At 39.6% G+C, this 72,089-nt stretch overlaps 2 protein-coding genes across 2 annotated transcripts; both read left to right on the forward strand.

Annotated features, from left to right (window-relative positions):
• Positions 1 to 2,702: 2,702 nt before the first annotated feature.
• ptbp1b (polypyrimidine tract binding protein 1b) lies at positions 2,703 to 13,345 on the forward strand. The gene is made up of 16 exons (XM_058401441.1): positions 2,703 to 2,780; positions 3,300 to 3,350; positions 4,397 to 4,427; positions 7,020 to 7,080; positions 7,157 to 7,329; positions 7,671 to 7,817; positions 8,663 to 8,818; positions 8,921 to 9,031; positions 9,237 to 9,417; positions 9,534 to 9,614; positions 9,709 to 9,854; positions 11,057 to 11,090; positions 11,881 to 11,973; positions 12,158 to 12,374; positions 12,457 to 12,534; positions 12,629 to 13,345. The coding sequence occupies exons 1-16, from the start codon at positions 2,773 to 2,775 to the stop codon at positions 12,759 to 12,761; spliced, it is 1,701 nt and encodes a 566-aa protein (XP_058257424.1). The 5' UTR covers positions 2,703 to 2,772; the 3' UTR covers positions 12,762 to 13,345.
• Positions 13,346 to 19,601: 6,256 nt separating this feature from the next.
• Positions 19,602 to 26,119, forward strand: fam174c (family with sequence similarity 174 member C). Its single transcript, XM_058401400.1, has 4 exons — positions 19,602 to 20,035; positions 21,119 to 21,247; positions 22,280 to 22,315; positions 24,390 to 26,119. The coding sequence occupies exons 1-3, from the start codon at positions 19,776 to 19,778 to the stop codon at positions 22,281 to 22,283; spliced, it is 393 nt and encodes a 130-aa protein (XP_058257383.1). The 5' UTR covers positions 19,602 to 19,775; the 3' UTR covers positions 22,284 to 22,315; positions 24,390 to 26,119.
• The last annotated feature ends 45,970 nt before the right edge of the window (positions 26,120 to 72,089 follow it).

Raw genomic sequence — 72,089 nt, forward strand, 5'->3', positions numbered from 1 at the left:
CATGCTAGTCCATCACAGAGCATCATTCATATATTCACACACTTGCTCAGACCTTTGAGCAATGGCAATTCACCTACCGTCATCTTTTTGGGAGGTGAGATGAAAACAGAGAACCTGGAGGAAACCCACAGAGACACAGGAGAGCATGTGAAACTCCACACAGACAGTAACCTGAACTCTGGACTGAGGTGGCTGAGGTGACCACACTACCCTCTGTGCCACCGGTGTATATCACTGTAACTAAATACAGCATAATCAGTATCATTTTAGCTGTTGCTAAAAAATGACCTATAAACAATAGTACTGAATGCCAACTTTAATTTAGAAACGTATTGTAAATACTACTACTACTAATATTAATAATAATAATAATAATAATAATAATAATAAAATATAAAACTTTACTCAGTGCTTCACACTATGTACAGGACACTAAAACACATTTTAGTTTATCTTTAGTATCTGGATGGATGGGATTAGGGGAATCCTGACCACAAAGAGGACCTCTACATAAACTCATTTATATCTTAAGGGAAATTCAGGTTAGACATTACAGACCGTTACATAAACTCAGGACTGAACCCTGGGGCCCTGAGGCTGAGAGGCATTAATGTTACCTATAACAATAATTAAACAAATTAGAAAATTAAGATTTAGGTACAACATGGATAGAAAAAAAAGGTGTTTAATATGAAGTAAGCAAAATTTGTAAACACAGTGATAAAATAGCATAACTAAATATTGTTGCAACAAATATTATACACAATAGCAAACTAATAGCAAATAGGAAAATAAAGTAATATTCCTAAAATAAATAAATATTTATTTTATTTTTACAGCTGTTTTTTTTTTTTTTAATTTTATTTAGACATGGGTATTTGCATTCCCATCTGTGTTACCAAACCTTCACTTAGACACAATAAGTATCAGTTTTTCTTGCTGCACCATAATCCATTATTTATCTTCAGTCAGGTGCGTAACCGGTACCTGTCTAGAAACCCAGTGGAATTATTTATAATGATACCTGACCCCAAGCCCTTATTTGAGAAGTCAGTAGGAGAAGAAGAAGAGTTTAGTGTCTTTACAGACGTTTCAAACTTGTGTTAGTGGGCTAAAATTAAATAATAACTTAAATGTATTTATTCCTTTTTTTAGAACTATTACCATTTATTAGTCAAACTGGATCCTCAAGGACTGTGACAGAAATAAATTAATACATAAATAAATAAAAGTACTTGTATAGAGAAACATTTGAAAACACAGAATTATATAAAGCAATAGATATGCTCACAAAATTCAGTTCTTTGACATGTACAGAGTGTCCCAAAAGTCTCCATACATAGAGGAAATTAACAGTTTTTTAAACTTTATTTACAAAACATGATCCACTACATGATTGCCGTTGCTTTGTAAACACACACATAGTCATCTCTCCGAATTGCGGTTCCCAGTTGTGCTCACCATGTTTCCTGTTCAAGTCTCTCTTAACCTTATGACCGCTTCTGACCCAACCATGACTAATGATCTATACCTGTTTTTCTTTTGTCACAGTTATTCTCAAACACTATCGAAAACCTTCTTGCTAAAAAGGGTTCATTTTTCCCTGTGTATAGAGACTTTGGGGATATCTAACAATTAGCCCAGCATACTGAACTTTGCACGGCATGTCACTGCATGTCTCTCTAAAAGATAAGTAGGAAACTGTCTACACCGGGTGTACGGATGATTGTGTCTCAGCGCAGAGGTTTCCAGGGACATCAGTATGATTTTGGATTCTCTTTGATGTCATGGATGGCTAGAACCTAATGGACATTCCAAGATAACACAACACCAGCAAATAACAGACTGATCAGGAAACCATCTGTTGTCCCGCTACGCATCTATCCTCCTGAAACCTAGCCTGCTCTTCTAATTTATTCAGTGTGCTTGTGTCGGTGTTCTTACTTTTGGCCAGTTTTCGATTAAAGATCCCTTTGAAAAGTGGATCTTGGAGAGGGTATTTACAGGTTCTTTGGTAACTGCCCTGCTGGAAAATCCAGCTTAGTCTGACTAGATATCAGCTACCAAACCACAAGCCGAGTCGGTCAGGCTGGAGCGCCGTCCATTTTTACTTGACTCACTAGTGGCTTATTTTCGTAAAAATACGTATAAAGACTTGTGTGTAATGTAGTAGTAGTAGTAAGCCAGAAATGATTGTCTTCTACCAGGACTTATGCGTGCTGGTTTGGTAGCTAATCAGATCTGAACTTTAATTTCATCAGGGTAGCTATCAAGTGAGGTTTTACTTGGAAGCCTTTTGAAACAGAAACCAGAATATTTCTTTCTTAGTAAGGTTTTGTGTAAAAGCATTAAGGTTTCCTCTGGAAGTCAAAACTGACCACAGTAACAGACATAGATAGATAGATAGATAGATAGATAGATAGATAGATAGATAGATAGATAGATAGATAGATAGATAGATACTTTATTTATCCCAATGGGAAATTTACATTAAAATACAATAAAACGTAGATATAAGTCCTTGTGCTATACAACGAGAGCTACATGAAACCCTTCTTGCTTCAGACGAAACCTGTAGCCGCCCTTTGCTTTCATGTCCAGTCTTATCCAATCAGAAACCAGTTCGTGTCTCAGCCGCCCACTGCTCTCGCGCGCCCCAATCAGCGCGAGCTGCCGAGTGCCCTCAGAGCGCGCCGCCATTTTGTTCGGGGTATAAGAAAACTCCGCCAAGCCACAAAGTTCCTGGTTAGACCTCAAGTTCCTCTTTGTGCAATGGACGGGTAAGTTTATTGTTGTTACCTTGTATTCTGAAGCAAACAAAAAAACAAAACAAAAACAAAAAATAGAATCGTCTAATTCTTTTCGCCGGTAATTAGCGACTAGTTAGAGTTCGTGTAGGTTTAGTTTAGTAACTTGCCCTAGCTAAGCGTTTGCGCTCGCGGGTTGCGATGGAAACCAACCGAATCCTCCACGCATCACTGTCTGTTTTAGATGATCGCGGTTTGTTGGCGTTCAGCTGACAATTTTATTTATTTACTTATATTTATACAAAGTTATTCCAAACGCTTGTATATTCTTTGTAGCTAAGAACTTTTTCGTGCCTAACTTGCCGATTAGCCTCACTAATGATTGTTAGCCACAGCTCGAGCTCGTGCTTTCCGGGTACCTGTTGCATTATATTCGGTCTTCGAGGCAAAATCCGAGGCAGACATTTTGTACCGCGTTAAACAGCAACATTAGTTTGATGTATTTGTTATCATTGTTTTCTTTCTGACGTTGACTTGTTTCTCTCTATGCAGCCGCCTAGAGACTGACTTGTATCCTATGGGATCGAGTTACACAGAATTAGAGTAAGTCTACATTGTTTTTTTTCCCCCCCGAGGTTTTTAGGAAGACTATATCACGGTGCATTCGATCATACCATTTTTTTATTTTCCTGTAACTTTTTTTTAAAGTATAAAAACCAAGCAAACAAACCCAAACGCACTTATTTTTTTGCAAGCAAGGTATCTGTACAGTTACCCAAGTATAACTGTATAACTACAAGCTATTGTTTTCTAACTTTTCCTCAAGTAGACCACGAGGGGTTTTGTTGCTTAAGGATGGGGGGTTTTTTAATCGTTTTTCCCTGATCTAGATTTTAAAGATTGACATACACATTATATTTTAGACGATTTTTTTCAAAATATATATATATATATATATATATAATATTGGTCTTATTTCCTCACGAGGCGATTTTCACCTCACAGAAGCCGAGCTCTCTATCCGGCCACGTTTTGCAACAAAAGGAGAATAAGGAAAAATCCAGGAGCTGCCCCTGTTTTTGGTTTAGTTTAACAAGCTTTATGTAATCCTTTTGCTTTAAAGATTGTGCTGTAAAAGCAGCTCTGGGCTCGTGGTGTTTCCTGTAAGGAGGAACAGGATGTTTGGGGGGGCGGGGGGTGGACAAGGGCGTCTCAGCCTGGCCCTGAAATGCCGCTCATATTTTCTTAGCTTGCTGTGGGAAGGGACAGCACAGGATGCAGTTTAGACTGTCCAGTCTGCAGTGGGGACTTAATGCATGCCCCCCCCCCCCCCCCGCTTTCCCCTTAAAATATCTTTTTTGTTTTAAGTGAAAGCTGATGAAATGAGTCCCACAGTATTTATTTATTTTTTCCCCCCACCCAGTTTTGATTGTTTTACTTCACTTCCTTCCATTATGATAATACATGCCATATTCATAGCGTTGGTGTGCCAAAATAATGACATTCCTGCTGGCCATGTTACTGTACAATAATAAAATGTTTAATTCTGACACCTTGTCACTTTTTAATCCTTTTCCTTATTCTGTTTAAAATGATTGTTCCTGAGCATTTCCTTGTCTCTTGTCTGATGTTCCCTTTGTTCTTTGCAGCGTTGTCCATGATATTGCAGTTGGAACAAAGGTAGGTATTTTTTTGTTGTTCTTGGTTTTCAGTTTTTCTGCACAAGACTGTATATGCCGATATTTTCCCTCTCAGTAAGCTTCCTTGGTTGTGTGTTTGTATCTGAAGGGTGTATTTTTCTTGGTGCAGAGTGAAACGTCAAGTGGTTTGCCAAGTTTAAGTCTAGGGGTGTCTCTTTTTTCTTCTTCTTTTTTTTTCTCAGTTGTATTGTTTTGCTTAAAGGTTTCGGGTTAAACATGGACCGAAAGTTTGCTGTTTCATCTTGTTTGTTGCTCGGATGGTTCTCTGTGCTGAAAGCATACTCCTCAGTGCCACAGATCAGCCGTCATTGGTTAATATGTTCTGTGCATTCCTCTCTGGCCTTTCACCGAAGATAATCATGTGTGGTATGTAGCTAGCTGGGAGGACCTGCAATATTCAGAACAAAGGAGTGATTCATACTCACCACTGACCTGATTGACTTGTATGTTTCTAAGCAGTCGTGTGGCCTTGAAACATCATTTTCTTTTTTCTGAAAGAGTGTAATGAAGGATTTCTCAACAGCATGTGTTAAAAGTTTGAAAGGTTTTGATTCATTTACAAGTCATCGAATTATAGGAGCACACTTGTGGAAGAGATGCATTCCTTACCCCCCCCCCCCCCCCCCCTTTACCTGGTTCTTTGTTGTCTGTGTACATGAGGATTCCTGGTTTTTGTGCAGTATTGTATTCGGCAAACAGACTGTCCTGATTACTGATTTTTGTTAAAGCAGATGTTTTTAAGTCCACATATTTTAATTAACATAAGATGTTCCCTCTTCCATAGATGTAAAGTGTAGAAATAATTTCTGTATTTAAAAAGAGGTGGGTTTTTTTATTTTTTTTTTATTCTTATTATTTTCCTCCCAGTCACCATTTAATCGGTGTTGTATGAATAGCTGTTAGAATTTCCTTCCATTTTATTTTTACCTGTCCTCTCGGTTGTACCTTTGGACTGGTTTGCATTATGCTTCCTGATTGATTGTCTTAACTGTGCGAGTAGACTTTAAAATGCATTCCTCAAAAATAGGCTTTGGGTGTTGACACGATGCCATGAAAGGAGCCTATTCATTACATGCAAATATGTTTGCCTCTCCCCTATGGACACACATGTTGCTCTTGGGTTTGTTCAGCTCTGCTGATTAGAGGGAAGGTGGTTGGGGGAAGTGCTAATGGGTCAGGTCACTGCTTACTTGATAGACTCGTGCCTCTTTTGCTTAATTTAATTTGAAAGCAGGTGTTGAGCATGGTGTATACTAGGTTAAAAAAAGACAGAAAGAAGGCCTTATAACCTCTATGCCTGGCTTGGTAAATCTTTGATGGGCTCCAACAGTAGACGAAACATTACACCTGGACCCCTGAAGACAATCGGCTCTGTGTATTCAAGCTTAAGAGCGCGGGTTGGGTTTCAGTCACCTGCAGCCATAGACACAAGGTCTCCATGGTGAGCGAATGACAATCAGGGAGCTCATGGTAACAGCCGCATTCTCTCTGTGAATCATTGCAGCCTCCTACCCTCCTCCCTTTTTCCACACCTTTATAATCTCTTGAACCTGGTTTTGTGTCACTTGCCAGGCTCAGCCATATCATGGTTTTGAAATGTACAATTTTTTTTTGTCCCTGCTTCTTGTTAACAGTCAAATTTAATTAAGGTTTTATGTGCTTATGACTTTGCATTGTCTTTACTTGTAAGAGCATGCCTTATAGAAGCAGGCTCAGCAGTCGGGCTGCCTTTTTGTTTTGTTTTTTTAAGGTTGTAAAGAAAGTGTTGGGAGTGGCTTTATTGCTAAAACCAACATGGAGTGGTTAAGCAGTGACGTTCAGCAAACGTTTAGCCTACCCTCCCTTTTTTTTGGCCTCATAGTCCTTAGCTGTGCCCTCATTCTACAGTTCTCCATATGGTTCTAATTATTGATTGCTGTAGCAGTGGAATTTTAAATGTGTGGTGGAGGATGCATGCATGGCCTGCTTGGCTCCATTAGGCTGCTGAAATTGGGTGACATGGAATGGCTGACTATGTCCATGGAGAATTCTGGGATGGCTTTATTTATTTTTTTATTTTTTTAAATTCCAACCAACCTCAGAATCAAACTACCAGTACATTCTCTCTCGTTCACTCTTGTGAGTATCTTGTAATTGTGAGTCCTCCCACTCATTCCTCTTGCCTGATGACCCAGAAACTCTTGTGTCCCTCGCACCCCCACCTGCTATTAAAACTTGCTGGTGGGGTTGGAGAATGGCTGCTGGTTAATATGACCCTGCCTTTTGCACAGGATGACTGCTGGTTCTCACAATGCTTACTTCCGGGGTTTTCCCCCCTTCTGTAAACTCACAATGTGGGTACAACATATCTCAAAGCTGTCCTTATTAGGTCAGCTAGCTGAGTCTTGTAGAATTGTGACTACTCAGACACTTCCTGAACATTTCAGCATGTTCCTTCTTGTTTCCACTGTGTAGGGGCTTGTGTGTTTAACTTGATGCTCTGTGTGGAATGTCTGTGCTTATGTAGCCTGCCTAGTTGCTATGTTGCTGTTGATTGACAAATGTGTGCCCCTTTTTTTTTTCCCCCCTCCAGAGAGGATCTGACGAACTTTTCTCCTGTGTTTCCAACGGGCCATATATCATGAGTTCAGCAGGTATGTTTTGGAGAAACATGATCTCATTGTGTATGCATCTGAGAAAATTGTCCTAATGATATGCTCTCCATTCCAGCTAATGGCAACGACAGCAAGAAGTTCAAAGGTGACATCAGAAGTCCTGGTATACCATCCCGTGTCATACATGTACGCAAGCTCCCCAGTGATATCAATGAAGCTGAGGTCATTTCTCTCGGCCTCCCCTTTGGCAAAGTCACCAACCTGCTCATGCTGAAAGGAAAGAACCAGGTATTCATGTTGTGCTTCTTGTAGCCTTTACAATGAGGGAGAATACTGAAGGGGGGAGGACCTGAAAGACCTGTTCATATTTAAATTTCTGTGTTTATGTTCACTTGTTTGGGGTCTCAAGTGGGACCATTAATCTATGTGAAGCTTTGTTGTATCTGAGCTAGTTCTCATGCCCCTAATCAAAAAGCCACATATGGTTTTGAATAGCTTTTCCAGAAACGTCTTATTTAGTATGTAACTATTTAAAACGTTTTAATGTAAATGAAAAAATGGTTATAATAGTGTTAATGTACAATGGAACTGTATGCTAAAGTATTTTGATCCCCCCCTCCCCCCCTTAGGCTTTTCTTGAGATGAATACAGAGGAGGCAGCCCAGACTATGGTCAGCTATTACTCTTCAGTCACACCAGTCATCAGGAATCATCCCATCTTTATGCAGTACTCCAACCACAAGGAGCTGAAAACGGACAACTCACCAAACCAAGTGGTATGTGCTCAGCAAAAACTCCTGGCTTTCTTTTCCAGTCTTTTTTTTTCTCCATTTGCCACACTCTGTGCTACTTCTGCCTCTGAATTTAGGGTTATTTTGTGCTAGCAATCTGTATACTTAACAAAAAGTGAATAATAAATACAGTCCAAGTAAATATTCTAAGATTTGTATTTGTAAGAGTTGTTTTGTAGGGCAACTGTAGTGCTTACTGTTTCTCCAGCTGTAGTGGAATCTTCATATGGACTGATGAGCTTGTTTACGAGCTCGCACGAAGCTGCTTTTTTTTTTTTTTTTTTTTTTTTTTTTAAAGCTTATCCTTCTTTTCTAAACACATTCTTAGCAGGGACATCATGCTGATTACATTTAATGCATTCCACAGCCAAGGCTTATCTACCTACTCCTTCCATCGGTGGTTACTCGGTTCTGGTTGTGTAATCTGTTTAAATAAGCACTTGAGTCTTGTACTCTCAAGGGGGCTTCATTTCTTAACATACACATCCATTGCTTTTAATAATGTTAAAAATCAAGTTGCACAATAATGGGTAACATTTTAATCGCAATTATTTTAAGAGGAAAGGAACTTTTTAGCAGTTAATAGTATCGTTTCATGCTTTTTATGGCAAAAGATTACTTGAATACAGGACCTCATTGTTTATTGTTGTCTCCAAGTTGCATTATGGTCCAAGAGATGTGATTTTGTTCCTGATGCAAATCAAATTGACGTGGAGTAGGCATTCATGTCCATGCCATCTTTTCTTTTAAAATGAAAGAAAGCTGGATAATTCAGGTAGATCTCTCCTATTGATCAAACACTTTCGTCTCTGTCCTATTTTTAACATCAGAGAGCGCAGGCAGCACTGCAGGCCGTAAATGCAGTCCAGACAGGCGGCATGTCATTAGGTGGTGTGGAAGCAGGCGGTGCGAGTGGCCCCAGCCCCGTCCTCAGAGTGGTGGTGGAGAACCTCTTCTACCCAGTCACTCTGGATGTTCTGCACCAGGTAGATCCTCGTTTGTTTATTTAGTCAGTATCGTTTTGCTTTGCTTTGCTTAAAAAGCATTGTCTTTGGTTTAGATGTTTAATGTTTTGCTGTCTTCCACAGATCTTTTCCAAGTTTGGCACTGTGTTGAAAGTGATTACTTTTACCAAGAATAACCAGTTCCAAGCACTTCTGCAGTTTTCTGATGGTCTTACTGCTCAGCATGCAAAACTGGTGAGTGGCTCCATCTAGAGGGCACTTTGTGTTAAGATCTAGTATTTACTTGCTTATTGCAGCTCAGTATCTGTGTGTTTCAGGCTAAAATTGACGATACAATTCAAGATCACTAATTTGTGATTAATTTTATGCCTTTTTGTTTGTGGGGTTTTTTTTTTTTTGGTTTAAGTGCACTTAATTTATGTAACTTGTCACTACACAGGCTCTGGATGGACAGAACATCTATAATGCATGCTGCACTCTGCGCATCAGTTTCTCCAAACTCACCAGTTTGAATGTTAAGTACAACAACGATAAGAGTCGGGACTACACACGGCCTGACCTGCCTTCGGGAGATGGCCAGCCTGCTCTTGAACACCATGCAATGACCACAGCTGCATTTGGTAGGCCACAACTGAGCATCATTTCATCACCTTTTATCTTCTATTAGTCTCGGTACATGCGTCATGCAATGCTTTCTTTTTTATGCCTCAAGTAAATATTTAGTTTATGTCCACAGCTACTCCTGGGATCATTTCCGCTGGTCCGTTTGCTGGTGCCCATGCCTTCCCCCCAGCTTTTACCATTCAGCAGGCTGCAGGTTTGTTGATGTCACAAGCCTCACTACTACATTTATTTGCTTTACTGACCGTAAACAGTGTACAATGTGCATAATTTTCTTTTTGCTCTCCCAGGCTTGACCATGCCAGGTGTTCCTGGAGCCCTGGCTTCTTTGGCCATTCCTAGTGCAGCGGCAGCAGCTGCTGCAGCAGGCAGACTGGGCTTCCCTACTCTTCCTGCCGGCCACTGTGTCATGCTGGTCAGCAACCTGAATCCTGAGGTTAGTGACCTCCAGCTACGTTTTGTAGCAAATAGTCCTCTTGGTGTCGTATAAATATTTCATACAAATTTGTATAAAATATTTTGGTGCTGGTTCTTTCAAGAAGAGTTTCTTGTTATTTGGAGTTGATTTAAAAATGGTAATGTTTTAAAAAATTAGCATACTTCCCGTAGGTTGAAACTGAATATCGGGTTTAAAAAAACAAAATTTAGTCCTGTAAAGCAGTTTATATAGTTTTGTTATTGTATTTGACTTGCGTTCTATATACTGTCCAGAATGGCCCTTTTTTAAATTTCAGGTAACTAAAGCTTTGCTTTTGTTTCCTCCCAGTTTTCAGCTTTTCTTTTTCTTTTTTCAAGTTTGTAATTTTCTAACATAACGTTACTCTAAGCTTGATATATCTTTTATTTATTTTTTTTAAGCTGTTGCCTTTTTACCAGAATATTCTTACATTTTGCACAAGTTCATCAAGAATTGAGAGATTCTTTTACGAGACTTGGCAGCTTGTATAACGTATTCTAAAATTAGCAAAATTGGCCTGTTTACGTTTCAGAGAGGCTTTAAAACCTTTCGGCTAAGTCTCTTGTGCCTGAGTAGAATTAAAGATTTCATTATTTAATGAAAAGTTGATACAATGAACTTGTAAATGGTTTGATTATTCTTTTAAGAAGGCTCTAGCAAATAAGCTTATCTTTCATTGTCTTGAGCAATTTATAAACTTAATTTTTTCAATGAAAACAGCACTTTCTTCTGTTGGATTAGTTTCTATAAAAGTTAACTTGACCACTATTGTATTTCCATATGTATACTGACTTTGTTTTTTACCTCCTTTTCTCTCCCTCCCCATTCCCCATTCTTTTTTTCTTTTTTTTTTTTTTTTTCTTTTGCAACCATGTCCGCCTGCCACATGGCTGCCCACATGTGTTCCACTCATTTTTATTTTTACATCCTCACACACACACACACACACACATACAAACATACTCATGTTGAACACTATTCACTCCTTACACTTTCATGTCCACCTCTCCCCTCCTCTTTCTACTCCCAATCCATTAACCATCTTCATGATCCAACCACCGTTTTTTCGTCATTTCCCGTGGAACTGCCTCCTCGCTGTGGATATGTTGAACCTCCATTCTGCCTCCGATCTTTACCTCTCCCTTCTTCCCTCCGCTGCCTTCCTCTGCTGTCCTCTAAAGAGAGTTACGCCCCAATGCCTCTTTATTCTTTTCGGTATGTTATCCTTAGCATCTTTTGTTATCACTTGTTTGTTCTGTTCTTTCAATTTCTTCCCTCACAAGGCAATTTGAGTGCTTGTGTGTTTTCTGCTGTTGTGTGTGTGTGTGCTGAGATGAGATGCAAACCAAAAAGTTGCAGCACTCGCCAGAGATTTAGATTTGTGACTATTATGGCGCACTTGAAAATGCTGTATCTTTTTGTGCTTTAATAGACTGTTTATCATTTTATGATGCATGCTTTTGAAATTGTTTTGCATGTCTTTTGAGGGAAGCTTTTATACTTTGGTTAATAGTCAAGACTCCTGTCATTTATCCATTTGTTAAGACCGCTTATTTTATTTTTTTTTATTTTTTTTTATTTTTTATTTTTCCCCTCCACCAAACCTTCTGACCTAAAGCTAGCCTTCTTACAGCGGAGTTTCACTTTTTCTCAATTCATGCATTAAGGACATCAGTGCAAAAGTCCATTCCTCTTTTGCAGTCTGTAAAATTGCCCACTTTCCCCCAATCTGTCCTTTTGGCTGTAATTTATTTATTTATTTTTACCTTGCCAAGTAGGTCATAGGTCATGTCCAATTGCAATAGATAACATTGGCTAAAATATCTATTGACGCGTTCTATATTATTTCAGTGGCACTTGGTGTCTATAAGGAGACTGCACTCTGATGGAGTGTCTTGATTGTAACCCTAAACGTATTAAAGGAATTGTTTGGTTTTTAATTTTTGTAATAGTTGTACTGTAAACTTTATATTTTGCTTTTAACCATGTTCTTTCTTTTCACCAGGTGTATATGGTGATGTGATAAGAGTGAAAATTATGTTCAACAAAAAGGAGAATGCCCTTATCCAAATGTCAGATGGCACTCAGGCTCAGCTAGGTGAACCTACTATTTGTTTATCTTCATTTATTAAAATGTTTGATGCTGGTTGTTTTGTCCTCAACGATTTTCAATTCAGAAAACTTTGTCCTCGAGGGCCATCTGATGTATCTACATGCAGGTATAATAAGTTCCTTGGCAAGTGTTTAATGACCATATCGTGTGTGAATTTCTCTACCCTTAGCTATGAGCCATTTGAACGGACAGAAGCTGTATGGACGGGCGCTGCGCATCACTTTATCCAAACACACGACTGTTCAGCTGCCCCGCGAGGGACACGAAGATCAGGGCCTCACTAAGGATTACAGTAACTCTCCTCTCCACCGTTTTAAGAAGCCTGGCTCTAAAAACTACTCCAACATCTTCCCACCCTCCTCAACTCTGCACCTCTCCAACATCCCGTGAGCCAACATTTCTGTTTTTCCGTTGTTTGTTCCTTGTTAAACCGAGCTGAAAATTAATTATGTCCTTTGTCTTTAACAGCCCTTCAGTTGTTGAAGATGATCTCAAGATGCTTTTTGCAAGCTCTGGTTCTGTGGTCAAGAACTTCAAGTTCTTTCAGTAAGTTCCTTATAGTACATTGGCCTTTACTGTTTACATTTTAATTTAGGTACTATTTTTTTTTTTTTTAAATCAACCTACCATCTGCTTTCAGGAAGGACCGCAAGATGGCTCTGATTCAAATGGGCTCTGTGGAAGAAGCAATCGAGTCCCTTATCGAGTTCCACAATCATGATCTTGGTGAAAACCACCATCTTCGAGTGTCCTTCTCCAAGTCAACTATTTGAACAGGATAAAAGTGACTGCAGCTGGGATGAGTCATTTAAGGACATACCGTAAAGTTGAGATGACTTCTCTGAAGCCTCAACCACAACTTTCATCATTCCACTATTGTATTTATAAGTAATATCTAGTGGTTCATATGTAACATTTTAATTATTTTTTAATGATTGTCTATCTGTAATCACCTCCTTGAGCCTTTTATAAGTTTCAGACGACTTCATTTTTGCATTGGTTGGACCCTTGCCTTGAAAGTGCTGCTCTGGTTTTTTTTCTTTTTTTTCTTTCAGAAGTACTTCTTGTGCCTTACATTATCTTGCAGTTAAGCGCTTTCTGATACCACATAAACCGTGTCGTCTGATATGACACCAATGTTTGTAAAGAATTTAGTTTGCAATCCACGTGTGCATGTATCCTTGTGTAGCTGAATTTAGAGGTTAGTTATGTTTCATACAGCCGCAGGGCTTTTTTTTTTTTTTTTTTGATAAATCGTTGCCTTAAGGCCAGTTCCTTTTGCTTTCTACATTCCCAGTAGCTTTGAGTCTTATCACATACTGTAACGATAGACATAGACTGTTTACATTTTTTTATTTTTTTTTTTTTTTATTTTTTTTTTTTTTTTTATTTAATGCAATAATTTGTGTACAAATCACATAAGTATGTTTGTGTTTTGATGCTGTTGGCCATTGCATGTTGGCCTTTGGTCAGTGGCTCTCTCGCTTCTTTGCCTATACGATTTGTTCTGTACTTTTTCATAGACCTTAAGTATTGCCTTAATGTATCGCAAGGCATTGTTTTGTAACTGTTCTCTTGTAATGCCTGATATATTTGGCGTATTCCTGAACCTTTTTGTATGTACACTACAGCTCGAAACCAAAGCCTTTTTTCAGCTTTCAGTCATGAGACTAATGTATTTTCCCCCACTTAGAATCGGCCAGGTATATATATATATATATATATATATATATATATATATATATATATATATATATATATATATATATATATATATATATATATGAGAGAAGTATAGAAGTGTTCATGTGGCTTGTGTTTAAAAAAAAAAAAAAAAAAAAAAAAAAGTATATAGGGAATCATTTTCCTTTTATGGTATGTTTGTTACCGACCAGTAACTATTTTTATTTTATTTTTTTTCCCTTCCTGTTCCTAAGATTTGTTTTTCTTGCAGTCCTGCAAGCTGAGTGTATCTTAGTCACATGCCTTTCAGTTGGTTATGGTCTTTCATTTATTTAAAATAGATTTTAATCATGTTGGCCACACATACAGTAGAGTGCTTTTTTTTTTTTATATATATATATATATATATATATATATATATATATATATATATATATATATATATATATATATATATATATATATATATATATATATATATATATATATATGAGAAATGGAAAAAGATTCTTTGTACTTTTCTAAGCATATTAGAACGTTGACTGTGTGGACCCACTGTCAGTACTTTCCAGAAAAGACTTTTTTTTTTTTTTTTTGTTAAACTTTAAGCATTCCACAGCACAGATTTTTGTTTTCAATGTTTTTCTTTTTTTTTTTTTTAAAATAAGTGAAGGTAACATGTGACCTTTTGCCATGTTTTGGAAGACCATATAATCCAGTCTCTTGATAATGGCAGGTCGTATGCATCTGCACAGCATTTTGCCTTTAATGTGGATAGGTGAGGTGTAAATACTATTTTTATACCACAATGTTAAAAAGCAATAGGGTTTTTATATCTGAAATTGAATGTATATTTTGACTACAGCAATGCACCATAAGCATGCAAAAAAAAAAAAAAAGAATTTGGATTTATAGAAAAAAAAAATAAGTAGGATTATACAATCTTTCAGTCTTATACCATGTTTCTTTAACAGTCCTTCAAATGGAGGTTGTACTTTCTATTTATCTTCATTAAACATTTGTTTACTGTAATGCTGTCTGGGAGTCATTTCATTGTTGTGACTATAGCAGTAGCTCTATTTCAGTTGGGTTAAGCGATCAGACAAAACAAAAACTTTTTAGACAAGGCAAGACTTTTAGATGAGGTCATCAGCTGGCCATCCTTCTGAAATAATTAGAAATGATCATTTGTGCTCCCTGACTACTACAGGGGTGGTGTGATACCTGTCTGGCATGAGCCATGCAACAGGTGTGTAAACAACAGTATATCACAATAATAGATGCCTAATTACATAACACAGTAGTTTTCATGGAGACACCTGATTTCCCACCTTGGTTTCCACAATCTTTTTTTTTTTTTCAGGGCTGGCTTGTATTCGGTTGTGGCTACTCTTAATAACTCTCTCACACGTGTGTCGGTAAGAACAGAGCCGTGCTTTGATTTCACTTGTTTCAGTGTCGGGGGGGAAAAAAGTGAGTCACAGATTCAAGTTGACCCAAACATCGACCATGCAGCTTGTTTGACATTGGGATATCTCTCAACTGGCACAATCTTCCAAAACTCCAGGGTTCCTTCCCTCAGAACACTTCTAAGTCTGTCATCCTCAGAAAGTCCAATCATTTCAAGCTGAGATGCTGCTTCATCTTCCACTAAAGGGACTTTTAAACAGTCTGATTCAGCAGTGAATGGGTTGGGGTGGTCTTTTTTGCCGTATCTGTCCTCAAAACTTTGCTCAAGATTTTCAAGCAGTGTAGCATACCATGCAGGTTTCCCTTTTACAACCTCTGCTGCTTGTCCACTTGCCTTCAACAAGGATGGAAAATGTGTGAAGTCTCTCTTTTGTAGATGTGTCTTGAAAAGCTTGAGTTTTGTTGAAAACACTCCTGCACCAGGTCAGGCAGCATCTTTAACTTCCCTTGCAGATCCACATTCAGTCAATTCAGATAATGCAGCATGTCGACCAAATAAGCCGAATCTGAAATCCACTGGGGATCATGTAGCTCAATGTAGTCCTTTTGTTTCTCTGCGAGGAACAGCTTCGCCGGGTTCAAAAGCTCAAAGAAATGGAAAAGCACATTACCTCTTGAAAGCCATCTCACAGTGCAGTGAAGAAGCAGATCAGATGGAAGATCTTCATCAAGTTCATCAAGAAGATTTTTGAACTGTCTCTGATTGAGAGCATGTATGTGTATAAATTTGACAATTTCCAGCACAGGTTTCATGAAGTTTAGCTTTTTAGACACCAAGTGCTCTTGATGGATAATACAGTGAAATGTCCAAAGTTCTGGAAAATGACCGTCACCTTTACACAGCCTTACAAGACCTTTCCCAGATCCCAACATGGCTGGAGCTCTGTCCGTGGCTATTGCTGTTAATTTTGATAACTACAGGTTTACTTTCTCAACAACAGTCATCAGTGTCTCTTTCAGCTTGATGCCACAAGTTCTGTCTTTCCTTTGTCCCGCTCTTCCTTAATTGTACAGTCTTCTGACACAAACAGTACAAATATTGCCAATTGTGGCTTGTCTTGAAGATCGCAATACTCATCCAATGCAATGCTGAAACACCGGCACTTCTGAAGATCTGATAATAAATGTGTTTCTACTGAATTCTCAGTGTCTGATATTCTCTGTTCAACAGTGTGCCATGACAGTTGAGGGGACAAAGAATAGCAGCAGCAGCATCACTGAGGCACTTCTTAACAAATTCCCCTCCAAGGTATGGCTTTTTTGCCTGAACAATGTTACCATGCTAGCTGATATGACGCTAATGTGACCTTCTCTGAATGCTTTTTAAATTTTTGGAACAGCTGAGTTTGCTTTTCTGACTGATGTTTCAGTGTGTCTACCTTGTGCTTGCGAAGTTCACTGACTCCCGGGCTACGGTTTAGATAATGGTTAGTTACAACATCAGACGACGATAGATAAGGAGTTGGACAAAATTTACTCGTCACGATAACTTTTTTTTTTTTTTTTTACAAATGTAAATATTAGATTAAATGCTCTATCTTTGACCTGTGTCAGATATTTGAATTAAATTCAATTATAAATTGTTTAACAAAGAAGTCTGGATTTAGATTTAGTTACGCTAATGAAAAAGCCAGAGACAACAAAGACAAGAAAAAAACTGACAGGATGATAAGAGGGGGTTATGACCTCCTACTGGCTCACACCTACAGGGTAGTGGATTTGATTGCTGGCTTTGCAAAGTGTGGAGCTTGTTCTCCCCATGCCTCAGGGGTTTCCTCTGAGTACTCAGATTTCCTTCCGAAGTACAAAGACTTGCACTGTAGGCTGATTGGTATTGGTATCTCTGAGGTGTCTGTAGTGTGTGTGAATTGGTGTGTGATTGTATCCTGCCTTGACTATACTGGGAAAGACTCCAGGTTCCCTGTGACCCAGTGTGATAAGTGGATGGATGGGTGGATGTGTGGATTAGTGGGTGGGTGGGTGAATGGATGGGTATTGGGAGGGTGGATAGGTTTGGATGGATGGATGGTTGGGTGGTTGGGTGCGTGCTTGGATGGATGGATGGATGGATGGGTGATTGGATGGATGAGTGGATGGATGACATGAGGAAGAAACCTTGAGAAGAACCAGACTCCAAAGAGAACCCATTATCCTCTGCGTGAAGAGGGATTTCTGGGCCTTGGATGTAAACTGTCAAATCCATGTCACACCTTCCACAGCAGCATATAGTGAATCAAGTGTAGAATCTCCAAGTGAACAGCTTGACAGCGGTCGTATTTACATGACTTTTATTTATACTCTGAATGAATATACAGTTTGGTTTAGAAGGAAATTAGCCCCAGGTCTGCTTCCTTATACAATTGTGTATTTTTTTTATGATCATTGGTGGTGCTGTTGCGCTTGGTTCCAGAAAAATTCAAAAGAATTTTTGGAAGATAAAAAAAAGACAGGTAGTCTATTTATACCAGGCTTTATTTATTTATTTAAGATAAATAATCTCTGATATGTGTGACATGCTCTCTGGCGTGATGTGTGGAGAGGTTGTTTGGCTGTACCTTTACACATTTTAATCAGTAATACAACTTTGTATAGACATACTAAATTGGGGGAAAGCCACCAGCTGTAATTTTGGTTAGGCAGGGTAGGTGTTATTTTCATGTCATTTCTTTGGCATTGTGTTTCTTTGTACTGAACCATTTATTACCTTTTACCTTATTGGGTGGAAAGAAAAATTAATGGCTTAATTTAACACTGCTGCTGTTGTCTGTGTCCTTCCATTCAAACCATCAGGTACAACCCCTAGACACATCAGGGAGAATGTAACAGTCACAGATAACACCAAAATGTTTTACTCCTTGTGTACCACTACTGATAATGGTAGGCATCTGTTTGGACATTTAGTAGCATACTGAATAGATTTGGGACATTGTCAAGATAGATCACATTCGCATCAATCACACACATTTCCCCACCTCACTTTTGACAATTTTATTGTCACAAGTTAAAGGTTTCATACTGGTGCTTCACGTTACCACTTTTGTGCCACCAGTGCCATGGACTCTGAACAGATGAGACCGCTCTTTTGAATTTGACAGACAGAATAAACATTTGCACCTCTGCTTATTCATTTTTAAACTTTAAACAGACATTTCTTGAAATGAGCCATGCTGTCATGTCACTAAAGATCTGTGAACACTCTGGTGGATATAAAAAAAAGAAAAGAAAAAGAAAAACCTATAACAGCAATAACAACATCCTGGTTGCATAAACATGTGCATGTGCATAACTACTAACTTGTAAAAACACATTTTGCTTGTCATGCAGCCCTCAGTGTTTATAAGAAAGTCCTCTGGTATAAACACAATTTGATTTGGCGATTTTATCTCACGCACGCTTGCAAAAAAATGCTCCGGATATATAAGATTTTTGAAGAGATCTCCTTTGCGCAGCTTCCTTCCAGGCATTCCATTCAAGGTATTTGATCAGATTTAGCTCTAAGGCCATTCCAAAACATTCTCCTAAAGACATCTCTTTGTTGACTGGGATTTGTGCTTTGTGCTGGAGGGTGAAAGTATTCTTCATTTTCAGCTATCTAACAGAGGCCTACATGTTTGTGTCAAATCTGTGATTCCCTCTGTCTTGACTAGAGCTCTAGTCTCAGCTGAAAAAAAGCGGTCTCATAACATAATGCTGCTGCCACCATGCACTATATTGCCAAAAGTTTTGGGACTCCCCTCCAAATCACTGAATTCAGGTGTTGTGTTTCAGGAGTTGGGCTTGGCCTCTTAGTTCCAGTGAAAAGAACTCTTAATGCTTCAGCATACCAAGACATTTTTGGATAATTTCATGCTCCCAACTTCGTAGGAACAGTTTGGAGATGACCCCTTCCTGTTGCAACATGACTGCACGGTCCATAAAGACATGGGTGAGCGAGTTTGGTGACCTCAACCGGACAGAACATCTTTGAAATGAATTAGAGCAGAGACTGCGAGCCAGACCTTCTCATCCAGCATCAGTGCCAAAATGTCTCGGTATACTGAAGCATTAAGAGCTCCTTTCACTGGAACTAAGGGGCCAAGCCCGACCCCGGAAAAAACAACACCTGAGTTCTTTGGAGACGTGTCCCAAAAACGTTTGGCAATATAGTGTACATAATCTGAACCGGTTTGTGATTTTTTTAAAATATATTTTTGATTTATTTATTTATCTCTTTATTTATTGACCGATTGATTGGTTGAAAAAGCCATGCCAAGAGAAAATATATCCGAATATGACAGGAGAATTAAAGAGATACATTATAGAAAAAAATAATACATATTTAAATAGTAGCATAGTTCTTATTGTTTTCATGTTTTTACTTTTATATAACATTTTCCATGAGAGTTTATTGTAAAATGTTTTATTAAACCCTTTAAACAATTGCCCATCCGGACAGAATTGACTGGTGCACCAGATGTGGTGCCGTCATCATTTAGAAACAGGAAGTAGGCTGACAGCGTTGGAGACAGATCGCTAACCGGATTTTGAGTTATTGTTGTTGTTAAACCGACTCCGTTAAAAAAAAAAACGACGAGACAGCCGATTATCCTTGTAGAGATACACGTACGTACATTTTGGTGAAAAAGGGAGTCGCAATGAAAGTCATAGTTTTCTCCTTGGCGTATTGTTTACTGACCATTTGGTCGGTCAGATGTGTGGGTCTTAGCAAAGAGACGGAGGAACATGGGAACGGCACAGTGACTGTTACTACTCACAAACCCGCGAGCACTAAAAACACCACGAGCCGCACTTTAAACAATCTGAACCTGGACGGCTCTATGATCCAAAGGGCTTTGTACGTGCTTATCGGCATCACCATTATAGGAGTGCTTTATTTCCTTGTTCGGGCAGTCCGGTAAGTCTTCTCAAATTACGCTTTTTACGTAAGATGGTCGACAATAACGCTACCGTCATTAATAGCGTATATCTACAGTACGTCTAAAAACCGAGCGTAACTTGTGGACTGAATAACACCGTACGCTCTTATTGTAGCGTAACATTTAGACGTGCTGGATATTAGCAACCACGTAAAAACCGTACCAAATCTCTAACACGATATCTACTACTAGCTGCTGAAGGACAACATAATAAGAATAACAAACAATAGCAATTATCATTCAAAGCTACTCGGTTGCTGCGTGATACAGATACGTGCACTATCTATTCTAGAGTTGTTTTATTTACTAACCGGAAGTAGATTCCGCCTCCTATCAGTGACCTCCTAACGCGACACCTTCGGCAGAAACTCTGATTTTTTTAAAATGTTGAAACAATGAATCACACAAGGAAGGTTACTTTTGAAGACATTTATAAGATGTCTTTACTCTTCTTCTTCTTCTTCTTCTTCTTCCTTTCAGGGGTCTCCACAGCGAATCATCTCTCTCCACCTATCCCTATCTTCTGCATCCTCAACACTTACACCCACTAGCTTCATATCCTCATTTATTACATCCATATACCTCCTCTTTGGCCTTCCTCTTTGCCTCCTGCCTGGCAGCTCCATGTCCAACATTCTCCTACCAATATACTCACTCTCCCTCCTCTGAACATGTCCAAACCATCTAATCTGGCCTCTCTAACTTTGTCCCCCAAACGTCCAACATGAGCTGTCCCTCTGATGTACTCGTTATTCCTAAGATGTCTTTTTTTTCCATGTAATATTGTTTATTTCCCTATCAAATGAATTCGTTAAACTGTTTATAGATGTTTCTCCACTAAAATCAAAATTCTTTATATCTTTCTTTCTTTTTTTCTTTCTTTCTTTCTTTCTTTCTTTCTTTCTTTCTTTCTTTCTTTCTTTCTTTCTTTCTTTCTTTCTTAAATGTAGCTATTTATTTGTGTATTTGTTTACTATGTTTCTGGCAATGTGTGTGTGTGAGAGAGATTTGTTGGCAAAAAGCAAAAACACTCTTGTAACTTCTAATTCATATGGTTTTAGTCTGAAGAAATCTTCTACACCAAGAAAAAAATATGGACTTCTGGCAAACTATGACGACACGGTGGAGATGGCACAGCTGGAAAGTGATGAAGATGACAACACTGTGTATGAAGCCAAATCACTGAGAAGGTGTGTGTGTGTGTGTGTGTTATGACTAAATACAAGAATTCAATTCAATGTATTTATATAGCGCTTTTAACAATGGACATTGTCTCAAAGCAGCTTTACAGAAGTATAGAAACAGAGAAAAAAAAACCCATAAAGTTTAAAGTTAATATTTTATCCCTAATGAGCAAGCCTGAGGTAATGGTGGTAAGGAAAAACTCCCTATGGTGATATGAGGAAGAAACTGTGAGAGGAACCAGGCTCAGAAGGGAACCTCATCCTCATTTAGGTGATACTGGACAAAATAATGTAACTGTTGATAATGTCCTTTTTGCAGCAGTAACCAAGAGCTGTTGAGGAACTAAAAGGTCGAAGTAGTTTCTGAGTTCTCTATTGACTTAGCACTAGTTTCCTTCTTGCTGAAAGATGACTGATGCAACAACAATACAAGATGTGTTCAACATTTATTTAACAGTTTTAAAAAAGGCAACACACACATATAAAACTTTTGGTGAATCTATGTAGATCTGATGAACAAGTCTGCTAGCTTTTATAGTATGGTTCTGATGGAGATGAATCCCTGAGCAGGTATGAGGACAGGTCTGTGGAGCAGTCTGCAGGAACCTTCTAAATTTAACCTGCCAATTGATGGCTCAGCTCTTCTACATTGATTGTTATTAAAGTTGTTGTTCTTTCGACTGCTCTCTTTTCGTGGTCGCCACAGCGGATCATTTGATCCGCATATTTTGATTTGGCACAAGTTTTACCCCAGATGCCCTTCCTGATGCAACCCTCACATTTTATCCGGGCTTGTTACAAGCCCTGAGATTTAACCCCTCAGTGGATAGAATAGTTTTCTGCCCAAGATTTGAACCCAAGCCACAGCAATGAGAGCATGGGATCCTGCTGCTGGACCACCAGGAGGCTCGATAGTTACATTAATGGAAAGTCCCTATAAGGCTAGTAAAACAAACCGGTGTGTAAGAAAACCTGCCGCTCTGTTGTCTCATGCCTTAGTTCATTTGCTTAACTGTCATTCATTTGTGTGTTTTTCAGATGAGTCCCGAGAGCCAAGAGGACAAGATGATGAAGGTAATGATCACCTGTTTTTGACCATCAATTTTCCACGTTACTGACAGATGATGTGTTTTTGGAATTTATCATTGTGCAGCTGGAGTAAATGGGACGGCAAGGCTGACGTTCAAAGATAAAACATCAGCTATATGCTTCCATTTTTGGACTCCATCAGATTGTTTGCTGTTCTCAAGGGAACCGAGCGAAACAGCACAAACCCTGATCTTTAAATATACCCACATTTACACAGAGTGGTGTGTCTCTTGCCCACGCTGTACATTTACGCAGCCTCTCAGTGACTGTCTGTCAGGTGATTACACAGAGCGATGTTTTGCAGCGCATATCACAGACATGTCCGTGTCAGCAGCGATTGAGATGTATTCAGTCCCTCCTGTATTCAGAGAGACACATGTTCAGTCAAAGCTCTCATTCATTCATGTGAGTTGAACATGAGTACAGCTGTCAAAGCAAGTAATTACATGTCTTCACTAGTAGGAGTTAAAAAGAAGAATGTAATTCAGAGGTATTTTGTGTGTGTGTGTGTGTGTGTGTGTGTGTGATTTGGCCAACATTATTCTTATTACACCATCATTGAGATCTTGAGATGTACTGCATTACACAACCAGAGATGTATGGATTGTTTATTTTATGGAGGGATTGATGGATGGCTGGATTAATTGATGGGTGGATGGATGGGTGAATGGGTGGGTGGATGGATTATTTGATGGATGAATGGATAGATGGATGGATTAATTGATGGATGGATGGAGGAATTATTTGATGGATGGATGGATTAATTGGTGGATGTATTATTGGATGGATGGATTAATTGGTGGATGGATTGATGGATGGATGGGTGGATTAATTGACAGATGGATGGATGGATTATTTGACTGACGGATGGATGGATGGATTAATTGACAGATGGATGGATGGATTATTTGACTGACGGATGGATGGATGGATTAATTGACGGATGGATGGATGGATTAATTGACGGCTGGATGAATTAATTGATGGATGGATGGATAAATTGACGGATGGATGGATGGATTAATTGACAGATGGATGGATAAATTGACGGATGGATGGATGGATGGATGGATTAATTGACGGATGGATGGATTAATTGACTGACGGATGGATGGATGGATTACTTGACGGATGGATTATTGGATGGATGGATGGATTAATTGGTGGATGGATTGATAGATTGATGGATGGATGGATGGATTAATTGACAGATGAATGGATGGATTAATTGACTGACGGATGGATGGATGGATTAATTGACGGATGGATGGATGGATTAATTGACGGCTGGATGAATTAATTGATGGATGGATGGATAAATTGACGGATGGATGGATTAATTGACAGATGGATGGATAAATTGACGGATGGATGGATGGATGGATGGATTAATTGACGGATGGATGGATTAATTGACTGACGGATGGATGGATGGATTACTTGACGGATGGATTATTGGATGGATGGATGGATTAATTGGTGGATGGATTGATAGATTGATGGATGGATGGATGGATTAATTGACAGATGAATGGATGGATTAATTGACGGATGGATTATTGGATGGATGGATGGATTAATTGGTGGATGGATTGATAGATTGATGGATGGATGGATGGATTAATTGATGGATGGATTATTGGATGGATGGATTAATTGGTGGATGGATTGATTAATTTGATGGATGGATGGATTAATTGACGGATGGATTATTGGATGGATGGATGGATTAATTGGTGGATGGATTGATAGATTGATGGATGGATGGATGGATTAATTGATGGATGAATGAATTAATTGATGGATGGATGGATAAATTGACGGATGGATGAATGGATGGATGGATGGATTAATTGACGGATGGATGGATTAACTGACGGGCGGACGGATGGATGGATTAATTGACGGATGGATTGATGGATGGATGGATGGATGGATGGATTAATTGACGGATGGATTGATGGATTGATGGATGGACGGATGGATGGATGGATGGATTAATTTTAGCACTCTCTTCTTAGCAGCCATAACTAATCTTGTCTATTTTTTTTTCCCTCAGCAATAAAGTGGAACGGACCAAAAAATGACCAAAAAGAGCATCTCGGAGTTAATTGGTTGAAAGATGGACCTCGGGCTGTGGTGTGTTTGGATCTTTGGTCCTGTTTTATATGAAAACTGCTTACCACAAGCTTCCGCTGCTGTGAAACTGTGCAATGAGTTCAGTACCAGATCATTTCCCGGAGGTGCCATGATCTATTTGTGTGTGTGTGTGTGTTTTTTTTCCCCCACCTTCATCTTTACTTTCAATGATTTTTGCTTTCATTTTCCTTTTTTTTCTGTTTTACCGTCAGTTCAACACCAGCGTGTTACAGCATTCTGGAGCGTATAGCATAATATAACAGAGCTGCACATTATTAATACGATATTACGTCCGTACTGCTTTTCATTATAATCTCAGTAGTGCAGTAGTGAGTATGGGGATAAACGAACACCACACTGTGCAGCTCTGTGACACGGCCGCTTCTGGTTTCGAGCATCAGGACGTCTCGAACACACTAATACATCTTGATTACTTATTGCATTTAATACACTTTTCAGTATACAGAACAGAAAATGAAACACAAAGTTTAGAAGTTAGATATGCTGCAGAACATGTTTGGTGAAAATGACAAAACTTTTCTGCATTCCGGGCAAAAAGGGGTTGAGGTGGTTGTTGTTCCTGCTTTCACTACTGAAAAATATTGATTAAATATTAAAAAAATAGGAAAAGGCGTGTTGCTTCTTCAGTCTTATCAGTTGTTTATCTTTCTATATATATAGATATAATTATTGCAAAATTTAAAATCACAATACTGTGCTTTCCTTTGTCCCTGAGTGTAGTATAAATAAAATAACTGTTTGTTTTTGTTTATTTACGTTTTTAATATATGCTTAAAGTAATCTTGCACGCCTCATTACATTTTTTTATTGATTTTTCTTCACCGGCAGAACGAATGAAAGTGTGGTGATCAATTAAAAACATGAGGGTGTATTATTATTATTATTATTATTTTCTTGTTTTTTAAAGCTGAATATTTGCTTTTCCATGCACTACGACTGGCTTCGACTTCTGTTTTATGTCCTGTTCATTTCCTTCACTCTGCATCCAAAACGTTTTTTCTTCCTTCCTTCCTTCCTTCCTTCCTTCCTTCCTTCCTTCCTTCCTTCCTTCCTTCCTTCCTTCCTTCCTTCCTTCCTTCCTTCCTCCCTCCCTCCCTCCCTCCCTCCCCTCTCTTTCTTCCTTCCTTCTTTCCTTCCTCCTTTCTTCTGAACGTTCTTTCTTGCGAATCTTCCTTTCTTTCGAGTCTTTGACCATGACACGTTTCCATTTTTCCTTTTCCTCTGTTCGGTGAAAGTAGCCGTATCTCTCAGTCTCGAGCTGAAATAAGAGTGGAGCTCGATATCGATTCGACTCTTCAGTGTTTTTTCCGTGTGCTTGGTGGCATGAGGGGGAAAAAATGAGAGGTCAATATTTGGTGTTTAAAGAAATTTGTGCCTTTAAGTGTTTTCTATTCAGACGAACTGTAATTCAAAGCGATCTGTGCGATCTCGACGTGGTTCCTGCATTCCTGTATTTTGAGAGCTTTAAATTTCTGTGTAAAAAGAAGTAAAAAAAAAAAAAAAAAAAAAAAGATTTCATATGTAATATATTTCTAAAGCAACCTTTAAAAAGTGCTATAAATGAGTGGAATGTTGATTACCTGACATGTTTTTTGTCAATATTTTGTTATTAAAGCTTATATAAATCGAGATTAGGAGGTTATATCTGACCATTCACATTGATTTGTGTGCACTTTTCACACACACACACACGGTTCTCTTCAGTAATCATGATCAAATAAAACTTGCTACTTATTTGTATGGCGTTATTGCTACACTCTCTCTCTCTCTCTCTCTCTCTCTCTCTCTCTCTCTCTCTCTCTGACACACACACTGCTCTGTTCCTTTGATTGGCTGAATGTTTACTTGCATTTGGAGTGCAGTCATTTGTAGAGTATAATTCATTTAAATGGATCCCATGCTGTGATGCTTTAGGGGGCTGTGCCTCTGTGGCTCTTGTTGAAACTGTTGATGATTAACAGCGTTTTCTGGATGAATTCTCTCTCTTATTTTTTAAATAAAGAACGTGTACCTAAATGTGTGTTGGTGTGTTCTTTGAAGGTCGCTGCTTTGTGAACAGAAATGCAAGAAAACGGACCAAATATTTGTACATCCTGTCCAGGATTCTGACATTGCAGTGAACAGCTGTCGTGTGAATGTGATAGTCGTTCTGGATAAGGGAGTCTGTCAAATACCAGAAATGTGAAAATATAGAAATATATTTTACTAGGACTTTTATGATGTAACTATTTAAATAGAGAAATATAGTCCAAGTCCAAGTGCTCCATGAGTTTAAGATTCAGTTACTATTTGTGGTGTTTATTCTTTTGGGTTTCCTCTGGGTTCTCTGGTTTCTTCAATTTTTATCCATTTTTTTCAGTTTTATCAAATTTAATTCCAGCGCTTTTAACGAGGGACATTATAACAATGGCAGCTTTACTGAAGTATATAAAAAAAATACAGGATTTAAATTTATTCCTAATGAACAAGCCAGAGGTTTGAAACTCCCTGAGATGATATGAGGAAGAAACCAGACTCAAACAGAACCCCATCCTCATCTGGGTGACACCAGAGAGTGGGATTATAAACCATTTCCCTTCTATAACTGTGTACTAGATGGTCAAGTACTACATGGTGCAATGAGGAAATTCATTCTAGATCTAACGTCAGGTCTTCTTGAAGCCGTCTTCATGCTTTAATACACTTCTATACACTTCTAGAGGATTGGTCAAAAATTCCGATAAACACACTCCTAAACCTTGTGGAAAGCCTTCCCAGAAGAGTTGAAGCTGTTGTAGCTGCAAAGGGCGGGCCAACTCTATATTACATTCAAGTGCATGTAAAGGCAGATGTCCCAGTTTTAGCCTGGCTCGCAGTCTCCACTCTAATTCATCCCAAAGGTCTTCTATCGGGTTGAGGCCAGGTCTCCATACAGATCAGTCAAGTTCCTCCACACCAAACTCTCTCATCCATGTCTTTATATGTCATGTTATATCATGTCATGTTGGAACAGGAAGGGGTCATCCCCAAACTGTTCCCACAAAGTTGGGAGCATGAAATTGTCCAAAATGTCTTGGTATACTGAAGCATTAAGAGTTCCTTTCACTGGAACTAAGGAGACAAAACAACCCCTGAAAAACAACACCTGAATTCACTGATTTGGAGGGGTGTCCCAAAGCTTTTGGCAATATAGTGTAACTATCTATCTACTTATCTATCTATAGAGCAGAACAACAAAGCAAGGAAAATGACATGTCTAAGTAGATTGATATCATTTAGTCTAAATCTAGTGCTGACAACAGACAAGCGTCGTACCACAAGAACAAAACAATAATAATAACCAAAAAAAGGCAGGTTAATTTATCATGGATTGAAAAAACAAACACAATTCCTTATGAAATATATAGCAGTTTGGTTTCACTTTTAGAAATCTGCTCTTTCCAAGAATAATAATGACACTAATTGCCATATGGAAAAGTCATATGTTCTATCTTTCATAAAGATGCCAAAGATCACATTTTCTCTTGTAAAATCACACAGATTTTTACATTTAGGAGCGAACCAGTAACACAGATCTTCTCTAAATGCACAGGTAAATTTAACTTCGTAAAATAATCGACCTATTGCTTCAATCTGCTCATCTCACAGTGTGCAGCTGTTACAGTTTAGACCAAAAACAGCATCTTAACAGTTTTTTTGGATGGTTATATTCCACTGTGGCTTTGGGTGAGATTGGAAATCTAAAATATTTCTAAATTTCGTATCTTGATCACTGCTGAAACATCGAAAAAGTTTTGTTTGAGGAAGCAGGATAGAACTCTTTGTCAAGAGTCCTAATTATGGTGTAGTGAATTTCTGACATGTGTTCATTCACTGAACCTAAGAAAGATGAGGAGTTACATTACTATAAGTTGTAGGACATTTGCATGATAGATTGTGGGATTGCTCTGATGGGATTCAATCATATAAAAAAAAGCCATCATAAGACATAATGGCTTCAGTGTTCCTTCCTTATTTACTACTTATTCTACTGTGTATACTGTACCATAATGTATCATATGGCATTACCATACTGCTTTTATCCAAAGCATCTATTTAGATTGCAATTTAGACTGTATGGACTAATTACTGACTATATACACCGATCAGGCATAACATTATGACAGGTGAAGTGAATAAGACTGATTATCTCCTCATCATGGCACCTGTTAGTGGGTGGGATATATTAGGCAGCAAGTGAACATTTTGTCCTCAAAGTTGATGTGTTAGAAGCAGGAAAAATGGAGGATTTGAACGACTTTGAAAAGGGTTCTGGTAGAAAGGTGTTAGAATACACAGTGCATCGCAGTTTGTTGTGTATGGTGCTGCATAGCCACCAACCAGTCAGCGTGCCCATGCTGACCCCTGTGCACGGCAACAATGGGCACGTGAGCATTAGAACTGGACCACAGAGCAATGGAAGAAGTTTTCTTCACGTTTTCTTTTACATCATGTGGATGCCTGGGTGCGTGTATGTCACTTGCCAAGGGAACACATGGCACCAGGATGCACTATAGGAAGAAGGCAAGCTGGAGGAGGCAGTGTCATGCTTCAGGGCAATGTTCTGCTGGGAAACCTTGGGTCCTGCCATCCATGTGGATGTTACTTTGACACGTACCACCTACCTAAGCATTGTACCATGTACACCCTTTCATGGAAACAGTATTCCCTGATGGCTGTGACCTCGTTCAGCAGGATAATGCGTCGTGCCACAAAGCAAAAATGGTTCAGGAATGGTTTGATGAGCACAACAACGAGTTTGAGGTGTTTACCTGGCCTCCAAATTCCCCAGATCTCAATCCAATCGAGCATCTGTGGGATGTTCTGGACAAACAAGTCCGATCCATGCATCCAATTAAAGGATCTGCTGCTAACATCTTGGTGCCAGATACCAAAGTACACCTTCAGGGATCTAGTGGAGTTTATGCCATCAGGGGTCAGGGCTGTTTTGGCAGCAAAAGGAAGACCAACACAATATTAGGAAGATGGTCATAATGTTATGGCTGATCAGTGTACAGTAGTATTTCAATTTCTACATTCCGTATTTTACTGCAATGTCTGGAGCTGCACTCAAGATTTTCACTCACTTCTGTGATTTGATTTGATGTTTCTGTAAAATAAAGACTTGTTCCTATATATAACACATATCTACAGCTCCGTGATGGGATGTTGTGGAGACTAAAATTATGTTTGCAAATCATTTTCCAATAAAGTAAGGCCTGTTGATGGAATTTAGAGGATTTAACAGGTTTTTTTTAAGGTCATAATCATGTGGAAAGGGGAAGTTGATATCTCCTTGTTCTATAAAGGTTTGGTATATGAAATGAAAATATGGCTTTATTTCTGAGAAAGCCAATTAATTTCCATGAATGCAGTCAATGTAAACTCTTCTTCTTCTTCTTCTTCTTCTTCTTCTTCTTCTTCTTCTTCTTCTTCTTCTTTCTTCTCTCTTCCACCACCAGGTGATGCTCTGTGCCTGTCTAATCCACCAGCCGAGCTTTGATTCATTTACAGTGGTTTTAGTATGTGATCTATAAAGACATCTGTCTCAAGCTTTAAACTTTCTACTGTTAGGTAATGATCTAATATATTTGATCTATATTTGTGAATTACTATAATATTTTCTTTAAATAAAAAAAGAAGAAAAAGGAAAGAAAAAGCTGTAAGCTGTAAGTATATTCCACTAAATATTTCGTTCTTTTATTTTAAAAATTAAAACAACAGAAAATGTACTTTATGTACAGCACAAGTACTTATATTATGCTGATTTGCTTACATTCATAGCAAGTGGGCTTCTCTCCTGTATTCATCATCCTGCTGGATATTCTTGTTCTCTCATTATATTTCCAGTGATCACGGCTAATTCCAGTGTAAAAAACAATGGATACAAGCAAACCCATCCGGTCTCTCTTGAGATTTCTGTTTAGTAAGAGACTTAACGATAAGCGTCGAGGGTCTAAGCATCAGGGGACACGACTGACGACGTCCTCTTGTGTTTCTGGGAGAAAAAAAATAGGCATCACATGGACCTGTGTTCCAAAATACAATGAGAGAGCTAAATAAAATCTTGCTTCCTTTTTTTTTTTAAATGCAGAGAGAGAGAGAGAGAGAGAGAGAGAACTGGGAATGAGACAAACTGCTTCATTCATTCACTCATACTCAGTGAAGAGGTGTGCTCCTGCTGTGCATTTCCTGCTTTTCATAACAGCTGGAGTGTTGTTGATGACTCATATTCTTACATTCTCGGGCTCCATTCAGCAGCTTCATCCTGAAAAGATGTGAAAAGCAGCTGCTCCTTGCAACCTTATGCTTTTTTTATGTAGCGTAGAGAAAAGTAACCCTTTGGAACCCTTTCGCAGGCCGCTATGAAATCCCGAGGCTGGCCTGAGATCCTCTGGCCTGCGTTTGGGGAAATCAGGAATCTGAAAAAGCATTATAGGATTGAGAGGCAAAATTAGGGCTAAAGTAAGGGCTGAATTATTGGTGTGAGAGAGATTTATATCATCACTGCATCATGCAGGTGTAATCCAAAGTTAGCTCAGATCACTGCTCTATATCGCTATGTGGTGCTCACTGGAAAGAGTATCAGGTTTGATAGCATGTCTAAGGTATAATATAACCTGGTTTAGCTTTGGTTTGGTGGCAGAAATGCTGAGTTTAGAGAAACGGGAAATGAATCGAGGACACATTAACGATGGATTTCTCACAAAATGCTTTATTCTTCTTTCACCATAGCAACTACACCAACTTTTACAATATTTTATTAATGAAGACTTTTTTATGAGTTCAGCATTTAATTTCATTAAGTAATGCTTAATGGCTCATATTATAGTAAAGACTAAGGGCTTAAGAATTTGAATATTATTATTATTATTTTTTTTTTATGTATATATGTATATTATTGTATTTTATTGTTTCTTATTTATTTGTTTATTTATTTTTTATGTTTCTTTTTTTCTTTGTTTCTTTTCTTTTCTTTTCTTTTCTTTTCTTTTCTTTTTTTATTTATTTTTACCTAGTCTATAGGTTTAAATGTTACCCCGTAATGGTGGCAGTAATGTACAGTGTTTTACTATCCTGATCGTTTATTTTATGTAGTAGAATAGAATTGTTTGTCCAGCAGAGGGCTCACACTCCTAAATTTTCCCTCTCTATCCACAGTCAGGAGAACTCTACATACAGAACCCCAACTGTGTCCTCACTAATCTTACAGCAGACTTGCAGTGATCAAATATTTCATTTCATTCAATAACACTGTGATATAGAACATATGCTTTATTAGTTTGTAGTTATGTGTAATGTTTTATCCATTATAGCAGCTATAAACAGCCGTTTCCACAACACCATTCCAACTGATCTTTATAACTAAAAAAATGTAATTAGTAATAAGAGTAATCATACATTTTTGGGAAAATAAATATACGCTTGTCATGTTTCTGAGAAACTAAAACACACAAGTCCACTTTTCCTGTTTTAGAAAACTTACTGCTTTAACCTCCGACTGCTGCAAAGTGCTGACACTGGAGACTCCTCCCACAAATACTGCATCATTGTGGCCTGTGAGAAAACACCATAACAACACAACCCCATAACAACACAACCCCATAACAACACAACCCCATAACAACACAACACTATAACAACACAACCCCATAACAACACAACACTATAACAACACAACCCCATAACAACACAACCCCATAACAACACAACACTATAACAACACAACCCCATAACAACACAACACTATAACAACACAACCCCATAACAACACAACCCCATAACAACACAACACTATAACAACACAACCCCATAACAACACAACCCCATAACAACACAACACTATAACAACACAACCCCATAACAACACAACACTATAACAACACAACCCCATAACAACACAACCCCATAACAACACAACACTATAACAACACAACCCCATAACAACACAACCCCATAACAACACAACACTATAACAACACAACCCCATAACAACACAACCCCATAACAACACAACCCCATAACAACACAACACTATAACAACACAACCCCATAACAACACAACACTATAACAACACAACCCCATAACAACACAACCCCATAACAACACAACACTATAACAACACAACCCCATAACAACACAACCCCATAACAACACAACCCCATAACAACACAACACTATAACAACACAACCCCATAACAACACAACAATATAACAACACAACCCCATAACAACACAACCCCATAACAACACAACCCCATAACAACACAACACTATAACAACACAACCCCATAACAACACAACACTATAACAACACAACCCCATAACAACACAACACTATAACAACACAACCCCATAACAACACAACACTATAACAACACAACACCATAACAACACAACACTATAACAACACAACACTATAACAACACAACCCCATAACAACACAACACTATAACAACACAACACCATAACAACACAACACCATAACAACACAACCCCATAACAACACAACCCCATAACAACACACACCATAACAACACAACACTATAACAACACAACCCCATAACAACACAACCCCATAACAACACAACACTATAACAACACAACACCATAACAACACAACCCCATAACAACACAACACTATAACAACACAACCCCATAACAACACAACACTATAACAACACAACACCATAACAACACAACCCCATAACAACACAACACAACACCATAACAACACAACCCCATAACAACACAACACAACACCATAACAACACAACCCCATAACAACACAACCCAATAACAACACAACACAACACTATAACAACACAACACCATAACAACACAACCCCATAACAACACAACCCCATAACAAAACAACACTATAACAACACAACCCCACTATAACAACCACAACCCCATAACAACACAACCCCATAACAACACAACACTATAACAACACAACCCCATAACCAACACAACCCCATAACAACACAACCCCATAACAACACAACCCCATAACAACACAACCCCATAACAACACAACCCCATAACAACACAACCCCTATAACAACACAACCCCATAACAACACAACACTATAACAACACAACACCATAACAACACAACCCCATAACAACACAACACTATAACAACACAACCCCATAACAACACAACACTATGACAACACAACCCCATAACAACACAACACTATAACAACACAACCCCATAACAACACAACCCCATAACAACACAACACTATAACAACACAACACCATAACAACACAACAGTATAACAACACAACAATATAACAACACAACACTATAACAACACAACCCCATAACAACACAACACTATAACAACACAACCCCATAACAACACAACCCCATAACAACACAACACTATAACAACACAACCCCATAACAACACAACCCCATAACAACACAACACTATAACAACACAACCCCATAACAACACAACCCCATAACAACACAACCCCATAACAACACAACACTATAACAACACAACCCCATAACAACACAACCCCATAACAACACAACACTATAACACACAACACTATAACAACACAACCCCATAACAACACAACCCCATAACAACACAACACTATAACAACACAACCCCATAACAACACAACCCCATAACAACACAACCCCATAACAACACAACCCCAACACCACAACACAACACTATGACAACACAACCCATAACAACACAACACTATAACAACACAACCCCCATAACAACACCCAACCCCATAACAACACAACCCCATAACAACACAACACTATAACAACACAACACCATAACAACACAACCCCATAACAACACAACACTATAACAACACAACACCATAACCAACACAACCCTATAACAACACACAACACACCATAACAACACAACACTATAACAACACAACACTATAACAACACAACACTATAACAACACAACCCCATAACAACACAACCCCATAACAACACAACACTATAACAACACAACCCCATAACAACACAACCCCATAACAACACAACACTATAACAACACAACACTATAACAACACAACCCCATAACAACACAACACTATAACAACACAACCCCATAACAACACAACACTATAACAACACAACACTATAACAACACAACCCCATAACAACACAACCCCATAACAACACAACACTATAACAACACAACACTATAACAACACAACCCCATAACAACACAACACTATAACAACTCAACCCCATAACAACACAACACTATAACAACACAACACCCCATAACAACACAACACTATAACAACACAACACCATAACACAACAACACTATAACAACACAACACTATAACAACACAACCCCATAACAACACAACCCCATAACAACACAACACTATAACAACACAACACCATAACAACACAACCCCATAACAACACAACACTATAACAACACAACCCCATAACAACACAACACTATAACAACACAACACTATAACAACACAACCCCATAACAACACAACACCATAACAACACAACCCCATAACAACACAACACTATAACAACACAACCCCATAACAACACAACCCCATAACAACACAACACTATAACAACACAACCCCATAACAACACAACCCCATAACAACACAACCCCATAACAACACAACACTATAACAACACAACCCCATAACAACACAACCCCATAACAACACAACACCATAACAACACAACCCCATAACAACACAACCCCATAACAACACAACACTATAACAACACAACCCCATAACAACACAACCCCATAACAACACAACCCCATAACAACACAACCCCATAACAACACAACACTATGACAACACAACCCCATAACAACACAACACTATAACAACACAACCCCATAACAACACAACACTATAACAACACAACACCATAACAACACAACCCCATAACAACACAACACTATAACAACACAACACTATAACAACACAACCCCATAACAACACAACACTATAACAACACAACACTATGACAACACAACCCCATAACAACACAACACTATAACAACACAACCCCATAACAACACAACACTATAACAACACAACACTATAACAACACAACCCCATAACAACACAACACTATAACAACACAACCCCATAACAACACAACCCCATAACAACACAACACTATAACAACACAACACCATAACAACACAACCCCATAACAACACAACCCCATAACAAAACAACACTATAACAACACAACACCATAACAACACAACACTATAACAACACAACACCATAACAACACAACCCCATAACAACACAACACTATAACAACACAACCCCATAACAACACAACCCCATAACAACACAACACTATAACAACACAACACTATAACAACACAACCCCATAACAACACAACACTATAACAACACAACCCCATAACAACACAACACTATAACAACACAACCCCATAACAACACAACACTATAACAACACAACCCCATAACAACACAACACTATAACAACACAACACTATAACAACACAACACTATAACAACACAACACCATAACAACACAACACTATAACAACACAACCCCATAACAACACAACACTATAACAACACAACACCATAACAACACAACACCATAACAACACAACACTATAACAACACAACACAACACCATAACAACACAACCCCATAACAACACAACACTTTAACAACACAACCCCATAACAACACAACCCCATAACAACACCACCCCATAACAACACAACACTATAACAACACACCCCCATAACAACACAACCCCATAACAACACAACACTATAACAACACAACCCCATAACAACAACACAACCCCATAACAACACAACACCATAACAACACAACCCCATAACAACACAACCCCATAACAACACAACCCCATAACAACACAACACTATAACAACACAACACCATAACAACACAACCCCATAACAACACAACACTATAACAACACAACCCCATAACAACACAACACTATAACAACACAACCCCATAACAACACAACACTATAACAACACAACCCCATAACAACACAACCCCATAACAACACAACACTATAACAACACAACACCATAACAACACAACCCCATAACAACACAACACTATAACAACACAACCCCATAACAACACAACACCATAACAACACAACCCCATAACAACACAACACTATAACAACACAACCCCATAACAACACAACACTATATAACAACACACAACCCCATAACAACACAAACCCCATAACAACACAACACTATAACAACACAACCCCATAACAACACAACAATATAACAACACAACCCCATAACAACACAACCCCATAACAACACAACACCATAACAACACAACACTATAACAACACAACCCCATAAACAACACAACACTATAACAACACAACCCCATAACAACACAACACTATAACAACACAACCCTATAACAACACAACCTCCATAACAACACAACACTATAACAACACAACACCATAACAACACAAACCCCATAACAACACAACACCATAACAACACAACCCCATAACAACACAACCCCATAACAACACAACACCATAACAACACAACCCCATAACAACACAACCCCATAACAACACAACACTATAACAACACAACACCATAACAACACAACCTCACTATAACAACACAACACCATAAATACAACACAACCCCATAACAACACAACACTATAACAACACAACCCCATAACAACACAACCCCATAACAACACAACACTTTAACAACACAACCCCATAACAACACAACCCCAAAACAACACAACCCCATAACAACACAACCCCATAACAACACAACACTATAACAACACAACAACAACAACACAAATCCTATAACAACACAACACTATAACAACACAACCCCATAACAACACAACACTATAACAACACAACCCCATAACAACACAACACTATAACAACACAACACTATAACAACACAACCCCATAACAACACAACCCCATAACAACACAACACTATAACAACACAACACTATAACAACACAACACTATAACAACACAACCCCATAACAACACAACACTATAACAACACAACACTATAACAACACAACCCCATAACAACACAACCCCATAACAACACAACACTATAACAACACAACCCCATAACAACACAACCCCATAACAACACAACCCCATAACAACACAACACTATAACAACACAACCCCATAACAACACAACCCCATAACAACACAACACTATAACAACACAACCCCATAACAACACAACCCCATAACAACACAACACCATAACAACACAACCCCATAACAACACAACACCATAACAACACAACCCCATAACAACACAACACTATAACAACACAACCCCATAACAACACAACCCCATAACAACACAACACTATAACAACACAACACCATAACAACACAACCCCATAACAACACAACACTATAACAACACAACACCATAACAACACAACCCCATAACAACACAACACTATAACAACACAACACCATAACAACACAACCCCAAAACAACACAACACTATAACAACACAACACCATAACAACACAACCCCATAACAACACAACACTATAACAACACAACCCCATAACAACACAACCCCATAACAACACAACACTATAACAACACAACCCCATAACAACACAACCCCATAACAACACAACCCCATAACAACACAACACTATAACAACACAACCCCATAACAACACAACCCCATAACAACACAACACCATAACAACACAACCCCATAACAACACAACCCCATAACAACACAACACTATAACAACACAACCCCATAACAACACAACCCCATAACAACACAACCCCATAACAACACAACCCCATAACAACACAACACTATGACAACACAACCCCATAACAACACAACACTATAACAACACAACCCCATAACAACACAACCCCATAACAACACAACACTATAACAACACAACACCATAACAACACAACCCCATAACAACACAACACTATAACAACACAACACTATAACAACACAACCCCATAACAACACAACCCCATAACAACACAACACTATAACAACACAACCCCATAACAACACAACACTATAACAACACAACCCCATAACAACACAACACTATAACAACACAACCCCATAACAACACAACACTATAACAACACAACCCCATAACAACACAACACTATAACAACACAACACTATAACAACACAACCCCATAACAACACAACCCCATAACAACACAACCCCATAACAACACAACACTATAACAACACAACACTATAACAACACAACCCCATAACAACACAACCCCATAACAACACAACACTATAACAACACAACACTATAACAACACAACCCCATAACAACACAACCCCATAACAACACAACACTATAACAACACAAGCCCATAACAACACAACCCCATAACAACACAACACCATAACAACACAACACTATAACAACACAACCCCATAACAACACAACCCCATAACAACACAACACTATAACAACACAACCCCATAACAACACAACCCCGTAACAACACAACACCATAACAACACAACCCCATAACAACACAACCCCATAACAACACAACACTATAACAACACAACCCCATAACAACACAACCCCATAACAACACAACACTATAACAACACAACCCCATAACAACACAACCCCATAACAACACAACACTATAACAACACAACACTATAACAACACAACCCCATAACAACACAACACTATAACAACACAACCCCATAACAACACAACCCCATAACAACACAACCCCATAACAACACAACACTATAACAACACAACCCCATAACAACACAACCCCATAACAACACAACCCCATAACAACACAACCCCATAACAACACAACACTATGACAACACAACCCCATAACAACACAACACTATAACAACACAACCCCATAACAACACAACACTATAACAACACAACACCATAACAACACAACCCCATAACAACACAACACTATAACAACACAACACTATAACAACACAACCCCATAACAACACAACACTATAACAACACAACACTATAACAACACAACCCCATAACAACACAACACCATAACAACACAACCCCATAACAACACAACCCCATAACAACACAACCCCATAACAACACAACACTATAACAACACAACCCCATAACAACACAACCCCATAACAACACAACACTATAACAACACAACACCATAACAACACAACCCCATAACAACACAACCCCATAACAACACAACACTATAACAACACAACACCATAACAACACAACACTATAACAACACAACACCATAACAACACAACCCCATAACAACACAACACTATAACAACACAACCCCATAACAACACAACCCCATAACAACACAACACTATAACAACACAACCCCATAACAACACAACACTATAACAACACAACCCCATAACAACACAACACTATAACAACACAACCCCATAACAACACAACACTATAACAACACAACCCCATAACAACACAACACTATAACAACACAACACTATAACAACACAACCCCATAACAACACAACCCCATAACAACACAACACTATAACAACACAACACTATAACAACACAACACTATAACAACACAACCCCATAACAACACAACACTATAACAACACAACACTATAACAACACAACCCCATAACAACACAACCCCATAACAACACAACACTATAACAACACAACCCCATAACAACACAACCCCATAACAACACAACCCCATAACAACACAACACTATAACAACACAACCCCATAACAACACAACCCCATAACAACACAACACTATAACAACACAACCCCATAACAACACAACCCCATAACAACACAACACCATAACAACACAACCCCATAACAACACAACACCATAACAACACAACCCCATAACAACACAACACTATAACAACACAACCCCATAACAACACAACCCCATAACAACACAACCCCATAACAACACAACACTATAACAACACAACCCCATAACAACACAACACTATAACAACACAACCCCATAACAACACAACCCCATAACAACACAACACTATAACAACACAACCCCATAACAACACAACCCCATAACAACACAACCCCATAACAACACAACACTATAACAACACAACCCCATAACAACACAACAATATAACAACACAACCCCATAACAACACAACCCCATAACAACACAACCCCATAACAACACAACACTATAACAACACAACCCCATAACAACACAACACTATAACAACACAACCCCATAACAACACAACACTATAACAACACAACCCCATAACAACACAACACTATAACAACACAACACCATAACAACACAACCCCATAACAACACAACACCATAACAACACAACCCCATAACAACACAACCCCATAACAACACAACACCATAACAACACAACCCCATAACAACACAACCCCATAACAACACAACACTATAACAACACAACACCATAACAACACAACACTATAACAACACAACACCATAACAACACAACCCCATAACAACACAACACTATAACAACACAACCCCATAACAACACAACCCCATAACAACACAACACTATAACAACACAACCCCATAACAACACAACACTATAACAACACAACCCCATAACAACACAACACTATAACAACACAACCCCATAACAACACAACACTATAACAACACAACCCCATAACAACACAACACTATAACAACACAACACTATAACAACACAACCCCATAACAACACAACCCCATAACAACACAACACTATAACAACACAACACTATAACAACACAACACTATAACAACACAACCCCATAACAACACAACACTATAACAACACAACACTATAACAACACAACCCCATAACAACACAACCCCATAACAACACAACACTATAACAACACAACCCCATAACAACACAACCCCATAACAACACAACCCCATAACAACACAACACTATAACAACACAACCCCATAACAACACAACCCCATAACAACACAACACTATAACAACACAACCCCATAACAACACAACCCCATAACAACACAACACCATAACAACACAACCCCATAACAACACAACACCATAACAACACAACCCCATAACAACACAACACTATAACAACACAACCCCATAACAACACAACCCCATAACAACACAACACTATAACAACACAACACCATAACAACACAACCCCATAACAACACAACACTATAACAACACAACACCATAACAACACAACCCCATAACAACACAACACTATAACAACACAACACCATAACAACACAACCCCAAAACAACACAACACTATAACAACACAACACCATAACAACACAACCCCATAACAACACAACACTATAACAACACAACCCCATAACAACACAACCCCATAACAACACAACACTATAACAACACAACCCCATAACAACACAACCCCACAACAACACAACCCGATAACAACACAACACTATAACAACACACCCCCGAAACAACCCACCCGCATAACAACTCAACACCATAACAACACAACCCCATAACAACACAACCCCATAACAACACAACACTATAACAACACAACCCCATAACAACACAACCCCATAACAACACAACCCCATAACAACACAACCCCATAACAACACAACACTATGACAACACAACCCCATAACAACACAACACTATAACAACACAACCCCATAACAACACAACCCCATAACAACACAACACTATAACAACACAACACCATAACAACACAACCCCATAACAACACAACACTATAACAACACAACACTATAACAACACAACCCCATAACAACACAACCCCATAACAACACAACACTATAACAACACAACCCCATAACAACACAACACTATAACAACACAACCCCATAACAACACAACACTATAACAACACAACCCCATAACAACACAACACTATAACAACACAACCCCATAACAACACAACACTATAACAACACAACACTATAACAACACAACCCCATAACAACACAACCCCATAACAACACAACACTATAACAACACAACACTATAACAACACAACACTATAACAACACAACCCCATAACAACACAACCCCATAACAACACAACACTATAACAACACAACACTATAACAACACAACCCCATAACAACACAACCCCATAACAACACAACACTATAACAACACAACCCCATAACAACACAACCCCATAACAACACAACCCCATAACAACACAACACTATAACAACACAACCCCATAACAACACAACCCCATAACAACACAACACTATAACAACACAACCCCATAACAACACAACCCCGTAACAACACAACACCATAACAACACAACCCCATAACAACACAACCCCATAACAACACAACACTATAACAACACAACCCCATAACAACACAACCCCATAACAACACAACACTATAACAACACAACACCATAACAACACAACCCCATAACAACACAACACTATAACAACACAACACCATAACAACACAACCCCATAACAACACAACACTATAACAACACAACCCCATAACAACACAACCCCATAACAACACAACCCCATAACAACACAACACTATAACAACACAACACCATAACAACACAACACCATAACAACACAACCCCAAAACAACACAACACCATAACAACACAACCCCATAACAACACAACACTATAACAACACAACCCCAAAACAACACAACACCATAACAACACAACACCATAACAACACAACCCCAAAACAACACAACACCATAACAACACAACCCCATAACAACACAACACTATAACAACACAACCCCATAACAACACAACCCCATAACAACACAACACTATAACAACACAACCCCATAACAACACAACCCCATAACAACACAACCCCATAACAACACAACACTATAACAACACAACCCCATAACAACACAACCCCATAACAACACAACACCATAACAACACAACCCCATAACAACACAACCCCATAACAACACAACACTATAACAACACAACCCCATAACAACACAACCCCATAACAACACAACCCCATAACAACACAACCCCATAACAACACAACACTATGACAACACAACCCCATAACAACACAACACTATAACAACACAACCCCATAACAACACAACACTATAACAACACAACACCATAACAACACAACCCCATAACAACACAACACTATAACAACACAACACTATAACAACACAACCCCATAACAACACAACACTATAACAACACAACACTATAACAACACAACCCCATAACAACACAACACCATAACAACACAACCCCATAACAACACAACCCCATAACAACACAACCCCATAACAACACAACACTATAACAACACAACCCCATAACAACACAACCCCATAACAACACAACACTATAACAACACAACACCATAACAACACAACCCCATAACAACACAACCCCATAACAACACAACACAACCCCATAACAACACAACCCAATAACAACACAACACAACACTATAACAACACAACCCCATAACAACACAACCCCATAACAACACAACACTATAACAACACAACCCCATAACAAAACAACACTATAACAACACAACACCATAACAACACAACACTATAACAACACAACACCATAACAACACAACACTATAACAACACAACACCATAACAACACAACACTATAACAACACAACCCCATAACAAAACAACACTATAACAACACAACCCCATAACAAAACAACACTATAACAACACAACACCATAACAACACAACACTATAACAACACAACACCATAACAACACAACACCATAACAACACAACACTATAACAACACAACCCCATAACAACACAACCCCATAACAACACAACACCATAACAACACAACACTATAACAACTCAACACCATAACAACACAACACCATAACAACTCAACACCATTACAACTCAACACTATAACAACACAAGACTATAACAACACAACACCATAACAACACAACACTATAACAACTCAACACCATAACAACACAACACCATAACAACTCAACACCATAACAACACAACACTATAACAACACAACACCATAACAACTCAACACCATAACAACACAACACTATAACAACACAACACCATAACAACACAACAATATAACAACTCAACACCATAACAACACAACACTTTAACAACACAACACCATAACAACTCAACACCATAATAACACAACACCATAACAACTCAACACCATAACAACTCAACACCACAACAACATAAAACAAACCCATAACAACCCAACACCATAACAACACACCATAACAACCCAACACCACAACAACATAACACAACACAACACAATAACAACACCACAACATCATAACAACACAACACTATAACACCACCACAACTCAACAAACACAATGCCATAACAACACCACATCATAACAACACAACACCATAACACCACAACAACTAAGCAAACACAACTTCAAAACAACACAACACAACACCATAACACCACATCAACACAACATTATAACAAAACAATAATACAACAACACAACAAACACAATGTCATAACAACACAATGATACAATTACATTTAAGTAAGTATTAATGCGTGTGTTAGTGCAGTACAGTGTTAATTTCTTTGGTTCAGTTATTATTTTGTGGTTGGTTTTATTTTCTAAAATATAAAGTAAACTACAGTGACCCTGACCAAGCAGCTACTAACATATCATAACATAACATGGGACAACATGACATGACATAACATAACACGACATGACACAACACAACACGACATGATATGACATAACACAACATGACACAGCACAACACAACACGACACAGCACAACACAACATAACACATTACAACACAGCACAACATGACATGACACAATACAACACGACATGACACAACACGACATGACACAGCACAACACATGATATGACATAACACAACATAACACAGCACAACATAACACAGCACAACACAACACGACACGGCACAACAAAACACAACACAGCACAACACAACACAACACAACACAACATGACACAACACAACACGGCACAACCCAACACGACACAACACAACACGACACAGCACAACAAAACACAGCACAGCACAGCACAACACGACACAACACAACACAACACAACACAACACGACACAGCACAACACAGCACAACACAACACGACACAACACAGCACAACACGACACAACACAACACGACACAGCACAGCACAGCACAACACAACATGACACAACCCAACACGACACAACACAACACGACACAGCACAACAAAACACAACACAGCACAGCACAGCACAACACAACATGACACAGCACAACACAGCACAACACGACACAACACAGCACAGCACAACACGACACAGCACAACACAACACGACACAACACAGCACAACACAACACAACACGACACGGCACAACAAAACACAACACAGCACAACACAACACAACACAACACAACACAACACAACACAACATGACACAACACAACACGGCACAACCCAACACGACACAACACAACACGACACAGCACAACAAAACACAACACAGCACAGCACAACACAACACAACACAACATGACACAACACAACACGACACAACACAGCACAGCACAGCACAACACAACACGGCACAACAAAACACAACACAGCACAGCACAACACAACACAACATGACACAACACAACACGGCACAACCCAACACGACACAGCACAGCACAGCACAGCACAACATAACACAGCACAACACAACACGACACAACACAACACGACACAGCACAACACAACACGGCACAACACAACACAACACAACACAACACGACACAGCACAACACAACACAGCACAGCACAACACAACACAACACAACACAACACAACACAACATGACACAACACAACACGGCACAACCCAACATGACACAACACAACACGACACAGCACAACAAAACACAACACAGCACAACACAGCACAACACAACACAACACGACACAGCACAACACAGCACAACACAACACGACACAACACAGCACAACACGACACAACACAACACAACACAACACAACACGACACAACACAGCACAGCACAGCACAGCACAGTACAACACGACACAGCACAACACAACACGACACAACACAGCACAACACGACACAGCACAACATAACACAGTACAACACAACACAACATGACACAGCACAACACAGCACAACACAACACGACACAACACAGCACAGCACAGCACAACACAACACGACACAGCACAACACAACACGACACAACACAGCACAGCACAACACAACACAACACAGCACAACACAACACGACACAACACAACACAGCACAGCACAGCACAGCACAGCACAGCACAACACGACACGGCACAACAAAACACAACACAGCACAACACAACACGACACAGCACAACACAACACGACACGGCACAACAAAACACAACACAGCACAACACAACACAACACAACATGACACAACACAACACGGCACAACCCAACACGACACAACACAACACGACACAGCACAACAAAACACAACACAGCACAGCACAACACAACACAACATGACACAGCACAACACAGCACAACACAACACGACACAACACTGCACAGCACAGCACAGCACAACACAACATGACACAGCACAACACAGCACAACACAACACGACACAACACAGCACAGCACAGCACAACACAACACGACAAAGCACAGCACAGCACAACACAACACGACACAACACAACATGACACAGCACAACACAACACGACACAACACAACATGACACAGCACAACACAACACGGCACAACACAACACAACACAACACAACACGACACAGCACAACACAACACAGCACAGCACAGCACAACACAACACGACACAGCACAACACGACACAACACGACATGACACAACACAACACAACACGACGCAACACAACACAACACGACACAGCACAACACAACACAACACAACATGACATAGCACAACACAATACAACATGACACAACACGACATGACACAGCACAACACAGCACAACACAACACGACACAACACAGCACAGCACAGCACAGCACAACATAACACAGCACAACACAACACGGCACAACACAACACAACACGACACAGCACAACACAACACGGCACAACACAACACAACACGACACAGCACAACACAGCACAACACAACACGGCACAACACAACACGACACAACACAACACAGCACAACACAACACGACACAGCACAACACAACACAACACAACACAACACAACACAACACAACACAACACAACACAACATGACATAGCACAACACAACACGACACAACACGACACAATACAACACGACACGACACGACACGACACAACACGACACAGCACAGCACAACACAACATGACACAGCACAACACAGCACAACACAACACGACACAACACAGCACAGCACAGCACAACACAACACGACAAAGCACAGCACAGCACAACACAACACGACACAACACAACATGACACAGCACAACACAACACGACACAACACAACATGACACAGCACAACACAACACGGCACAACACAACACAACACAACACGACACAGCACAACACAACACAGCACAGCACAGCACAACACAACACGACACAGCACAACACGACACAACACGACATGACACAACACAACACAACACGACGCAACACAACACAACACGACACAGCACAACACAACACAACATGACATAGCACAACACAATACAACATGACACAACACGACATGACACAGCACAACACAGCACAACACAACACGACACAACACAGCACAGCACAGCACAACATAACACAGCACAACACAACACGGCACAACACAACACAACACGACACAGCACAACACAACACGGCACAACACAACACAACACAACACGACACAGCACAACACAACACAGCACAACACAACACGACACAGCACAACACAGCACAACACAACACAGCACAACACAACACAACACAACACAACACAACACGACATGACACAACACAACACAACACAACACAACACAACACGACATAGCACAACACGACACAGCACAACACGACACAACACGACACGACACGACACGACACAACACGACACAGCACAGCACAGCACAGCACAACACAACACAACATGACATAGCACAACACAACATGACATAGCACAACACAACACAACACGACACAGCACAACATGACACAACACAACACAACACGACACAACACGACACAGCACAGCACAACACAACACAACATGACACAGCACAACACAACACGACACAGCACAACACAACACAACACGACACAACACAACACGACACAGCACAACACAACACAACACAACACGACACAGCACAACACGACACAACATGACACAACACGACACAGCACAACACAGCACAACACAACACGACACAACACGACACAGCACAACACAACATAACACAGCACGACACAACACGACACAACACAACACAGCACAACACAGCACAACACAACACGACACAACACGACACAGCACAACACAACACAACACAACACAACACAACACAGCACGACACAACACGACATAACACAGCACGACACAACACAACACGACACAGCACAACACAACACAACACAACACAACACAACACCACGACACAACACGACACAACACGACACAGCACAACACAGCACAACACAACACAACACAGCACGACACAACACGACACAACACAACACGACACAACACAACACGACACAGCACAACACAACACAACACAACACAACACCACGACACAACACGACACAACACAACACGACACAACACAACACGACACAGCACAACACAACACGACACAACACGACACAGCACAGCACAGCACAACACGACACAACACAACACGACACAGCACAGCACAGCACAACACGACACAACACAACATGACACAGCACAGCACAGCACAACACGACACAACACGACACGACACAGCACAGCACAGCACAACACGACACAACACGACACAGCACAACACAACACAACACGACACAACACAACACGACACAGCACAACACAACACAACACGACACAGCACAGCACAGCACAACACGACACAACACAACATGACACAGCACAGCACAGCACAACACGACACGACACGACACGACACAGCACAGCACAGCACAACACGACACAACACGACACGACACAGCACAGCACAGCACAACACGACACAACACGACACAGCACAACACAACACAACACGACACAACACAACATGACACAGCACAGCACAGCACAACACGACACAACACAACACGACACAGCACAGCACAGCACAACACGACACAACACAACACGACACAGCACAGCACAGCACAACACGACACAACACGACACAGCACAACACAACACGACACAACACGACACAGCACAACACAACACGACACAACACGACACAGCACAACACAACACGACACAGCACAGCACAACACAACACGACACAACACGACACAGCACAACACAACACGACACAGCACAGCACAGCACAGCACAACACGACACGACACAACACAACACGACACAGCACAGCACAGCACAACACGACACAACACAACACGACACAGCACAGCACAGCACAACACAACACGACACAACACGACACAGCACAACACAGCACAACACAACACGACACAGCACAACACAACACGACACAACACCACACATAACAGTACTATAACAACACAAGAAACACAACTTCATAACAACACAACACAATAATACATACAATATAACTCACTCTTTAAACTCCTAGCTATAGAAACTATAGAAAAGCTCATTAATATACTCAAACCTGTAAATTTCACCAGCATTCAGACCTTCTGACCAATCAGAATAGAGAACTTAACAACTATTATAACTTAATAGTTATATAAAGTGGCATGATATATTATTCTGCTACTTTTATTCTCTAAAATGAATTTATTAATCTCTTTAAATCTGGGAGACGTTGTTGTTTGACGTCTCTGTTGAAAAGAGACTGTAATTTTTTTTTTTTTTGCTTGCATGGATTTGAGAATTTTGAGAAATCAATTTGATGTTTTATTAATTTAATCTAAAATATTCTTTTTTTTTGGTAAAACTTGCTTTGGATAAATAAATAAATAAATAAATAAATAAATAAAATTAAAAAATGGCACTGCTTATTTTGTTACAAAAATGATTGAAATTATTTTCAGTAATACAGTCAATAATGATTCAAATTAAAAAAAGTTTTATTAATTTTTTTTTAGTTTATTAAATAATTATGAACAGTAACATATAATATGTCTTTTTAAACGTAATTATAATGTTCATGAATATATAAAATGATGTCACAGATATGTCCTATAAAGCAAATCATTCCGAATGTATGACCTCGATGAGTAAAAAATCTACCATTTGAACAGCTACAAAACTAGCCACAAAAGGCAGGCTTTCAAATTTAGTATGATGTTTGAATAGTAAAGATTTTTAAAGATGAATAAAAAAAATAAATAAACTTCACATCTATCTCTTCTTCTCCTTAAGGTCCTACTTTTTTGCTCTTCTCTCTCCCTCTTTCCGTCTTTCTCTGTCTTGCTTTCAAAGTCATAGGCGAACTTTCCTCCTGACCTTGCTGCGTGTTGGCTTGCCGGGGCTGCCACTGCTTGACGGAGTGCCACAGGGGGACATAATAAACTGCGCCCTTTTCATCCAGGACACAAAGGCTGCGAGGAGAAGACTGCGGCCTCAAAGGAAGTAACAGAACAAAAGAGACGAGGCCAATAGATCTAGCGAGCGGCAGAGGAAGCCTGGAACTCTCTCGGTCTTGCTCTCTCATTCACACATGCATAATCACAAATGCCCTGATAAACAACGGCCAGTCAGTTGAAGTCGACTGGGGCTCGTCCCATCAGCATCCCAGCTTTTCTGTAGGTTTTTCTGGATGTCAGATAAGTGATGTGTGCAAACAAAGGAGTTTTTTTTATTTAAATAAGCAGGAATTTGAGAAACACTGGCAGTTAAATGTACAGAAACTCAGATTCCTAGACTAAGATCTCAAACTTAGTCAGAACACTGTTTTGCGTTCCTTGCAGCCTTTATTTTGACATGTCTGATAAATAACTGTGTAAAGATAAATATTTAGTCCATAAATTTGTTCATGCCTGCCTCTATAGTCATGCAAAAAAAAAAAAAAAAAATGCTCTGGTTTAGGCCACATCCACATCCCAAATAGAGATACAGATATTTGTATCTCTAAAGCGTTAGCGTGGCCTAAACCAGAGCGGTTTTTTTATTTATTTATTTGTTAATTAATTAATTAATTTATTTATTTATTTTATAGCATCTGTATCTCTAATTGGGCTGTGGGCGTGACCTAAACCAAAGCAGTTTTTTTTGTTTTTTTTTTAATTTAAAAAAAAAAAAGAAAAAGTTTCTGTTTCTCTGCTTGGCATGTGGGAGTGGCCTAAACCGGAGCGCTTTTTATTTATTTATTTATTTATTTATTTATTTATTTATTTATTTATTTATTTATATTTTATTTTTATACTATCTATATCTCTACTCAGGATGTGGGCGTGGCCTAAACCAGAGCGTTTGTTGTTGTTGTTCTTACATTCTTTTTTTTTCGTCATTTTTCTATTCTTTTTTTTTTTAAATGAACTTTTTAATGCCCCTGGAAACAGTGGATGACCCTAGAAAGAAAAAAAATAATAAGTTAAAAAAAATTACCAATACTGTCAGCATGGTGTGTGAATTCTGTCTCTGACGATTCCTCAGCCTCAGCCACACTTCATTACTGATCTCAACTCGAAATGTGCATTAACACTTTACACTAACAGAACACGACCAATCCTGCCCTAATATCTGAATTATTACGTACTTCACTATGAGCTAATGATTAGTCATGAACTAATCAGGATCTACCAAAGTGCTAACTTTAACTACGATGATGAATTCATACGTGAATAACAACCAACGTAAGCATGTGTCAGTACATGTTAATCTATTCATGTATTCAATATAAATGAAACATGCTTAATTCCTTCTTTTTTTTCAGTATAATTTGCTGTATTTTTACACAAACATCACTGGATGAACGGCGCTGGATTGTCTTCATAATTTACACTAATTCTCTTTATTGATTATAGAATGATGCACTAATAATAAACACCCATCACTTCATCCTGACCTGTATTGCATCATCATCCATCCATTTCTCTTCCAATTCCACTGCAGTACTAGTACATGCTCCGGGAGTCTCGTGGGCAGAGCTTGGCTGGCCACAGTGACCCTGACCAGGCAGCTACTGAAGATGAATGAATTAACTTGTACACAACGTTCACTTAAACGTAAAAAATCTCCTGTTTATGCCATTTTTTTTGCATCCTGCACAACACTACATAACACAACACAAAACGACATGACACGACACAGCACAACACGACAACACAGCACAACACGGCACAACACAGCACAACACAACACGACACAGCACAACACGGCACAGCACAACACGGCACAACACAGCACAACACAACACGACACAGCACAACACGACAACACAGCACAACACGACAACACAGCACAACACAACATGACACAGCACAACACAACACGACACAGCACAGCACAACACAACACAACACAACACGACAACACAGCACAACACAACACGACACAGCACAACACAACACAACACAGCACAACACAACATGACACAGCACAACACAACACGACACAGCACAACACAACACAACACAACACGACAACACAACACAGCACAACACAACACGACACAGCACAACACGACAACACAGCACAACACGACAACACAGCACAACACAACACAACACAGCACAACACGACAACACAGCACAACACGGCACAACACGACACAGCACAACACGACAACACAGCACAACACGGCACAACACAGCACAACACAACACGACACAGCACAACACGACAACACAGCACAACACGGCACAACACAGCACAACACAACACGACACAGCACAACACGACAACACAGCACAACACGGCACAACACAGCACAACACGACAACACAGCACAACACGGCACAACACAGCACAACACGACAACACAGCACAACACGGCACAACACGACAACACAGCACAACACGACAACACAGCACAACACGACACAGCACAACACGACAACACAGCACAACACGGCACAACACAGCACAACACGACAACACAGCACAACACGGCACAACACAACACAACACGACACAGCACAACACAACACGACACAACACGGCACAACACGACAACACAGCACAACACAACACGACAACACAGCACAACACGACACAGCACAACACGGCACAACACAGCACAACACGGCACAACACAGCACAACACAACACGACACAGCACAACACAACACGACACAACACGGCACAACACGACAACACAGCACAACACAACACGACAACACAGCACAACACAACACAACACGGCACAACACGACAACACAGCACAACACAACACAACACGGCACAACACGACAGCACAGCACAACACAACACAACACGGCACAACACGACAACACAGCACAACACAACACAACACGGCACAACACGACAACACAGCACAACACAACACGACAACACAGCACAACACGGCACAACACGACACAGCACAACACGACAACACAGCACAACACAGCACAACACGACACAACACAGCACAACACAACATGACACAGCACAACACGACAACACAGCACAACACGGCACAACACAACACGACACGACAACACAGCACAACACAGCACAACACGGCACAACACCAAACGACATGACACGACACAGCACAACACGACAACACAGCACAACACGGCACAACACAGCACAACACAACACAGCACAACACAACACGACACAGCACAACACGACAACACAGCACAACACAGCACAACACAACACGACACAGCACAACACGACAACACAGCACAACACGGCACAACACAACACGACACGACAACACAGCACAACACAGCACAACACGGCACAACACCAAACGACATGACACGACACAGCACAACACGACAACACAGCACAACACAACACAACACAGCACAACACGGCACAACACAACACGACACAACACAACACGACACAACACAACACAACACAACACAACGCGACACAACATGACACAACACAACACAGCACAACACAACACGACACAACACAACACAACACGACACAACACAACACAACACAACACAACACAACACAACACAACACAACACAACACAACACAACACAACACAGCACAACACAACACAACACAGCACGACACAGCACAACACAACACAACACAGCACAACACAACACAACACAGCACAACACAACACGACACAGCACAACACAACACAACACAACACAGCACAGCACAGCACAACACAACACAACACAGCACGACACGACACGACACAACACAACACAACACGACACAGCACGACACGACACGACACAACACAACACAACACAGCACGACACAACACGACACGACACGACACAGCACAACACAACACAACACAACACAGCACAGCACAGCACAGCACAGCACAGCACAACACAACACGACACAGCACAACACAGCACAACACAGCACAGCACAGCACAACACAACACAACACGACACAACACGACACAACACGACACAACACAACACGACACAGCACAACACAGCACAACACAGCACAGCACAGCACAGCACAACACAACACGACACGACACGACACAACACGACACAACACGACACAACACAACACAACACAACACAACATGACACAGCACAACACAACACAACACAACACGACACAGCACAACACGACACAACACGACACAACACAACACAACACAACACAACATGACACAGCACAACACAACACAACACAACACGACACAGCACAACACAACACAACACAACACAACACAACACAACACAACACGACACAACACGACACAACACAACACAACACAACACGACACAGCACAACACAACACAACACAACACAACACGACACAACATGGCATAACACAACATGACATAACATCCCATCTCTAGCTAAAACCAGATTCCCTGTGAATCTTTATGTCAAGCTTTCTAAACAAACACACACACACACATACACACACACACACACACACACACACACACACACACACACATACACACACACACACACACAGTGCCCTTTCTATTTCTATCTTTTTATAGTGAATAATGTGTTCATGCTCATTTCCATTCCCACTCAAGAGACTGTACAGATTACACTTGCTGCGTTTGTGTGAGTCAGATGCAGATCTCTTTCCACTTCCAGCCTTGTTTTTTTAGAGAAAATGCTAATGTTGAACAGAACGCATTGACTATGTGAGATCTTCTACAACATGTGATGCATCCCAGTCTATGAAACCTGATTTAGTCCAGCGCTGGGGCGTTCTATTATCACGCACTGTTTCACATCAGGGGTCGAGGATAGATACGAGAGGCTTTACCACTAGGAAGGTTGACTGGATCAAAGCGTACACACACTCCTGTGCTTTAGAGTTAAATAAGGGGAGGGGGAAAGAAGATAATAAAAAGCAACTGAGGCGATTTTTTCTTCTTTTTTTTTTGTGGCAGTAAATCTTATGGAAATGAGATGGAGAGATTGGGACTTTGGAGAACAGAAGCTAACCGCTCGTCCAATTCTTCTATCTGTCGCTCATCCTTCCTCCATTCTCTCCTCGTCTTCTCTCGCTCTCCTCAGCGCTCTGCCGCTTTGCACACACGGCTGAACAAAGCTGGATTGTGGGAAAGCGTCTGGATGCCAGCTCGGTCACACGCAGCAGTCAAGCGGCAAGCATTCCACCCAAGTCATTTTTGGATGGAATTTTTTTTGCACCCACCTTTTTTTTCCCTCCCTTTTTTGCCTAATCCCTCGCTAGCCTTCCCTCCCCTTTCTACTTTTCCCATCTGGGCCCTCTGTCCGTCCCGCCTGTCACAGCTCCCAAACTTCCCCCTCGTAAGGCTGACGGACAGTTCAGAGAAGAGAGGGGACGCAGGACTGTTCAATAGACCTTTTCAAGAAGGTGATTAAAGATTTCTCCTTTTTGGAGCTCCTTTGACGCCCTCATTTTTTTAAGCATGCGTCTCTTGTGGACAAAAGCTTCTAGTCTGTGTTTGGGAACATGCAGCCTCCTCTGGAGTGGAGGTGGGACTGTAGACTAGAAAAGGCGGGGGCTCGTGACCTTTCTCTTTCTCCTCGCCATTTGATTATGAATTAGTCCTGGCCTGCGCTGACTTTGTACATTTGACCCTGGTGAAAAAGAGACGAACTCATTGTTTGTTCACTCGCTGGACCTTTTAACCCCTTCAGGGTTTTGCATTCATTTACTTGCAGCCAGATCATATAAAGGGGCTCTTTTTTTTTTTCAGCTTCCCATCCTGGATAGTAGTCCATCAGTAGCACACTGCTGAGAGCTTTCTGCATTTCTTTCAAGCCTACGTGAATGAACACATATATAGATATATATATATAAAAGAGACAAGAAGTCTGATTCTGGTAAGATTGAATGTGTGACTACACCGAATGATGTCCACATTTGTAATCAAAAAGAAATAAGCAGCCCAAAATAGATGTTCGATTAAGCTTGCGAATGTGAATTCTATTTATTTCCTCATAAATAATAATAGCTTTTGAAAAAAGTCATTAAAGCAGACACACGTGTATCTCTGCGAGCTGTGGCGACAAACCCATTCCAAATTCATGATGAAAATTAAATAAACGGACACAAAATGAGTCATTTTTCTATCCAAAGCTTGCTTTTCTCCGATTTGACTTTTTCTTTCCAGGAGCTACTCGACCTGGCCCTGTAAGATTCAATTTAGGGGGGAAAAAAAACAAAACCTTTCTATCTCTTTACACTTCTTAATCTCTGTCCATGTAACTCACCTTTTTTTTTTTGCTGCCTTTTGTAAAGTACATATAAAGTATAAAGCAGATAACTGCGCTGGAAAGGAGGTCAGAAATCGAGTGACTGCAATTTAATTTCCTCCAGACTGATGAAGCATGAGAGAGGAGGGATGCTGCAGGAAAACAGGCTGTTGAGCTTACCCCAAGGCATCCGTGATGAGGCAAAGAGCGGCAGCAAAATGGCGTTTTCTCTCGCTTTATTTTAGTTTAATGAGGTGAATATTGCTGCTTGTGAGTAATGAATTGGAGACGGCATTCTGTTCTAAACGAATCGCCCGTGCTCCTCTACTGCTCATTTCTTCCTCGGCTCACACCCCTGCCGTTCTTCGCATTGTGCCGTTTCATAATCAGGGTGTCAAGGGGCAGGACATAATAACACGTAGTTTCCTATTAGCCTCATGAAAAAGCCATTTGCGTTCTAGAGGGAACAGAGAAGGAAATGTGACAGTTTTCGTCTTTCTACGGCGACATCAAACAGTAAAAAAATAGTCCATTCCCTCTTATTTGCTGAGTCCCTCAATGGCGTTTATTCGCTGAGTGTGAAATAGGACTTAAAACTTTTTGTTCTCATTTGAAGTTAAACACGAAGTTCTTTGGGTGGCAACGTTGGCGATTGGATTGAAGAGACTTTAGATGGTTCCCGAGATTCTGGGGTTTCTCATGGTGTACCCCTGTGGAGAAGACCACACAGTGAGACTGAAACACATGCCACACTCTCGGATTATTAAAGCACTTCTTTAAGTACAAACATTCAAAGGAGAAAGTCTGGCTCGAGTCTCAAACACCCGGGTTTTAACTCTAATCTCTAATCATTGTGAAAATGGTAATCGGATCCAGGTGCACTAATGTAAAAAAAAAAGAAAAGGAAAAAGGACTCTTAAGTCCAAGGCGAAAACACTACAGGTGAACAGGATAAAAAAAATTAATAGTGCTAATAAAGTGAAAACAATAACACAAACAATCTTCAGCAGTTTTTCATGTTGGAACATTTTGAGAAATTGTTCTGTTAAATCCTGCAAATTGGGAACAGGAAGGAAAATTTTTTGTGAATGCAGATCAAAAGATTTTTGGTTATAGATATAGGGAAAAAAGTTTTTTAGAAAGACCAAAGAACTAAAATAAAAGGTTATTTAGTGCGTCTTTATAACTTTTATAAGGTTTATCCTGTGTATGTAACCCAGGAAAATAAACCTATCTATCTATCTATCTATCTATCTATCTATCTATCTATCTATCTATCTATCTATCTATCTATCTATCTATCTATCTATCTATCTATCTATCTATCTATCTATCTATCTATCTATCTATCTATCTATCTATCTATCTATCTTCCATAGGGGTTATCCTACACAGGATTACAGGGATCCTGGAGTCATTCCCAGGGCACTCGGGCCACAAGATGAGGGACACCCTGACCAGGGTGCGAACCCATCAAAGGGCACAATCACAATCACTCACACACACACACACACACACACACTTTTACACACACACTATGAACAATTTAAAGATGCTAATCACCCTACAACACATATCCCTGGACTGGGAGGAAACTGGAGTACCCAGAGGAAACCCTGCAAACTTCATGCACACATGGCAGAGAAAATAATCAAACCCTAGCTTTTCAGGGATATAAGACATGACATGATTGGATCCAGTGGGTGGAGCTTATACCTTTTTAAATACTAACTTTTAGATACTGCCACAAGTGCAATAAACATTTTTTCTGTTTTTTAATGTGATAGTCACATGCGATGAGAGAATGTAACCTCATTTCTAGTAGTGTCTTTCCTAAAATAAAAATAAAATTTATTTCACTATGTTTCCCTACAATCTGTTATTTTATCTGTCATTATGTTACTGCTTAATTTGATATAAATTTTTATATAACTTTTTTTCCCCTCTGTTTTCTCCCCAGTCTGTAAATCCACATCCACCAGCAACCTCTCCCCATCATATAACAGCTTCTAACCAGGCAGGGTGAAGGCTAACACAGTCTTCCTCCACACATTAGACACATAAAAACATGCAACTGCTGTGTGACACAATCCTAGGAAAATGCTATCAGCCCTTTTCCACATACATGAGCTCACAGATGTTAGCGGATGGCTAGTGAGTGAATGTGTCATTAAGATACAGTATATTAACAGTGTCATTGATTTGAGGGAATCAGCTGATGCTTTTTCTAAAAATCCTTCTTTGGTATAATCTGCTATGTGAACTTCAGTGTCAGTTAAACACGGTGTATATTTCAACCTGCAATGTGCTGAAAGACAAAGTCAAATAAACCTTCTGGAAATGAGAGAGAACCGGAGCATCCGAAAGAAGGAAGCTCTGATAACAATCACATATCAGTATGGTTATTTAGATTAGTCTCTTATACCAGGAAGGACAGGGATGGGTTTTGTTGATTTTTGGTGGACAGCGAGGTGGAAATGAAAAAGCTGAGGGATGAAACAAACAAAAAAAAAAAGATAAGATCTTTCTGAGGTTAGAGCCAAAGATCATCTCTGTGGAGAAGAAAACATTCAAACAGCTATTAAAATAAATGGCTGTACGTGGGATTTCTAGTTACTTAGACTCTATAGCATTTTCCCATCAGTGGAAATAAGTGACCCATATCTTCACTAAGTACCCATACCCGTACCATGTGAAAGCAGTGAAGGCCATTGATTGGTCAGGCGCAATCAATACAGAATCATCAGAGCATGCATGTAGGGCACTAGAGACCCAGAATTTTTCTCAGTGAAAAATTTTCCTCTACGAAAGTAATGGCACCCTGACCATTGGGTCACTCACCACCTTTCTAACAAATTCACTGCATCTCATGCTCAGTGGTTCACCCTGTCAGCAAGACCACATGTTTTACTGTAAAATATATGATCATTTTCACACACTCCCATCACTAGGCACTACCCTACAATGTCCAGAAAGCTCCTCTGAATTTCAAGGGTAGGATTACGCCAAAGGAAAGCAGCACTCATCAGTACTTGACCGGATTATGGCCCATTTCAGGATTCGCTCTAGTGATTCACATTAGTACCACACTTTTAACCCTTAAGTGTATTATGAGTATATTTAATGTTCTGAAAAATCTGAGAATTATACAATATAGTGTATAATTTCAGACAAATGTCAAGTACACTTGAATATACTCTGAGTAAATACTAAAGAGTCTACACCTGAGCTAGAGATATGAAAACCAGGGCTTAAATGCAGTGATCATTTGGAACAGTGTGTGTGTGTGTGTGTGAGAGAGAGAGAGAGAGAGAGAGAGAGAAAGAGATCAGTAGTGTCATGTAATGTCTGATAATGACAATGACAAATATAAAATTGTTCAATCCAGTTATTACTGTAACAGTACAAGTCCACCCCCCCACCTGCAACCCAACACAGGGTTCTTTTTGCTTTTCACCTCACAAACTCATGCACCAAATTACACAAGCTCAAACAGCACACTGAGTCTTCTTTGGCTCATTTTCATTTTGACTTTTTGGTTTGTTTTGTTTTAATCCGAACCATTAGAGAAAATGAATGTCCTCCTCTGGCCTCTTTTCCTTTATTTGATTTTCTTTACAAATTTAATGTGGATTTTCAATTATTCGCTTTTTTTCTAAAAAAAAAAAAAAAGACATTCAGCTTCAGGTAAAAAAAAATGGCTACACTGAAAATGTGGTCAGTCAGATTTAACAAAAAAATATGACACATAGTTCACATAAAAATATGTTTATGTTGCTCAACAAAACATCTTTTATAATAAATTTAAATGAGTAGATTGAGTCAGGTAGATTGATCATGATCAGATGTTATGGGATCGAACCCTAGTCATAAATTTGGAGCTATAACCCCTACATAATAGAATAGTGCCGTCAATCTCTGAAGCATCCAGGGTTCGAGCCTCACCTCAGGTATGTGCTTGGTGTTTGATTTTATTCAGCACGTATTGCTCAGATCAAACACGTGGAAATGATGTATGCATTTGAATTAAAGTAAATTCAACTAGATTTTTATTTTTCAGTGTAACTGACCTTTCACTGGTGACAAATTCAGACCCGCTGACTGTTTCCATCAAGCATTTTAGCTCAGATTTGGTGTGGTTTAGCAGTGATTAATCATCTAATCATTCACATAAAATGTATGCTCACTGAGATTCCCCCTAACAGACAGGGCCCCTGTGGCTTGTCGGTAAGCGTCAGTAATCCTTCCCTGTGTAGAATTTAATTGGATGACAGCACACATAAAGGATATTTAATCCCAGTATTTATCTGCTGGGGTCAAAGGTAGAACAGTTATCTCCTTGTGGGACACAGTGACTCTGCAGGAAAAGGGCTGAAAGCCTCCTACTGCCTCTCTGTTCTGACTTATGTACCCTCTCTAACACAACATATCATTTTGATATAGCCTGGCATCCCGTTGATCCTCATTCGAGACACGTGCTGCGATGCTCAGTGTCAGTGAATCCGAGCGCTGAGTGTTGGGCTCACCTGGTGAGCAGCCTTTTTATGTGTGTGTGTGTGTGTGTACATCTTGTCCTGCTCTACTATGCGTCTGGGTTGATACGCAGGCTTTTCCTAATGTAGACATTTCATTCTTATCTCCTGATGCCGTTTAATGCCTGTGCACGCAGCATCCTCAAGTGAGCAGGAGAGAAGATTGAGACAGAGACGGACAGAGAGAGAGAGAGAGAGAGAGAAGGCCTTCATTTTTCCTTCATGCTTTCCTGCTCACAGTTCAAGCTATCATCTCTCCCCTCATCCCTTTCGATTTCCTGTCGGTGCCGTTAATAGATTATTCCCCCACGTTTCCAGCACCAGAGCAGTTGGGTCACATGTTGACGTGCACGCTGCTGCCGTCTTTCCCCACACTGATGAGGACCTTAGCATGGCATTCGAAGCGTAGCTCGTTAATTGCGCGTATCAAGTGCCGTGTGTGTCCGCTGACAGTAGCGTCAGGGGACTGACACCGAGATGTTGTGTGTAATTGGACAGCAACTCGGAAGTCCCTCTGCAAGAGACGCATGACTGATAAGATCGGACCCGAGGAGTCGGAGAAGCTAATGATCAGGTGAACAAGCCTCTACTAAGTCACTGTTCTGATTCTGACACGAATTCACACAGATCCCACGTGTCAACTTGATGTAATCCGTTTTAGTTGGTGTAATTGAAGCTGGTGTATGGTGGTGTAGCAGGTAGTGCTGCTTGTTTCATGGTTCTACAGTCCCTGGTTCACACCAGAGCTCAGGATACTGTCTGTTTCACATGTTCTCCAAGTGTCTGTGTGAATTTCCCCTGGGTCCTGTGTGTGTGTGTGTTTGGTAGCCTGAAATGGACAGGTGTCCCATCTGGATTGAGCCCAATGTTCCCAGGACAGGATAAAGTGATTACTGCTAATGAGTGCATGCCAGTGATTATTCTAAAGCACAAGTCTTTTGTAAAGAAAACTTTACAGGACAGTCATCCCTTTTCTTTTGTTTTAAATGGTTTAAATTATCTAGGTATAGTATGTTTATATACATCTAATTTACACTTTCCCTTCTCACACACGCCTAGAGAAGACAATTGGCCACAGGTGCACCAGTGGGGTAGCGTGAAGAAGGAAGCGATGGGCAGCGCTTTAAAAACCCATTTAAGTGCACATTTCCATGTGCCACAGTGTGAGACGGTGGCACCAGACTGAGGCAATTCTATCAGGCCCAGTGCTGCGCTGACAGCGTTCCCTCCTCCTTTCTAACACTCAAGCAGCAGTTTTGTAGATGCATGCCAAGATCACATGCTCATCCTGGATCTCCTACGGAAAAAGCTATCACATTCTAAAAAAGCGCCGCGTTCCCACTCGCCGGAGATCCACGCAAGGAGGTTGCACCTGCAGACGCTGACTTATTCATGGAAGCTATTGGTGCTGTTTTATTATACATCCTTCAATGGAAGCATTACAGATGCCACTATGTTTCTGTGTAGGTTGTCTTTACGCTTCAGTGACCCTCACGATTGGGCGCAGGCCAGAAATTGATTTGTATACAGACAGGGTGTTTATCAAGACAGCTGGACCCTGCTGCTTCTCCATATGGCCCTGTATTAAAACAGAGGAGTCTGTCGATATTCCCTTCGCCAGGAGCACTGTCTTCCCACACTCGGGAACTATCGACCCTTCGCAAACCCAGTCTGTTGGGGTGAGTGCAGCTCCTCCTGACAAAACTATTACCACTTCCTTTAACTTTGCTGTCATTCTTCCCACGGCGATGATGGTGGGCCGTCAAACCGTCAGCTCTGTGGTTCGGAAGCACCAACATTTCAAAATGCTCATGAACTACAACCACAGTAGACTGTATTTATTTCTATATAGATATATACTGTGATCATGTTTGCCGAGCTCAGATCATCACCTGACAGACAGTCACATTGGCAACACATTCTATTAAGATTCCCACAGGATGAAGTGTTTTATTCCTCTTATACCAACTACACTTATAGATACATTTAATAATGTAGAACATCCATGAAGCAGTTTAGTTGCTCCCTCATTAGCCTTTCTTTTTCTTAGCACTTCTTATCAATAATTACACACTTTTTAATTCCGTGTACTTGAAAAAGTCCATAATATCAGCGCCTGTGAATCAGCCATTGCTATAGAAACAATAAAGTGCAAGCGCAAGTGCTCTACTGTCACAGCTGCTGTTGTAGAAGATATCAACCAATCAGATTTCAGAAATGAATCAGCGCAGTGGTAAGTGCAGCCATGCAGCAAATTAATTAACCAATTAAGACGTTTATATTGTGTACAAAAATATAACCTTTGCATTTGTATTACTAATAAAGGAATAAAATGGCTTTATTTTTTTAAAATCATTTATTGTTATATTTAATGTTGTGGAACAGCTGCATTGATAGAAAATTAATCCACACCTTCTGACCAATCAGATTTGAGAATTCAGCAGCGCTGTGGGTTAATGTTATTCAACTCAGTAAATAATATTAGTTAATATCACTACAGTCACGGGATTTGTTCTGTTTAAATGTGGCGGTAATAATTTGTATAATTTATTTCGATGCTTTACAGGAGTGTAAATGTTCTCCATGTGCTTCAGGGGTTTCCTCCAGGTTCTCCGCTTTCCTCCTTCAGTCCAAAGCCATGCGCTGTAGGCTGAATGGCAGCTCTAAATAGTCCCTGGTGTGTGTCCAGGTTGTCTCCTGCCAAGCTGAGTCTCCTGGGATAGACTCCAGGTTCCCTGTGACCCTGTGTAGGATAAGCACTACAGAAAATAGATGAATGTTTGGATGATCTTTAGTATACTGTGTCTTCGGATCAGAAACAATCACCATCATTTAGCACATTAGTCTAACTCCATTTTTGTGTTCCTCTCAGACTCGCATTAAACCCTCCCAACTTCACTGTTTTTTGTCCTGCTAAATAACACCCTTGTTTTTCATACGGCTTTCTATAAGGTAACAGCTGGGTCTCAGATTTTATATTTGAGATGTATGCTTTTTGTGCGAGTCTTGTGTTCACACTGGGGAATTCTGGGAGATATGGATTACTGTTAATACCCAGAGAGTGCAGTAAAACTGTAAACAGCAACTTATAGCAGACGTTCTGCATTGTAAAACAAACCGCTGGCTGATCTCTGTGGATGCTGTTCTGGGTGAATGACATGAGCTACTTTCATGCTTAGTGCAAAATTTAAGGCAGTGTTTTTAGTGCTACACAGCCAGATACATAATAAAGGAAAAGCAAACTTTATTTCATTACAAACTTTATTTCAAACTTTATTTCATTACAAACTTTATTTCAAACTATATTAATGAACCTGTTTTAAAACATAATATACATTTAAAGCTGGGCAAGCTGATTGAAAAAACAAGGAAGAATGGAACCAATTTTTTTATTTTTCCTTCTCTTTCTTTCTTTCTTTCTTTCTTTCTTTCTTTCTTTCTTTCTTTCTTTCTTTCTTTCTCTATTTTTTATTATTGACTTTCTAGTTTAAAAAAAGTAGTTTACATATGAATTAATGAATGTGATATTGGGAAATAATTTGTTGTTGATTGTAGTTATTTACTTGAAAATATCGTCCTTGTATAAATAGTGTAATTATTTAATGTTATTTTATAAATAGTATAAAATAGTAAATAAATAAATAAATAAATAAATAAATAAATAAATATACAGTATCATTATTTTTATTAGTCATTGCCAAATTTCTGTTGAATAAAATAAAGCTGGTGTATTGCTTTGGGAAGCATATATGGGAAAAGAATCACTTTTTGTGAAGCTTTGTTTCATATTAGGAGGCATCACACCCTTAAACTCAACAACTGATATTTTTTTCCATTTGGAATTTTTCTCCTTAAAACCTATTTAACTCAACGGGGCAGCCATTTTCTCACATTCCAAACAGGAAGATTTTTTTTTTTTACTGCTAAACAATAAAACCACAATCAGCCTTGTGGTCCACACTTGAAGCGATCATAAAATGCACCATGGGTGTCGTTTATGGTTTCAGAAGTGGTGGGGGTTTAATCCCATTCTCGGGATGTGAGTGTGTGTGTGAGCCTGAGTGATGTGGTCGGGATGTTGTTATGCCATGGACTTGCGCAACCCGTAGGAGCGAATCCTCCAGACGCCACTGCGCGTTAGAATTCTATTTCTGTCTTTTGGATTGCGACAGCTAGTCCGAGGAGAAGACTTCCTCCTGTTTTTAAGGTTTCTTGCACAACATCTAGCTAACTTTAAAAGTAAGAAAGGACAAAAAAATTGGAGAAGAGGAGGAAATATAGTATGTTGCTTCCATTGTGAATGGAAACTCCACCTATGAACCTGACATCATAGTGGAAAAGTCTTGCTTTGAGTCCGCTGATTGAATTTTGGCCTGAGTATTCATTTACGGATGCCTCTTGCTAAGTCTTTCAGTCCTCCTCTGGGCTTCATCCGTCACCACTATCTATCAATCTTCCTCCCTTCTTTCCCAAACCAGCTGTCAGTGGAGAGAGTGAGAGCTGTGTACTGAGCGGACATCCTTAAGGAAGACTGGCTTGTTGAAACTAAGTACGTGCCATGCTTCAACTACTTCCTGTCTGTCGAGAGAGAGAGGGAGAGAGAGAGAGGAGGAGGAGGAGGAGGAGGAGGAGGAGGAGGAGGCAGACAGAAAAACCCTCTATCTATCCGGTCCGAGAAATAGCTTTGGAATGATTAGTTATGTATCTGGCTGCTATTTATCCCAACAGATTGCCTGTAATGTGCAGGATAACGGAGATGACAGGACTCGTCATCGCTCATGCACGATGTTAGATGTCAAAGGAAAAGCTGAGAGACATTAGTGTTATCATGCTGAGAGGAAGCTGACCCGATTTGGCCACTGTGAAGTTCATTTAGTGCAGCCTCACGAGACAAGTGAAGCAATGATGAGCCTCGCAATGACATTAACTGCGGCAGAGAGACGTGAAGCGATCGCTCAAAATCTCATTGCAGCCCAGGTCTTTAGAACATTTGTCACCTAATTAGGTATTGGTACAGGCCCATTAATTACACACACACAGAGAGAGAGAGAGAGAGAGAGAAAGGGAAAGAGAGAGAGATTTTCTTTGACTCTCTGGTATTCAGTGTGGGTTTTTTATCCTTTCACTGAACCCACAGCTTTAATTACGCTTATTTATAATAAATAAGGTTAATTATATTTTTTTTCACTCCTTCTTTTCGTTCAACAATTTATTTTTCCTAAACCAAAGCCTTCATCATTTACATCAGACAGAAAACACTCTTGTTTGGTTCTTTCTTACACTCCCATCTTCCCACACATCATGCAAACCCTTTTTCCCCCCTTCACGCAGCAAACCGAGCTGTTTTCATAAGTGAGTCGTTCAAACGGTTATTTATCTCTGACATCTCAGCAAACAGGGAAACAGGTTACAGCTAACGTTTTTTAGCATGCAGGCTGCATCTCTGTTTACACAGGTGCATCGTGTCCATTCAGATGTTTCCGATCTCAGTGATAAACTATTTACAGCCTCTTCCTGTTCATATTGTCCATGAACTCGGCTTCTTAGTAACCTTGATAAACATGCTACTTGTGCTTGTGGGGTTTTTTTTTCTGTCAGCATGTCCTCCCTTACTGTAGAGGGAGCAATCACTTTGCAGAGCCAGGTATTAAAGCTAATTTATCATGTGACCAGAGGTAAAAAATTATCCACCATACTTCTGAGAAGAATAAACAGCTAACTGTGATGTTTATGGATTTTCCTCAGAGCTGCTGATTCCCGTCAACAAGCCGAAACACTTAAGCCTGAAGCGTGATGATGCTTTACACACAGTGGGTTAAAAATCCCAGTTCCATTAGAGGAAGAAAGCTTCAGTCGTTATCAGCTAACGAACTGGCTAACTGGATACTTTGCTACTGAGATAAACTCCCCAGTTGATGTAGCTAGCTAGCTAACAGAGACAAGCTAGCAAGATAACAGATACAGTATAAATGAATAAACTCTTTATCAGAGGTCAGAAATGGAATTTGCGTCTGTTTTTATGTTTAGCGTTGAATTTCTTTGACTTTAAGAAATATATATTTTTATATTTTTTATAAGTATTTCTGTTTTTTTTTTCTGGGCAATATATTCTATACTATATCTTCAAAGTGAATGAAATGATGATATCAAAACCACTAAATTCTGTGTAAGGTTAAAACGCACGTCTCGCACTGAAAGCCAACAAAGTCCTGACTCATTTTATATCAGACTTGTGGCGCTAAAATAATTCATTTGTTCCATAAGACAATCTAATGGAACATCAGTGTACTGGTGAAAAAGACATCAACGTATCCTTACTCCTCAAAATGGATGAACAGCCTGTGAAGTTCCTGATGACGCCTTGTTTATGTCCCGAACTCACAGCCATGTCTGTGTACATAAACTGCTAGCTCTCAGAATCTATAAAGGCCTGAAGAGTTTGTTTGCATTAGTTTTGGTCGCTAGCTAACCTTCCATCTGCTAGCTAACGGGACCAGCTATATTCTCACAGAAAAAACACAAGGAAACCTTCTGGACAACTAAATTCAATGCACACCTACATCTTAATTATTTTCTTTAGTGTCATTAGCAGCTGTGACGGAAAATTTTAATGGAAGAAGTTCTGAACTTCTGTGTACGTGACTAAAGATGGTTCGTAAACAGAATCTGCTGGAGATGAGATGGCGAGACTCAATCAGCTTAGGCAAACCTTGGTAAGGCTGTCCTGATCAGACGTTGTATTGTAGCCAATGAGAGACAATGTTTTTCCTTCTTTGTTTCTGTCTTTGAATCATGTTTATAAAAAATGATCGGAGCCCTTGCTTTGTTTGTAACAAGGTTTGTTAGCTTTATGATCAGAAATGGGTGACTGAGCTAGCTAACCTTCAAGCAGTGTCAGCATGTTTATGTGCATGAGACTTACAGTGGGAATGTTTTAGAAGTGATGCGAGTTCAACTTCATGTTTGAAGTCTTGCTTAGGAAGAGCTAAATGCTAAAGGCTTAGAGTGAAACGATATACAGCGATGCCATGTTTGTAATTAGCCAAGATCAGGATTCAATTTACTTTTTATATGTTTTTTTTTTTTTTTACGTTTACACCTGGTGTTTGTTGTGCAATGCTAGTTAGCATGGCTCGTTAGCTTACAAGCGCTGTCAGCTGCAGTTATGAGGTGATTTCTCCAGAAAAATATCTTTTTCTGCTTCTAACATGCTGATTTCCTGATATGAGCACATTATTTGTAAAAGTAAGATTAAATTAATAAAACTTGTAAAAAAGAAAAGTTATATGATGTCAGGTAACAAAATCAGGTGCTGTTATAGAATTAATAGAAAGAAGTATTTAATTAGATAGCTAAGCTAACCTAGCATTCTTTTCTATGTTGCAACAAGCAAACCTGTAACTGAAACCGGGGCTGTGTGTTTATTTTCTTGGGTGTGAAAACACTATTTGATTTTTTTTTTTTTTTTTTTTTAAGGAAGAGGGCACACATTGATTAAAGTCATATGTTATATAAAGAGTAATATTTACAATGACCATTTCTGTGGAGAAGGTTTAAAGGTTAGAGGTTAGCATCAGCATCCTGTCCTTATTTCATGCAGCTGAGAAGAAAAAGGCCCTCAGGCTTCATGGTATCAGGTTGTGAATTTCTAAATGCAGCTCAGGAGATGAATCTGTGTACTGATGAGAAAAGCGCAAACATGCATGCTGATGAGCATTGATAGGGAAAAAAATACAAGGGTTGATGTTTATTTCTGTGTATTTACTTTGTGGAGCCTGGAATGATTCGGACCGTGTAAATAAACCAGGAAATCAGTGTTTTGTGACATGTTTAGAATACCGAAGCTGCTTGCTGAATGATGTATAGTGATCCATACCTCGAAGCTTCAGGCTTTCTCTATCTTTGAGCTTTACATTTCTTTACTCCAGCACTGACCTGTGCTTTGGTCTGCTGTAGATGATCCTTTCCCAGGGTCAGAAAAACAGGTCTGTTTGTGTAGGAGAGGTGCTGATGTTCACTCGGGAAATCCGCCAGCCCAGAAATCTCTGCACTGGAATTAGAGCTGCGTGGTAACGGCTAAATCGAAGATCACAGGGTTTTTTGCTCAAAATTGAAGTCATGATTATTTAAGAGGCAGTTATGGAGCAATATATATATATATATATATATATATATATATATATATATATATATATATATATATATATACATCCAAAGAAAACAGGCTTTTGTTTCACACTGGACATTATATGGGGCCAAACCGTATCACATTGTTACTTTGAAGTTATTTAATAAATATAGACCAATGTTGACAGACAAGCAACAAAGAAAGAAACAAGTGAATAAGCTACACACAAAGAAACAACAAAAAACATAAGGTAAGCAATAAAAAAGAAACAAAGAAATAAATGCGCAAACAATGAAACAAACCAATAAGCAACCAAACAAGCAAGCAAGTAATCTACAAAAAAAAAACAAAGACAATTAAATAAGCAACAAACTAATAAACAAATAAGCAAGCAAACAAGAAACCAACGCAAACAAACAAATAAGCAAGCAAACATGATTCTAACCAATAAACAAGCAACAAACAAAGAAACAAGCAAATAAGCAAGTAAACAAAAAACAAAGAAAACAAACAAACAAACAAACAAGCAAGCAAAAACTAACAAATAAGCAACTAAACACAAAACAAGAAACAAGCAAATAAGCAACAAACAAAGAAACAAGAAAGTAAACAACATAAAACAATAAAAAAGAAACAAAGAAATAAATGAGCAAACAAGAAAAACAAATTAGCAACCAAACAAGAAACAAACAAATAAGCAAGCAAACTCGAAACGAACCAGCAAGTAAACAACAAGCAAATAAACAATAAAAAAGAAACAAAGAAATAAGTGAGCAAACAATGAAACCAACATATAAGCAACAAAGAAACAAACCATGACACAAGAAAATAAGCAAGAAAACAAAGAAATAAGCAATAAACAAACAAAAAGCTAAATTCTCCTTCTTCTTTTTCATTCGGCTTTTCCCTTCAGGGGTCTCCACAGCGAATCATCTCTCTCCACCTATCCCTATCTTCTGCATCCTCAACACTTACACCCACTAGCTTCATATCCTCATTTATTATATCCATATACCTCCTCTTTGGCCTTCCTCTTTTCCTCCTGCCTGGCAGCTCCATGTCCAACATTCTCCTACCAATATACTCACTCTCCCTCCTCTGAACATGTCCAAACCATCTTAATCTGTCCTCCCTAACCTTGTCCCCCAAACGTCCAACATGAGCTGTCCCTCTGATGTACTCGTTCCTAATCCTGTCCAACCTTGTCACTCCCAAAGAGAACCTCAACTTCTTCAGCTCTGCTCACTACTCACATCTCACCACTGTCTTGTACACCTTCCCCTTGATTCTTGCTGATATTTTTCCATCACACAGAACTCCCTACACCTTTCTCCACCCATTCCAACCTGCCTGCACTCGCTTCTTTACCTCTTTCCCCCACTCTCCATTACTCTGGACTGGACAAGTACTTAAACTCCTGTACCTTCTTCACCTGTACACCCTGTAATCTTAAAACAAAAAGCTAAATTACACAGAGAAATACATAAACACTATTTTTATGTCAGCTAATTATTAATTTTCACTATAAACTAACCCATACTGTAATGGATTATCTTTAATTAACCAAGAAACTGAAATATTGTGATGAGAGGAATTGTTTTTTTTTCAGATCTGGAGCTCAGCAGTGAAATACGCCTTTCCCAGTTTTGCCTCTCCACTCGGCAGCAGCGGGGTAAGTGCACACGGATATGAGCAGGAGAAATGGCATGTGCAGTTTTACAGCTATCAGGGTTTTGAGTACACACGCACAGTACACGCTAATGCCAGGAAAGTGACTGACTGAC

The sequence above is a fragment of the Hemibagrus wyckioides genome, linkage group LG10 (assembly GCF_019097595.1).
Source record: "Hemibagrus wyckioides isolate EC202008001 linkage group LG10, SWU_Hwy_1.0, whole genome shotgun sequence".
NCBI lineage: Eukaryota > Metazoa > Chordata > Actinopteri > Siluriformes > Bagridae > Hemibagrus > Hemibagrus wyckioides.

Coding starts and splice junctions, on each gene's coding strand:
- ptbp1b (XM_058401441.1), top strand. Junction 4,428..7,019: donor ATATTGCAGTTGGAACAAAG/GTAGGTATTTTT, acceptor TCCCCCCTCCAG/AGAGGATCTGACGAACTTTT. Junction 7,818..8,662: donor ACAACTCACCAAACCAAGTG/GTATGTGCTCAG, acceptor TTTTAACATCAG/AGAGCGCAGGCAGCACTGCA.
- fam174c (XM_058401400.1), top strand. CDS start 19,776: ATGAAAGTCATAGTTTTCTCCTTGGCGTATTGTTTACTGACCATTTGG. Junction 20,036..21,118: donor TTCCTTGTTCGGGCAGTCCG/GTAAGTCTTCTC, acceptor ATATGGTTTTAG/TCTGAAGAAATCTTCTACAC.